At 29.9% G+C, this 72,089-nt stretch overlaps 2 protein-coding genes and 1 pseudogene across 2 annotated transcripts; all 3 read left to right on the top strand.

Annotated features, from left to right (window-relative positions):
• The first annotated feature begins 34,934 nt into the window (after positions 1-34,934).
• LOC132946843 (enoyl-[acyl-carrier-protein] reductase, mitochondrial-like) lies at positions 34,935-38,302 on the top strand (annotated as a pseudogene).
• Positions 38,303-52,687: 14,385 nt separating this feature from the next.
• Positions 52,688-53,897, top strand: LOC132947667 (uncharacterized). Its single transcript, XM_061017937.1, has 2 exons — positions 52,688-53,846; positions 53,893-53,897. The coding sequence occupies exons 1-2, from the start codon at positions 52,688-52,690 to the stop codon at positions 53,895-53,897; spliced, it is 1,164 nt and encodes a 387-aa protein (XP_060873920.1).
• Positions 53,898-54,480: 583 nt separating this feature from the next.
• LOC132947666 (ATP-dependent DNA helicase pif1-like) lies at positions 54,481-55,848 on the top strand. Its single transcript, XM_061017936.1, has one exon. It carries the CDS (start codon positions 54,481-54,483, stop codon positions 55,846-55,848), a length of 1,368 nt encoding a protein of 455 aa, XP_060873919.1.
• Positions 55,849-72,089: the final 16,241 nt, after the last annotated feature.

The following is a 72,089-nucleotide window of genomic DNA, read 5'->3' as shown; positions in this document are numbered from 1 at the left end:
ATCATGGTTCATGGTTATATTAATAATGTATCCACGTTAATTAATTTTATTATATTCACTCAATTTTCACAATTGACTTTAAACCGTTAAAATAAGTAAGAAATAAGAAATTATCTTGAAATTTTCAATAACTACAGGTTAGTGCATACAAAGTACAAACTGGTATCACATGAATTTTTTTTTAAATTAATATCATTAAATTAAATTTTTAGTTTAGATTATTGTTGAAAATATTACATTTAATACTTAACATTTAGAATATAATGTATTATTATATAATATTTTCTAAATGTAATGCATATATTGATATGTAATATAAGTACAATTATTAATTGGTTCAGGGGTGATACAGGGTTATATAATATTTACTGTGTATACCAATTAAATACCTATAACTGACATAACTTATCCACTAAAAAACTATGAATTCACCTTTTGAAGAGCAGTGAAAAATTTTTTAGGGTGGTTGGTGTAAAAATATTAAATGTGAGTCAAGAAAAAAAAGTTCAAGCCGCCACTGCAGGTGCCTATAAAAAATTTCATATTATTATTATTTAATATTATTTATATTTTGTATATGGCCTATACCTCAATTGTTCAGTATTAACAACGATTTTATATGCCTAGATTATTGGTAGGTATAAAATATTTCACAATAATTGTTATGTATTTAATTTTATTTTTGATTATAATATAATAATAAACTTCAATTAAATAGGTTGTCAATTGTTTTTAAGACTTACCTACTGTTGGATAAAGAAGGACTGTAAGAACTGAAAAGTCTAAAATGAAGATTCAAACTTTACTTCTAAATTCTGGACATTTTCAGAAGCGGATTATGATTGAACGATAATATTGCGTATCAGTTGTTACATAATCCCGTATGATAAAGGATATTATGTTAAACTATAACTATATAACTAAATTTACATTTTGTAGTTTATAATAAGCATGCATACATATTATGATGCATAGGTATATACCGTATGCATACAATATCAGGGGCGCCTTTGGGGTATCGCAGGGTATACATTGGCGGTCCTATTATTCAATGTATCATATTGGCCTGCCTTAATTTCATGCTGGCGCCGATGCCCGATGTATCAGTTAAATTGAATTAATTGAAATAATTACCCAATATAAGATAAAAAATATTTTATAAAGAAAGGGAAATACATAGATATACATTATACTTGTGTATTAAAGATATAGAGGGGGGCGGAGTGGCCGAGCGGACTAAGGCGTCGGCTGCGATGCAGTCGACCCGAGTTCGATTTCTCGGCCATGGGCGGCATTTATCTTCGGACAAGTCACGGTGTCCGGAGAACAAGTGCCGCCATCCCCCACCTGGGCATGGCAGATATACCTACGGGAGCCCACTTGAAAATCTGCCAAAAACTACACTCACGTGTTTACCAACCAACAGTATCCTCCCCTACAAATAAACAAACAGCTAATGGCCATAGTTGCCGGGCTTAATGACCAGATAAAAAAAAAAAAATTAAAAAAATAAAGATATAGAAAGAAAATGTATATTAATGAATAATATTATTATACTTTTATCAATTAAAATATGAATTATTTTTCATCCCTAATAGTAAGGTTAGAAACAACTACAACATGGCTACATTTCAATTTTCATTGTTATAACTATGACCTAGTGGTAGAAAAATGTGGCCTGGTAAAAAATTTGGCAGCCCTATTTTATAACTGAAATGGCGCCCCTGTTATTGTGTGCATTTAAAATTTTCTTTAAAATATATAATGAAAGAATATAAAACGTTTTATCAAAATTAAGTTTTTTGTTTATCATAATAAAAATAATATAAATAAAATTATTTTGCTATTCAAGTTATGTTGTTTTATATAGTATTTTACAAACTGGGTGTCACAAACATCGAAGCACACACAAGTATTCAACATTCTACACGTCATTAAAAACGAAAATTTTAAAAACCTTCGAAACCAAACCAATTCTAGGGCTAGTATCCCCCGACATACCAAAAGCATTTAAGCATATTATTATGACACTACCTGGCGCCTTCGGATACTACTGGATACTGTTTCTCTGCACCGAAATATCACAAAATGAAACTTCAGCAGCTTTTGTGCCCAACTTGAAATTGCAAAAAATTGTAATTGTAAACCTAACCTGAAGACAACAATGTAATACACAAATCAAACAGAGTTACCTCTTAAGGAGTGCAGGAGACGAGGGCTGGAGAGGCTCTCCCCAGGAATCGTGATCGATCAGCTAGGTCCCAGGAGAAAAGGTGGTTATACCAAGCCTCTGCTCCTGGTCAAGAAATTGTCTAGTTTCGCGACAGAAGACGACACGCCCGTAATGGGCAGTACTAGGCACTCAAAAATATACATCATAGGCAAAGATAAGTAATAAAGTATGCAAGTATAAACATTTTACTTAATGCTTGAGAGGGAATATCTAATAATAGTATACAGTGATTTTCCGTTTAAGTGCAGCGCACACAGGCCCCGAGGCTTATTGTAGGGGCCCACCCTAGAGTTATATCATAATATATTTGATACAACTTCATAGAAGTTTATATTTTTAGTTATTTCATATGAGCTTTTCATCTTTTTTTGAAATTTTGAAATTTTAGTTAGCATATTATTAGTTATTACGTTAATCATTATTATATTTTAAAACGTATCTTAAGGTAAATATTTTTCTACCTACTATTATTCATGTTTTATTTAACTTTTTCTTAATCTTAATATTTATATTTTCTACTTATTATATCTTAGTTTTTTATATTTTTAACTTTTTTGCAATTTTTTATTTTTAGCTGCTAGTATATATTATTAGTTATTAGCAGATTATATTTTAAAATGTATAAGTAATTATTTTTCTATCTACTATTATTCATGTTTTATTTAACTTTTTCACAATCTAATGTCAATCTTTTTTGTATACTTATAACAATTTTTTTTTTTTGTATACTTTTCGTATCTATTGTCTTATTTTTGTTTATATTTTCAACTTATTTCAAATAATTAGTCTAGAAATTAATCTATTTCTGAACAAATTTCAATAACTTGAAAACACGATATTGTTATGCCTATCTCAAAACCCGAAAAAGAAAAATTAATCACAGAAGGCTGCCAATACCTTTACTAAATACAATGTTCAAAATACTAGAAAAAACCTTGATACTCGGTTGAGGGCTGAGATGGTTTCTCAATAAAATAAATTATTTTTCTCCCTAACAAACTGGGTGTTGCAAACATCGAAGCACACACAAGTATACAACAATCTACACGTCATTCAAAACGAAAATTTTAAAAACCTTCGAAACCAAACCAGTTTTAGGGCTAGTATCCCCCGATACACCAAAAGCATTTAAGCATATTATTATGACACTACCTAGCGCTCTCAGATACTACTGAATACCGTATTCTGCACCAAAATATCACAAAATGAAACTTCAGTAGCTTTAGAGCCCAGCTTCAAATAGCAAAAAGTTTTAATGAAGCACTCAGTGTCTCAGTCCAGATCCGGACAACACAATTTTTTTTTTTAAATTAACTAAATTGTACAGGTCAGTTCTTTACAAAAATACAATTTTCAAAATTCTCGAAAAAAAGCATTGATATACTCAGTTGAGATGGTTTCTCGAAAGCACTGAGTGTCTGAGTCCAGATCCAGACAACACCAAAAGTTTTTTTTAAACTAACTAAATTGTATAAGCCAGTATATTTACAAAAATACAATGTTCAAAATTCTCGAAAAAAGCATTGATACTCGGTTGAGATGATTTCTCGATAAAATAAATTCTTTTTCTCCCTACGTAACTGGTTGTCGCAAACAACGAAGCACATACAAGTATACAACAATCTACACGTCATTCAAAACAAAAATTTTAAGAACAACCGAAACCAAACCAGTTATAGGGCTAGTTTCCCTCGATATACCAAAAGAATTTAACCATATTATGACACTACCTGGTGGCCTTGGATACTGCTATGGATACCGTTTCTCTGCACCAAAATATCACAAATTGAAACTTCAGTATCATTAGAGCCCAGCTTGAAATCGCAGACAATTTTAAAGAATCACAGAGTCCAGATCCAGCGATAACACCAACATTTAAAAAAAATATAAAATGAACTTAAATTGTACAACCGAATGTAACAGGTCAAATTGTATGTAATAATAATAATAAAAAGTATAAACCATAATTGTTGTTGCGGCTTTAAATAAAAAAAAAAATGTATCTTTTTCGGTTTATTTTTTTGTTTAATTTTAACACTTATAACTTACAAATTACAATATTATATAATATAATAGCCGTCCACACAATATAATAAATAATAAAATACAATTTATCGTGGCGATTCGTCCCGGGCAACGACGCCATGTCAGATAATAGCAATATACCGTAGGAACCATAGTCCGCGAAAACTGGATACGCTCTATAATTCACTTACCTACCTAAATTACTCAGTACTAGGTACCCTACACAAATTTTAAAATTTTGGTAGCGGAAGATTGATGATTCAATAGTCTAGTTTCATGTCCCGCAACAGAATTAAAAAATATATGTATAGAGTACCTACAGTCTGTAGTATACACATGGTTTAGTGGTAAGTACAACATATATCTATCAATATTATACTTGAACTAATTAAATGCACATAACTAGAAAATATTCGAAAAAATTCTTATCAAAATATAAAAAAATCAACATTATATTTTTCCTCCAAAAATATGTTTTGTATTAAAATATTATTATGTACAACTGACAAAAAATCTGACAATAAAATGACGACGAATTAATATTGGTCGAATTGTCAATTTTTCATTATTATTATTTTCTAGATAATAATATTATAATAATAGAATAATCAAATGTATTTATGTACCTACATAGATATTATATGTAAGTAATGAGTTACTGTAATTGTTAATGTTTTTTACTCAAACTCAATGTTTGCTCAATATTATTACCTGAATATTTGTTGTGAACAAATTAGTACAAATGTATTTTTAACTGATATTATAACAATATATAAGAAGCATTGTATTAAATTTTTATTCTTTATGACCCAACAAATAACATTTTATTGACATTTACCTACAAAAAAAAAAAAACTAGAAAAGTTGAAAGTGTCTGTAAACAAATCGAAATGAGTCAATACATTTTGAAAATGTTATCAAGCAGGTATAGGAATTGATAAAATAAACATATGATATAAATTTCAAATGTTTATAATTATTTGTTTTTGAATTACAACAAAATATACAAATCGCCACTAATATATTTCATACAATAGTAAGCTCGATAGTAAGTAATAGGTAATAACAGTAATTCGGCGATTAGCGCACAATAATATTATTAAAAAATCTGACGATTGGCGCTTGCCGCTCATACAATAATATAATATAATTAAACGCAGCGTTTCGTGAACGCGAGAATAATATTAAGATGGTAAAAATACAGCGATTGTCGCCCAAAAAATACAATACTTGAAAAATAGTGCGATTTGTGCAAACGAGACGGTTCGGTGGCATCCAGCGCTATACTAACCGATTATTAATGAGCAAATAATATATTATAATTTAACATACACAATTAATATCAGTATAATAATAATTCAGCAAAGACAGATAGCGTACCTATAATTTATATAATATATGATGGTAAATGGCAATTCTATTATTATATTAGTAAGTATCATGTTTTAGTTCAACTATTAGTGCAAAACCAACCATATTTTTGAATGATGGCATATTAAAAATTTGGTATTAGTGCACTAAAGTTATGGATAACTTATTAGAGTTAACCTATCTATCTACTTACTACACTATACGTGATTATAGCATACCTACTAAGTACTAATTAGTAATTACCTACTGCTAATATTGTGTTTCTTGTGAAAACGTATTTTAAATGTAGGTATACAACATTGGTACATCTCCTGAATTTCAATGAGGTAGGTACATCAAAGTCTGGAAATTATGGATCACGGAAAAGTAAATTCGTCGAGTAAATTATGATTTATGAACTAAGTACACGGACTGAATATCTATCTGATATAATATTATCTTAGACAATTCTCAGTCCGTTGTCACTTGTCCGTGTCCGTGTCACGATTTAAAATAATATTATAAAATATATTTACAGGCTGATTCATTAAGCGTAAAACACTCATTATCTTAAAAGTATTAATGTTTTTGAAAATATTTTTTTACACAGTTTCAAGTTGTTAAAAAAACAACGTTTTTGTTAAAAAACCATATTTTTAAATATTTTTTATCCTTATATTTTTTTTAAGGTTTTTACTTATTTAAATGACAACATAGAGTTTTAATTTCATTTTCCAAAGCAGAATATTTTTCTAAGTATTTTGATACATAAAAATCGAATTTTGGACGAGTAGTTTATGTTTTATAAGTATTTAAAGTTTAGATAACCGGAGTAGTGGACAAACATTTTTTGCCCAATGTAATAGTAAAGATTAAAGATGAATAAGGAAATAAATATTTTTAAGTTTGTTTTATTATTATAACAAAATAAATACATAAAAAAAAATGTTTTAAGTGAATAGTATTAAAAAAATTCAAATTCAATAAATATTGCTATTAATTTTTTTTACACATTTTTATGCATGTAAAATATAATGTACTAATGTATAATATCCTATAATATCAATATAAATATAAAAATTAAATGAAATGCCATTTTAAGTGAATTTTATACTATAATTTCAGGCATTTTATATTGCATTTTTTTTACTTTTTTTAAGGTTTGTTAGTGGATTAAATATTCACAGCCTGATGAAAACTATAATACTCGTATGTGTGGTGCGTACATAGAAGGACAATATCAGTTGTAGTTGCGTACGCACACACACAGTGCAGGCGTCACACACGCGATATATATAATAATAATATTATTATTATATTTAAGGGAACAACTAAAAACGTTAAGTTCATATGCGTGCATACACACACACACACCCGCACACCCACACACCCATATATATATATATAATGTGTATTCGTTGCGCTCATTTGACATAAGCGGCGTGTGCTCGGCATATAAAACACACGTCATGTCGGACGGAAAATTTGTAACGTGCCGCAGCGCGCTTGTGACCGGAGCTGTGCGGCAGCTACGTCGTGCTATATACCGAATATTATAAAGCCCGCCACCAACACTCCGCGAGGGAGCTTTTGTACTTTTGGAATATTGTCGCAGCTGCCTACTGCGAGGTGCACCGCGGCACGAAAAGTTTGGGACGCAACACGCTCGACTAAAACGAATTATGCGTATCATATAATATACATAGGTACCTATCATATATTATAATATTATTATTATTATTATTATTATTATTATTATTATTATTATTATTATTATTATTATTATTATTATTATTATTATTATTATTATTATTATTATTATTATTATTATTATTATTATTATTATTATTATTATTATTATTATTATTATTATTATTGTTGTTGTGATTGTTGTTGTAGTTATTGTTATATTGCGAAAAAAAATTTAACGCGCGACCATACCACGGTTCCCCAAAATACTTATCGTATTTTACGCGCATAAAACTAAAATGTTTATACAAGGTGTATAACAGAAAGACCTGAAGTATTGAAAATATACTCATGTCAGCAAATTCCCAAAAAAAAATATTTTTAAAAAGTAATTACGTTCCGAATTCATTTAATCAAAAAAAATATTGATATTTAAAAAAATTCTAAAAAATAAACTACTTGACTTAGATAAATGTTTTTACTTTTTTACTATCAAAATTGTTCTTATAATCAAATTCACTAATTGGCTAATTTTAATATATCCAAAAAAATTTAAATCAAATTCAAAATTAAATAATATTAAAATTAAATAATATGCGGCACAAAAATTTTGGGACGCAACATGCTCGACTAAAATGAATTATGCGTATAGCGTATTACATAGGTACCTATCATATATTATAATATTATTATTATTATTGTTGTTGTTGTTGTTATTGCGAAGAAAAAAATTTAACGTGGAACTATACCGCGGTTCTCCAAAATATCGTATTTTACGCATAAAACAAAAATGTTTATACAAGGTGTAGCAAAAAGACCTGACGAAAACAAAAAAAATTATGCTCCTTAAACGTACGTATGGGCGTTCGGTAATTGGGCCTCAATTTTATCTACCTGCTTCATATAAAATATTTATTTAAACTTTACTAACCGGAGATTGGGTCATAAATATGTATAACATAAAAATATACGAATATATAACGTTTATTAACTAATTATTATTTTTTTCTAATAAATAAAATTACATGGTGAGAGGGGGGGAATTGCATCGTCACAAATATAAGTGTCAAAAATAGCTATTCCAGAAGTATTATATTTATATTTTTTACCAAAGCCTACAGCCTGAATTTTTCGTCACCGTGTTTATACAAAGTGTAACAGAATAACCTGACGAAAAAAAAATGATGCTACTTATACGTATGAAAAATATTGATATATAAAAGATATAATAGTAAATAATATACCCATGTCAGCAAATTCCCCAAAAATATAATTTGAAAAAAAATATTACGTTCCAAATTCATTTAATAAAAAAAATATTGATATTTTAAAAAGGTGGGTAAGTGGATGTCGCTCTGCTGTACAGTAAGTTAATTGGGTCATTGTAATGGATGGTGTTAAATTTGAATTCAATGATATAATGTCATTGTATAAGAAAAACGATTCTGAGCGAAAACGGTCTATGATATTACCAAGTATATTTGATGATATTATTGTGAATAAAGTAATTTATATATAACCTATTTACGTGGAGCCTTGTTTTCAATTTTCAATCCTTAGCTATAAAAGTTGAACATTTTATAATTTTTTAACTACAAAAAAATTATTAAACTTTGAATTTTGTCAAAATTTGAACTTTAAATGCTTAAATACTTTTTACCCCCCAAAGTACCAACTAGATTCATTTTCTTATCAGAAAAGTTACTGTTGAAGAAAATCCAAGCACTTTTACTGTCCTCAAAGGTGATGACAGACACAAAAATAAAAAAAATCATTATAAAATCATTACATTCATCGTTCCACTCAGAATCTAAAAATCTCTAAAAAATAAACTACTTGACCAAGATAAATGTTTTTATATACCAAAATTGTTCTTATAATCAGATTCACAAATTGGTTATTTAGAATATATCCAAAAATATTTAAATGTGTTAAAAAATAAAAATAATTTTTTGTAGAATATAATATGTACGATGGCGCAATAATGACAATTTTATTTTATTTTATTCAATATACGGGATAAACCCTTTGAACATATATAATACACATTATACATATATCCGATATAGTTACACATTAATTGTACAATTTATGATTTAATATTAAAATTAATAGCTAGACTGTAATTTATAGGCATAGAAGAAACGAAGGGTCAACATTGACAATAATTGACATCATACGTCTAATAGATTAATTTTTAAGGTAATTAGTGGAGGCGAAAGAAACATAAAAAGGAGCAACAGATCGGGAATGACGTTGAGGAATGAGGAACTCTAAAACAAATTAAGGAAAGCAAATCGGGAGAGTCAATATTACCTCGAATCAAACTATTCAGGAACTTAATGCCCGAGATCCTATAAATTATATATAAAAAAAAAATTGTTTATATTGATTAGAACAAAAGTTATTCCAAAAATCAGTTCTATCTGTTACACCTTATATACGGTCCCCCAAAATATCGTATTTTACGCATAAAACAAAAATGTTTATACAGGGTAGCATCGCGTCGCGGGTTTAGTCGCCGTGTACGTGTATACCTACGTGAGAAATAGGTACCTATTAAAAATCAAATCGATTAGGCACGTCATATAACTACTAAACAGCAGTAGATTTGGTCGAGCAACTATTTGTAAAAATACATATAAATCACATTTCTCTAATCGTCGGATCCGTGTACTTCCCGCCGCGCTCTGATTTAAATTTATATAATAGCCATGTTAATGTAATCGATAATCTTATGAGTAAATATTATAATGATAGATTTTTGGTGTTAGGTGATTACAATTTAACTAATGTTAATTGGGTCTCTAATAACCGCAAAATTATTCCTAGATTGTCAAATAATAATTTGTATGAATCAAACATTATATCTGCCTTATCTTATGTTAATTTAATGCAAAATAATTTAATACATAATTCTTCTGGATCATTACTAGATCTAGTTTTCTCAAATATTGTCAATGTTAATGTTTCCTTGGAAACTTCTCCTCTTGTCCCTCTAGACTATTAATTTCATCCTGCATTAAAAATTACACTTCCACTTTCATCCACAAAAAACAATTTATATTATAATGGAATTGTTCATGATTTTATTAGTTGTGATTATAATGCCATTAGGTCTTGTATGGCCTCAACTGATTGGAGTTGCACATTTAAAGATTTACATATTAATGAAGCACTTGATATATTCTACTCCAAATTACACGATATAATTGATGTACACTGTCAAAAAAAACGTATGTTCTCCTCAAAGTATCCTTTATGGTTTTCCAAAACTCTAAAACAGTTAATATTCTCAAAAAAAGTTGCCCATAAAGTATATAAACAAACGCCAACTAATGTAAATTATAATATATTCTCTAATCTACGTGCTCAATGTAAAGTTGTTAATAAGACTGATTATGGTAATTTTATACAGAGAACTCAAAGTTCAATAGCCTCTAACCCTAAAAGGTTCTGGAATTATATTAATAGCAAACGATCAAATTCTAATATTCCATCTGTTATCTCATATAATAATCAAACTGTTAATGGTGGTGACAAAATCGCGGAAAGTTTCGCCAATTATTATTCTACTATTTACAAACAATTAAATTTTATGCAAAAATCACCCGATGATATTAAATCGATGAAAGTCGATTTGAACACCTGCGTCATTACTTTAAGCGATATTTATGATGAGTTAAGCAACTTAAAATCCACTACTTGTCCTGGTCCTGATAATATTCCGTATGCTTTCTTCACAAACTGTAAATGTGTTCTGTCTATCCCTTTATTATACTTATTTAATATGTCACTTAAATCTGGTGTTTTTCCGGATAAATGGAAAATTTCTTATATTAAACCGATTCCTAAAGGGGGAGACATTACTTTTGTCACTAATTATCGCCCAATTTCTATAATTTCGATTATCCCTAAATTGTTTGAAAGTATTGTACACAAAAAAATTTTTCCGTTATTTAAAAATATTATCTCTGATGTTCAACATGGCTTCGTGCCGGGTAAATCAACAACCACGAACTTACTAGTACTCCAAAATTACATCCTACAAGCTTTCAGAACTGGACTCCAAGTCGACGTTATTTATACTGATTTCTCCAAGGCGTTTGATAAAGTAGATCATTGTGTTCTTAGCTCAAAGTTATTTAATCTAGGTATACGTAATCCTTTCCACTCTTGGTTAGTTTCATTCATAACTGGAAGGCAGCAATATGTAAAATGCACGAGTTTTAATTCTTCATTATTTAAAATTAACACTGGTGTTCCACAGGGATCACATTTAGCTCCACTTCTATTTAATTTATTTATAAATGACATCGAATTTTTAAACTCTAATACGTTATTATATGCAGATGATATGAAAATTTACCGTATAATTACATCACCAGCTGATAATTTGTTGCTACAGGATGACTTAAATCGTCTCAGCACCTGGTGTACTCAAAATAATTTATCCCTCAACATAAACAAATGTAAAATTATTACCTTCTCTAAAAACCGTACACCTACTTTATATAATTATTATATAAACAACATTAAATTAGATCGAGTCTATCTGTACAAGGATCTGGGAATTTATTTTGACCCATCTCTTTCATTTAATGATCACTATATTTATATTCAAAATAAAGCCTCTTCAATGTTAGGTTTCATAAATCGTAGCTGTAAAGACTTCGTAAATCCTTTAGCGTTAAAGTCACTCTACTGTTCATTCGTTAGATCATTACTTGATTATGGATCTATAGTATGGTCCTCACAATCAATCGGTGCTACAAAAAGCATGGAATCAATTCAAAACCGTTTTCTACGTATCATTCAATTCAGATGTTGTATCGAACGAGCGCCTCACTCATCGTATCAACCATTATTGTCCTATTTAAAGCTAGAAACCCTTGTCAAAAGAAGGAAAAGACTTGATCTATGTTTTATTTTTAAATTAACGAATGGGTATATTAACTGTCCTGAACTACTTTCTTTATTGAATTTTAATATCCCAAATCGTAGAACTAGGCAATTGAATACTTTTTATGTGCAACTCCAACGTTCAAACTATGGTCTAAGTGCTCCTATGAATAGATCAATGCAACTTGTTAATTATTTAAATGTTGATCTATTTTCCTGCGTCTCCTTAAAGGATTTTGATTTTTACCTAAATAATATTTTAGCTGTATAAATATTATAATCTATGTCAATTACTCATAAGTTGATTTCCAATGTTATACTACTTTACTCTGTATTCTTAACCTTTTTGTTTTCAGTGAATTATTTTCATAAGTGTCTCATCACATACATTACTTAAACCTGTATATTTACCAAATGGATACTATCTGTATAATTGTCTTATTATTATTTTAAAATTAGTGTTCATGTGATAACAAATATTATTATTATTATTATTATTATTATTACTATATTATATAATTGTAGACGTAAATGTAACTGGGTTCGCTCGTTTAAATTATACAAATAAATAAATAAATAAATAAATAAATATAAATATACTAGCTGATCCCGTGCACTTCGTTACCCGTTAAATGTACAAACTGTATATGACTCAAACTTAGTTCAGTACGTTATTTAATATTCCGTGTATGATGTTGTAGATTTATCTTAACTTTTCTGTTGCCCGGAATAAAAATTCTGTTTCACAGCAGTATATTATCAGGTAGGCAATCTACCTGCGGTAGATCGCGTACCCCGTGCTGTTTGTACATAAGTGTATGATTTAACTCTAAAGTATCAAAGTTATACCAAGTTTGTCGTTTTTACTTAATTCCACCTACGGTGATTAATATAATCAATTAATACAAAATCCTAACCTAACCTAACCGTACTAAAATCCGATGAATAAAAAAAAAACCAAATTTGATCCTTTTTAAATTAGCCTATCTTCTTCCCAGAGGTCTAATCTACACACAAACATTCATATATATATATATATATATATATATTTTTCCAAAAAATAATAATACAAATCAACAAACATGTCCGATTAACCAATAGCAACCAATATAATATAATACACTATTATTATTTTTATTTTTTTCTGGACAACCCTTATCATTTAGGGGTATGAAAAATAGATAGTAGCCGATTCTCAAACCTACTGAATATGCATAAAAAATTTCATAAAAATCGGTTAAGCCGTTTCGGAGGAGTATGGTAACTAACATTGTGACACGAGAATTTTATATATTAGATAATACATATATATAATACAATATTTATGTATTTTAAAGGATAAAAACGTATAAACTTAAATTTAATACGATAATGACATAGCTGTAGGTACTTTAATGTCTACATCAGTATTTTTTTTCTGTAATTTAAACGTATTTCTATATAAGTAATAAAATAACCTTAGCCCTCAATGGTATATAAAAAAAATATTTATTTATTATTACTTTATGTTTTTAATCAATAGAACGTTTGCCGAAGTTCATTATTTTTTTTAAAACGGTTTTGATAAATATATTTTATATTTTAATGATTCGCTTTAACTTGAACGTCCCAAAGCGTCATTTCCGTTCAGCGAATAAATCGATTAAAATATCAGACATAAGTATTATACCATTATTATTGTATATTACATAAATAAATAAAGAGTACTACCTATAATTATAAGACATATTTCCCTTATTTAATTTTAATTTAAAATATCAACCTACCTACTGATACAGAGTGATACCCGCTTAATATATGCATATACTGAAGTGGTGCATATTATATTAATAATAAATAATAATCATACCATTGAATTTATACAATCTATATCGAATTGATACAATAATCATAATAATATGTGATAAGAATTAAACAAATTGGGATAGCTCACTTTGCGAGAGTGCTAAATTCTAGGTTTCCAAAGTATTTTAATACAACGCAATAAACTATAACTCTAAATACTGCAATATTCAAACAGAATATTTTGATAGTATATTTTCTCGAAAATTCATCTTTAATTTACACAAAAGGATGATTTTGATTAAAAAAAATAAATTCTATCGCCACTCTGTAAATGGTATAAAAATCTAAGTATTTTAAAATATGGTCTTTAAGTACATAGGTACAGTTAAATTTTAAAAATCAGAGTGCCTGATCAGCAAGTTTTCTAACAATAGTTAAAAATGTGATAATGTTCAGAATTGTTCCCGGTATAGTTTCAATACGAAACGAAAAATGAATTTAACTTATTTTAATTGCACGTCATACACTCATGCTGTTTACCAAACGTAATGATCGATAAATCGGGCGACCTGAAGTACACAATAATAATAATACTTTGTACGTCATGTTCGTTCCAAACGAGTCTTTTAGGACGTCGTAATAAAACCTACGATTCTTGTGGACAACCCGCGTGCCCACCCAACGAAGTCCACAACAGATTTACAATATTCTCCGTTATTAAAAAAGGTTTTATAAAATACATGTACATACTTATTGTAGTATGGTTGTCGTATTGCTTTTGACGTTTGTAGCCTTTGACGAAAACGGTAGCCGCAAAACCAATTTTCTATGTGTCATTATTCGTACAAACGTTTTCGATGACACTGTTGTAGCTCTGCTGTGCGCCAATAATACATAATTATTTTTTATAAATAAACAAACGAATAAATATATTTTATAATATACATTTATAAGCTACTCGAGATAAGATTCCTTTTGAGCTGTTAACTACTAAAAATAATATTATTAATATTTGTCTCTATATATCATATTATAATAATAATAATAATAATCTTAAATTCACTTATTACAATATTTTAATATTATACAGTACTCTCGGTAACTCGAACCTTGATAACTCAAAATTTTCGACATCTCGAACAAATAAAGTTTGGTGAAACGTGATTGCGTACGATTTTTATCTGCAACTTTGAAGCACTGTTGTCATTTGCTTTGAACTAATAGAACATATAATTTAAAATGAATTGTGAGGCGATAGGCTGATTTAATTCGTATAAAAGAAGCCATGCAAGAATATAAGTACAAAATTGTTAAAAATATTATAACATATTTGTCAAAAATTTGTTATTTAAGCGGTACCAAGGTATAACATTTTTATTTTTTTTTATTATTTTATTTTGTATACTATATTAAACATATTCGTCAAAAATTGAGTTTTTTAAGAGGCACCAACCAAGGTGTAACATTTTAGATTCTGAGCGGAGCGAGGACAAATACGAAAAACCGCTAAAAATGGGATTTTAATTACCAACGCTTTGTTTATCTGCACCATAGAAACGAATAAAAAATTAGAATATTTTAATATTAATTCAACTTACAGGATATAATAAATAATAACAATATAAAATATCCAGAATAACAAACCGTCTCCACTCAGAATCGTTTTTCTTATACAATGATATTATTATAGTATATAATATAATTTTGTATTAAGCTTAATACAATCCATTATACATTGACCCACTTGTAACCTATTGTACAGCAGAGCGACATCTACTTGTCCGCTTATTTTCCACGTGAGATTCGAGTTACCGAGAGTATACACTGTAGCTATATATTATTTTTGTTGGTTTAAAAGAATAAAAAAACTTCTGAATTGCCATTTAAAATAATTATGTATATACGCTCTATTAAAAAAAAACCCTCCACAGGTTGTATTAATCACCGTATACACATTGCACGAGCAGATTGTCAGAAATAAAGCAATAAGAGTTTAATTAAGCTCAGTTGTACCATTTTTTTTACGACCCATTCAATTATTCGCATGTTTATACAAGCACATACTGTTGGTATATATTGTAAAAATACTAAATTACTATAGATTAGGGCTGGGAGACGGTATTTATATTCGGTCTAAAATTAATATTGTATTTTTTAAAATGTAATTACTTTGAACAGCTTACAAAGAAACTTCCGTAAATCATAGTATTACGAAATAATTATTGTTATTGGTTCAACAAAACGCTCAAACACACCTAAGTAGGTAGGTATAAGTATTATATAAGTCATGTAATGTAATAGGATAGGTAAATTCAAGTTCAACTCAAAATTTGAGATTTCAAAATTAGCAAAAAAAAAAATAATAATATAGAACCTCTGAAAAAACTCACAGTAAAAGTAACTTGATCGATTCGATCAGATACTAGGAAATACATTTAATTATACTTTATTGTTGTTATAAAGCATCAACATCATATATAAACTAGGTACTAAGTAACATCTTCTCAAAAACCAAAGGCCGTGCTTAGGGGAGAGAGCAAAGTAAATAAAAATATTAAATATAGTTAATTATACTACAACATGAAAATTAAGCTAATATACAGTGTGTAGATACAGGAAGATCCGTCAAATACAATAACTGTTGTTCTTAATATTATTTTTAAATTTTTTTTTTTTAATACTGAAAAATTTAAAATAGCCAGTTTGTAAATCTAGTTTTTGGAAAAAGGTTGATTGTAAAAACCTTTATTTAAGTTATGTAATTTATTATTTACTATTGTTTGAAATCTCATTATTTTTGTTGAGCAAAATTGATCCAGTAGTAGAAAACATTTTAAATTCAAAAAGTATGAACTACTATTATTAAAATCTAAGTATTTTTTTAAAAAGTAATTACTTTTCAAATTCATGAGTCTGACCTTACTTCGTATAATTAAAAAAATCATATTAAATAAATCACTTGACTTAGATAAATGTTTTACAATAAAAAGTTTTCTATATAGGTACCAGATTTACAATTTAAATATTTTGAAATTTAAAAAAAAACTAAATTAATTTTTTTTTCATGGTTAAAAAAAAAATAAAAACTGTTTTGTTGTACGTGTACTGCACGAGTCAATAAACTATTTAGATAAAAAAAAATAAAAAAACTCGATCACGATTCGATCAAAAAATATACTTGAAAACACATTATTCTGTTTGATAAAATATTATGTTCTGAATATAATTTCGGGAGGCGTGTTAACTTCATATCTGAGTGCACCGAAATCGTGTGAGATTCAAAATAAATGCGGATTTTGTGCATTGACTGTGGAATTAATAACTGCTGCTGTCCAGCTGCACGCTGATTTGCTCAAAAGGCATGTCAGTTCACATCTGCCAGCGGGAAAATAATACATTACGAAAGCTTAAAAAAAAACTCTTTCTATGACTACCTTCATCCGTCTTGGAAAGTCTCAAGTGAGCCGTTCGCATTACATTTCCATATTACGTTCCCATCTTTCCTTATTATATTTATTATAAATATAATAGTTTTAATGGTTTTCATTTCGTCGTCATAAAACTGAGGATATTTTTGTTTCTACCACCAATATTTTAAATACCCCTAGGCCCTAAATATTAAGTGGATTATTTTTATTCTTATATTATTTATTTAGTATGATATAAAAATGTTAAATTTACACAAAAAAAAAGATAAACGCGATGGCATGTGTCAAGATTTAAAAGCAAGTACATTATTTCGATTAAACTCTAGGATTCAAATAAAATTAATTTTAATATTTTTTTAGCACATTGACGTCGGTTTTAATAAGAAACTTGAACGTGTGTATAAAAGCACTCAGATCTAAAAATCATATTTTAAATAAAAGCCAAGTACAAAGCGTAATACAAAGAATTTTCTTCTTAAAGTTGAGTATACTTCGATATTGCAATTAATAGTAGGTATACGCTTTTATTATAGATGAATAGAATTCAATAAATTTTATCAGAAATTGTAATTTCGATATTAAAATTGTTCGATTTGATTTTCCTTTATAAAATATCAAGAATGTATATTATGTAAAGAAGAAAATATAAATAACTCTAAAGATCTGAAGCTTTATAATTGTATTTTATGTGTAAATAAACTTTTATTTTATGTATTGCATTTACTGTTTTTGACGTTTCAATATTTAACATATTTTACTTAATAATACTGTAAAGGAGTATAAATACATATATATATATATATATATATATATATATATATTGTATAATGTATATTTATAAATGTATTGTATAATATAATACATTAAGAACTACAATTGTCAATTATAATTTAAAAATTCAATCCACAGAAATTCAGAAAACGCAGACACTATAGATGAGCATACTCAAGGCCGTAGCTGGAACAAATTTTCGTGGGGGGGGGGGGAGTTTTAATAATATTTTCATTGTAGGTAGCTAAAAAAGACAACTAACACTTATTTTAAACAAAAAAAAAACTGGCATTATATTAATACCTACATCGTAATTATTTTAGAATATTTCAACAATATAGTTTGTTCTGGTGTACATATTTACTGTGTACGATACAATTATTAATAATGTTATTTCTGTGTGTACTTACAATGTCAATGGAGTTTATAGAGATTAAATGGCAATACGGGCGATCCTTTTTTGTTCGATAATATATTAAGTACCTTGTAGACGTTTCGCGTCCGTCAACAAAACGTCTTTAATAGTGTGTGACTTATCTATGTATAATATAATAATATCATATTATATTATAGAAAACACCATCAACATTTGTATTAGCTCGTTTATAATAAAATGTTTAACAATATAATCAATAATCAAACATAATAATATAGTTATCATATTATTAGGTACCCACATGGCCACATGGTAAATTATTATAATTAAGTTACATTAATTAAATTTATTAACTATACAAAAGAACTGAGCGCGTTAAAAAAATCCGAATCTTAGCATAGGTGGATTAAATTTACATTTTTATTAGTTTATTTATTTTATCGTAAACGGGTCAGTGCTCTTTTATAAGTAGAGAACAGAGAAGTACATAAAATCTCAACTTAACAATTATCAGAAATATTGCTATAATATTAAAATAATGAAAGACAATATTGAGAATAAGAATGCGAACTTACAGTACCTAATTTGTGATATTGATAATAATAAATAAAATACAATAACAACATAATAATAATAAGAATAATTAATAATTAGTAACATATTTTATAAATTTAAATTAAAAATAGTATATATAATTAAATAACAACTATAGATTCAAATGATTCAATGCTGAATATATATTTTGTTTGAACACATTTAATGATGTAAAAAAAATCTATATGTCCACTAATTAACCAGCAATAGGTTAGATAAATATCTTGGAAAAACGGACGTGGAACTATATAGTTGTTTTTATAAAATAAACAAATAATTAAATAATTAAATATTTCGATTTTCTTATACATCGATTGGGTATATCAAAATAAATCGTAGAAAGTAATACGAGGTAATTAATACAACCATTTTAAAAATGGCAACGGAAAAGTTAAGATCAATTTTGAACACCATACACTGAATATTAAGTAACGAATTGAACAAAGTTTGAGTCATATAGAGTTGATACATTTAACGGGCAACGAAGTGCTCGGGATCAGCTAGTAATATATATATATATAGGTATGCAGGGACTAAAATTGTGTGTAGTACGAAATAATAAGTGTGGAATATGAAATTAAAAAGTGTTTAATGACTAGTAACTTTTTTTACAGTTTTTTCTGAGTCGTTTTTACAAGTTTTACTCATAAATACAATATTTAAAATATTATAAAATAAAAATAAAAATATTTCGAATGATCGATATGTTAAATAATACAAATAATTATCAAACAATATTTAATGAACCATCATTTTATGTTGTTTCAAATCGTGATATAAAACAATATAATATTATTGTTAATGTTTGAAAATTATTTACTATTTATTTCAATTTTTTTAATGATAAGTATTTCTAAACCTTGTGTATATTTGTAATTAAATATTAACAATGTGGTAATTACACTAATTAGCTTTTAAAAACATTTGATCAATATATTTTATGTGATCATGATTTGTGAGTAATATTATAGTCTGGGGATCATTTTTCCTAGAATCGGGGATTTTTTTCGGGGATTTTATGTATGTACTGTATGTATATTATAGTTCAGTGCGTTTACTGTAAAATTATGTATAATAATTATTAGGGCTCGGATTTTAAAGCATAATAAATAACAAAAAAAGCACAAAATTGTTTTTAAAAAGCAAAAGTGAGGCATATTTATTTTTTAAAAATGCATGACCAAAAATTAACACGAATTAGTTATAAAACTGAATAATAACACTTTTATTTCACGAAGTTTAGAATATAAAATCGATTCATCTGTTTGAAAAAATTCTTCACCAAATTCTAGGACTAATTTTTTTAAAAAAAATAACTTTTTGCATTTTAGATTCTGAGTGGAACGATGAATGTATTGATTTTACAATAATATGTGTTTTTTGTTTTATTTTTTTTTTATTTTTGTGTCTGTCATCACCTTTGAGGACAGTAAAAGTGCTTGGATTTTCTTCAACAGTAACTTTTCTGATAGGAAAATGAATCTAGTTGGTACTTTGGGGGGTAAAAAGTAAAAATTTCCCAGTAGTTTTCAAAAGTGACGTGAAAAACAAAAGAAAAATTAAGGAAAAACTGGAATTTTTACGCAAAATCTGTTTTCGAGAAAATCGATTTTGGTTTCTAAAACAAATGACCGTAGGGACATGAAATGTTGACTGAATGTTTATAATTGCATTTCCTATACACCATAAAATTTTCCAAATATTTTGAGCTGTTTATGGACATTGTCAATTTCTATTTTTTTTTTCTATAAATATCAATAAAATATAAAATTTTATTTGTTGGGTAAAAAAGCGTGAAAATTTAATATAAGGCTCCTGATATATCGTTATAATAGCAGTTGAAAAATATTAAAAATACATAGGCACAATTTTTTTTTATAAGCATTTAAAGTTCAAATGTTGACATAATTCAAAGTTTAATAATTTTTTTGTAGTTAAAAAATTATAAAATGTTCAACTTTTATAGCTAAGGATTGAAAATTGAAAACAAGGCTCCACGTAAATAGGTTATATATAAATTACTTTATTCACAATAATATCATCAAATATACTTGGTAATATCATAGGCCGTTTTCGCTCAGAATCGTTTTTCTTATACAATGATATTATATCATTGAATTCAAATTTAACACCATCCATTATAGTGACCCACTTGTAACCTACTGTACAGCAGAACGACATCCACTTACCCACCTTTTTAAAATATCAATATTTTTTTTATTTAATGAATTTGGAACGTAATATTTTTTTTCAAATTATATTTTTGGGGAATTTGCTGACATGGGTGTATTATTTACTATTATATCATTTATATATCAATATTTTTCATACGTATAAGTAGCATCATTTTTTTTTCGTCAGGTTATTCTGTTACACTTTGTATAAACACGGTGACGAAAAATTCAGGCTGTAGGCTTTGGTAAATAATATAAATATAATACTTCTGGAATAGCTTATGGGTAGGAAATATATTTGGAATTCCAAATTTTAAATCCAGAAGAAGTATATAACTGCGTTGTAAGGGACTTTGTAAGTGATAGATGCCACGGAACTATAAATTAACAACATTTTCCGATTCTATTTTTGACACTTATATTTGTGACGATGCAATTCCCCCCCCCTCCCACCATGTAATTTTATGTATTAGAAAAAAATAATAATTAGTTAATAAACGTTATATATTCGTATATTTTTATGTTATACATATTTATGACCCAATCTCCGGTTAGTAAAATTTAAATAAATATTTTATATGAAGCAGGTAGATAAAATTGAGGCCCAATTACCGAACGCCCATACGTACGTTTAAGGAGCATATTTTTTTTTTGTTTTCGTCAGGTCTTTTTGCTACACCTTGTATAAACATTTTTGTTTTATGCGTAAAATACGATTTTTGGAGAACCACGGTATAGTTCCGCGTTAAATTTTTTTCTTCGCAATAACAACAACAACAATAATAATAATAATATTATAATATATGATAGGTACCTATGTAATACGCTATACGCATAATTCATTTTAGTCGAGCATGTTGCGTCCCAAAATGTTTGTGCCGCATATTATTTAATACTGAAAATAAAAATTTTGAATTTGATTTAAATTTTTTGGGATTTATTAAAATTAGCCAATTAGTGAATTTGATTATAAGAACAATTTTGATAGTAAAAACATTTATCTAAGTCAAGTAGTTTATTTTTTAGAATTTTTTTAAATATCAATATTTTTTTTGATTAAATGAATTCGGAACGTAATTACTTTTTAAAAATATTTTTTTTTGGGAATTTGCTGACATGAGTATCTTTTCAATACTTCAGGTCTTTCTGTTATACACCTTGTATAAACATTTTTGTTTTATGCGCGTAAAATACGATAAGTATTATACTTGTAACCTAATGTACAGCAGAGCGACATCCACTTACCCACCTTTTTATAAATAACAACACTATAAAACTTAAATTTTGAACTGGCCGATATCGATGTTATACGAGTACTGAGCGTAGGTTCTACAGGCTATATTATGCAATAGCCGATAAGCTATCGACCTGTAGACTATCTGTAGATCGATAATCTACAATAAAATCTATATTTATATTATACATAGATATACAATTAAGCCGATAACAAAAATTATAATAATCCAATACAACCATTTAGTCCATATTCCGGGTTTTCACATTTCTTATTAATTAAATAACATTTTCTTTAAGTGAAAACTCTCATTTCAAATTTCACAGCTAGAATAACTGAAAAAACAATAAAAAAGTATTTACACAAAAAAAGCCAAAATAAAATCGCTTATTTAGAATCAGAATTACGTCAGACGAATTTATGTATAAAAAATAGATTTTTATCTTATGACATATATATAAAAAGAAGCATTTGATTTAAAATCCGATAATTAATTAATCGTATCGATATACCGGCATTAATTGTTTTATTGTGATGTCGTCTGTATACTCTGTAGATAAAGATAGAAATATAAATTGACTACTCTATGTTTATGTGTATGGATTAATACACTTGGAGGGGGGCAACGCCCCCCACGGTAACTCCAAATTTAATATAAAGTGTGTAGAACGAAAAAATTATATTCAAGCCTCTGCAGGTAGGTACACGATAATGGAAAATGAGCTTAGCCATCTGTTCACTACCTACCCGGCAAACTGCATGCAGGTAAACCAATGCAAATAGGCGTACCATCGTAATGTCTCTCTAGAATTTATCACGCTGAAATATGTTTATAATATGACCACAATTTATTATAAGTTATCTACTTCTGTCACGTTTTATAAATGCACCAGCATAGTATAAGTATAATTTACGTGATTCTTTGAACCAAAACTTAGTTTTGTCCTTTTTGTATTACACGTGGAAAAATCGATGGACACAGGAGCACAGCAACAATATGCGGTGTAGTTGTGTACACTACATTAGTACCTAGATATTATGTACCTATACAATATATGACATTATTGATTCAATATTCGTAGAACATATTTGTAAAATAAATTTTAAATTATTTGATCGTATTAAATGCATATAATATTATGAAGTATATATTGTATATTGTGTATAACCATTAAACTATGAAATTAAAAAATTGACGATCAAGTTTGCACGAGAACACCACTCACGAAAAATAAAATAATAAAACTGTGTTGGGTCCTGATATTCCTAATGCAATTTAAATAAACAAATTTAAATCTGACAATGTCCGTAAATAGCTCAAAAAGAGTCAAATTATTTTCAAAATGTTATCGTGTATAGAAAATGCTAATATACACATTCAGTGAAATTTTCAAGTATCTACAGTCATTCGTTTTTTTCATTCGTTTTTCCTTAATTTTTCTTTTGTTTTTCACGTCACTTTAGAAAACTACTGGGAAATATTTACTTTTGACCTCCCAAACTACCATCTACAATCACTTTCCTATCAGAAAAGTTACTGTTGAAGAAAATCCAAGCATTTTTTACTGTCCTAAATGGTTATGACAGACACAAAAATAAAAAAAAACACACATCATTATAAAATCAATACATTCATCGCTTCGCTCAGAATCTAAAATTGAACTCTTAAAATTAATGTTTACCCACAACTAGGTACAAAGGTACTAGGTTATCATATAGTTAAAATTAAAAAAAAAATTAAGAAATCGAACAGATTTTCTATGAAGACGTATGCTAAGTACTAACACTTACTAACCCAATGCCTCCGGAATGATTCAAAGGATAGACTTATGATCCCCACTATTCCCCTACAGGCTACAATCTATGTGAAATATTGGCACCCGACCCAGAGATGAAATCATTTCTTCTTCAACTCCTCAAAGAGACGATCCAGAAAATATGACATATTAACATTGATTATATCACATATGTAATTATAATAATTTAAATCAATCATGTATCATATTTAAAATATTTTGTATAAAACTATAATTGTAATGTATATTTTATAAACTTTAATGACCTAGCAGTTGAGGCGTATAGGCGTATAAATAAATAAATAATAAAAAAAAACGTATGCATATTATTGTATTCTTTTAGGAAATAAAACGAATTGGACTTATTCGAAGAATGTAGAATTTACATACAACAAAGAAAGGAGCTCAATATAAGCTACCAAATTGGAGCAAGTCTAGGCCCAAATCCTGACAATGAGATCAACACCATCGAATTCTTCAAGACAACCAAATTAATCAAGCTACTCTAGTCAACCCCTTTTCAATGTACAAATTACCAAACGAACTAATCTAAAACTGTTTCTATTGTATCTTTTTTTTTTAATTCTTTGATCTATTACCCACTATAAATATTATGTATCTATTATTTATAGTAGCATGCTAATGACCAAGTTGTCGAAGCAGAAATTGTATAGATTTCAAGACCAATAAAAAAAAAAAAAAAAATCAATTGGCTATACAAACCTAATATGCGTTGTTTTCGTTGTCCAGGAGAAATTCTATAGGTACCTATGTAATATGTTTATACGTTCTTCCGATTGCGAATTTTCGTCTTCAGTATTGTTTTATTTTCGTACGAATCATTTTCTAGTACAAAAAAATTATTTTAATGGCACTTTACAACAGTATTATAAATAACAACACAATTTGTTTATACATTTTTTTTTATAATTTAAACAAAAATGATTTGAACGACAAACCACGGTACTATTGAATATTGATGTACAACGACGACCAACTACAACTATGGATATCATGAATGCGTCATCATCTGCGGTAATTTCTCGCAATTTATTCACATATTATCATCGTTAAAACCAATAAATTAGACTTTCATATAGGAACGATGAATGTATTGGTTTTACAATGACTTGTGGTTTTTTTAAATCTATTTTATACTTTTTTATATCAAAAAAATGAAACCTTGTAGACATGTATTTTTCGAAAAAAAACTATTTACAATTTTAAAATTACTGTGGATCTTATTTGACCTAGGTATATTTATAAATATTTGAAATTGTTTACTTATTTTAGTAACATTTTATTTGTGATTAAATAGCTTGAAAATTCAATATAAGATCCTAATAATTTTACAAGGTCTTTAATCTGTTCATATAACAGATAAACAATATCGAAAATACATACTGGTACCTAACTATTTTTTTTCAAGCTTTTAACTTCAAATGTTTACGTACATAGTTAAATTAGATATTGAAAGAAAAAATAACTATTTTAGAAAGTCAGTCAAATATTATTCTTTGGGACATTTTGTCATTGTTTACGTATATACTTAATATTATCTGTTATACAAAAAGTCTAACAGTGTAATATTGTTAACGAATTCTACTCGTAGTGTGTAGTCGTAAGCTAGGTTGCATATTTTTTATTGTAATATCAAGGTAGTATATTTTTTTTCATACACCTCCCCACCACTATTGTAAATTAATCTTTGTTGTACCACTTTGAATTCTTCAAGTTAAATCAAAACATTTAATTTATAATGTAATATATTATAAGCATATCAGAACATTTTAAAACTAAAAGTAAATAAACACCAAAAAGTATTTTAGCATATTTTAGCTGTATTGACATACATGAATATAGCCAATGTCAGATATAAAAAATATTTATGATCATCTCCTTGATAATGTAAAAATAAAATTAAAATTCGAAAAATACAAATGTTAATAAAATATATAATAAATAAAAATACATAATATAAGTATTTGAAAAAATTAATAATTAATTAAATGATTACAAACATTAAGTTTTTAATAATATTATTAGATATATATACCTAGGTGACATTATAATAGAATCGTTTTCGTGGAGGGTATTAAGACAATAAATTATAATATTATACAGGAACAGTTTAAATAAATAAACTTCGGTACCAATGTTTGTAATCAGTACCTGTAGCCACAAAATCAATAAAAAAAATAAACAATATTATATTTTATGATCTATGGGTACAGCAGGTAGATAATTATATAAATTATTCTATGGTATTACTGTATTAGCTCTCAATGTTGTATTGTTGTGTGCATTTAAAATTTTCTTTGAAATATATAATGAAAGAATATAAAACGTTTTATCAAGATTAAGTTTTTTGTTCATCATAATAAAAATAATAAAAATATTATTATTTTGCTATTCAAGTTATGTTGTTTTATATTTATACAATCAGAAGCAGTTCGTACCAAGGGCGTCCCAGGAGGATTGATTTGAACTAACCTACATAATTTTTTTTTCAAAGATATTTAGCGCTTGGCATTGAAAAAAATAATCCAAAAATAATTAAAATTCACGTTTACCAAAAAATACGTATTAAGAACGGTCAGTGGTATTGTTCAAATTAAAAAGTGTAAACATTTTAGAAATTGAGCAAAACTATTGAAATCTAATACAATAAAACCTCTCTATGACGGAATCGCTTGGGACCAACAACTGTTTCCGTTATAAAGAGTTTTCCGTTATAGGGAGACTAAAATATACAGTACATAGATTATTCCAGAACGTTGTCATTTTCCATTCTAGGGAGATATCTGTCTTACAGAGTTTCCGTTATAAAGAGGTTTAACTGTATTATTATGTATATTTGAAAATAACATAGACCGGCTACAACACTCATACGCGTTTTCTTCGTTGTCTAGGAGACTTCATGTAATGTTTATTCTATGTTTATATTATGTTTGTTTGACTGCGAATTTTCGTCGATCGTATTTCTTAGCAATCATTTTTTTCGTACAAAATTAAACTTATTTTTTTCGTGCCACTTTATTACAATAAAAGTTGAATAATAATTATTAATTTGTATGTATATTTTTTTTCTAATACGTGTTTTAAAAATAGTTAGAATTAATTTTTAGTTTGGAAATAACTACTATAAGTACCTACGATAAATATCAGTATTAAATGTGGAATGACGTATACGAAGAATATCATAAATATACTTTCTGCAGAAGACTTATGGTAATCTCTCATTTCATATATACCTACCTAGTACCTACCTACCCACATTATTGAAAAAATTAAAAGCAATAAATTAAATTCTAGCCGGAGCGACGAATGTACGTATTAGTTTTACTTAACAATGATTGTTTTTTAAGTATATTTTTACTTTTTATATCAAGAAAAAATAAAAATAAATAACTGTAGACTTTATTTTTACCAAAAATGTATGTAAAGTGAAAAAATATAATTTTTAACATAACTCTTGAGCTATATATAAAATATAAATATGTATTTAGAAATCTTGACTTATTTTAGTTTTTTTCTATTAAGGTAGGTATATAATATAATAATATTTTATTTGTGACTAAAAAAGTTTGATGATTCAATACAAGGTTCTTACTTCTTATGAGTTGTTTATAACACAAAAATAGGCATAATAATTTTTTAGGTAGGTACCTACGACCTACCTAAGTATAAGCTTTTTAAGTTCAAATAACCTATGTATTGACGAAATTGGATATTACAATTTCAAACAAAAAATCAATCTATGGTAGGTAGGTCAGTATTAAAAAATATATTATACGTTTGGACTTGTAACTTTGTATCAATGCGTATATTATTTTATACATGTTTTAAGTTTTATACATTATTTTAGCCACGGTCGCACGATGATAGTAAAACACGATAGTTACTATCAAATGTGTTTACACGAGCAGTATATGAAGGTGATAGTGAATTATGATAGTAGGTGGAAAATTGATATATAAATAAAAAAAAAAGATGTACAAACACTAAAATAGTATGATAGTACGGTAGTCGAGTGTCCGCACGATGAAAATTACTATTGTGAAATCTACTATCACACTATCATGCACGATAGTACCAAAGTCGCTTTCGTGATAGTTTGATAGTCACTATCGTCTGTTCGCACGATGACACTCTCTTGTTTTACTATCATCGTGCGACCGCATTTAAACAAAAAAGAATTGGTAATAACTATTAAGCAATACAAAAATATTCAGTAATAATTTTGATATGGTTTCAAACAAGGGCTAGGTTAATAATAATAATAATAATAATAATAATAATAATAATAATAAAAATGTGATAATTATTAATGTGACGGTTTGACGCGGTGTGATGTTTGAAACTGAAATACGCAAGTTTGCTTCTAAAGACTGTTGTGAAATGCATGATCAATGTTTGTTTTTATTATTTCAAGTTGTTAAAATGCAGTTTTACAAAGATTTGTCGACGCAAAAGGTATTAATTTATATTAAAGCCGCTTTCAAAATTACAGGATACTCTTGCTGTCATCTTAACCAAAACTTTTCCAATGCAATAAATAATGATTAATCATATGGTTAGTTATAATAACTAAATAATCGAAAATATTTTAAATGAAATAAATATTTCAATGCCCCCCCAGGTTGAGAAGCACTGGTATAGATTAGAGCAACACATTGTAGGAGTCAAGCCCTTTCTGAGCTAACCCGTCACAAAGATTTATATTTCGCTTTTATAGTGTAGATATTTATTTATTTGTGTGTATAAACCCAATGACATATCTTTGGCATATGGTATAAAATATTACTAAGTCAAAAATTGGCATTTTTGGCTTATAGTGTTATTGGAATCAAAAATGTTAATATTTTGTTGGTACAGGTCTTGTAAGTCAAAACTATAATTCACTTTAAGTGAAATTTGTTATGGTCTAAACATTTTAAGTCACATTATATTGGGTAAAAAACACGTACCTATGTTTAGTTAAGAATTGAGAATCTGACAGAAATAATTTTAAAATGGTCTTAATATTTTAAGTCAAGTTTAGCAATAATTTTAAATGAATGCCTTGATAACGTAAGTCATTATATATAAAATAAAAATCCAACTATCTTAAGTCACATAAAAATAATAAAGAATTTATTTTAAAGTTCTACTTATTAATTAACATAAATGTTGGTTCATTAAATATTAATTTAAATTAATTATCAGTCCAGACATTATTGTCAACGATTTTGAATGATTTTGCAATATTTTTTTTAATCTTTCTGAAAACTAGTCGTTTTTGACTTAAGACGCCCGGTGCCGATGCCATTTTGTCCTCAAAAATACTCTCAGCAGGAATAACGATACCGCTTTGTAGAATCAACCAAATTTTATAATTTTTTTTTTAAATTGCTATAGGGAAATATTATAATATTCTAGTCCGCACCGATCTCTGTTTTTCAATATTTTATTATCAAACTTTATAATATGTCTAAAAAAATACAAGATAAAAAGCATTTTGTTACAAATTTGTTAATACAATTATTTGAAATAAAATACAAAATCAGAAATCGATGCGGGCTGTAGGAAGTCTTCTTCTTTCAGATAAAAATATAGTCATCAAAATCCAACAATTCTACAAAGCTTGAGAGTTATTCACGTAAAGTCATTTTTTTCGATATAATACACCTTATCAACCCCCCTAAATCGGATAGTAGATTAGTGGAAAAGTCTGGCAACTAAAATATAAAATTTAATTTTCAAATTGTATATAAATGTGGACAATTTGAAAAACTGGCACTGGGGGTTCCTTAAACCATTAATACCATACGGTACAAACATATATTCAATATATTTAGATTAGTTTTTTTAAGACAATTGTTCAAACAATTCTACGGTACGTCGGCACTGTCTTGAGTTAGTTAAGTAGATATAACAGCTAGGTATTTAAATTGTGTGAAATAATTCGTGATTATAATTATTTTTTATGGTATTTGTGATTTTCTAGCATTGGGAAATCTCTCCACACCCAATTTAAAAAATGCAACGACAAAAACAAAATTCGCTTAATATAAACGGATGCTAACCCGTGAGCTGGAGCAAGTCATCGGGCGCGTCCCCAGATTGCGGATAGGGGAACGTCCTGTAGATATACAGGGTAGCCGCGAAATAAGCCATACCTTCGGGACGGACGAATAAGCGGTCGCGGACAAGCTCACCACCGGGGAAATGATCGACCCCCGGTGTCCCGGTAGATCACACCGGAAGACAGACATTCGACGCAAGGCTGGCGTCGTCGGTAGAGACCAAGGCTACCTGAAGACAACAATGAAATACACAAATCAAACAGAGTTACCTCTTAAGGAGTGCAGGAGACGAGGGCTGGAGAGGCTCTCCCCAGGAATCGTGATCGATCAGCTAGGTCCCAGGAGAAAAGGTGGTTATGCCAAGCCTCTGCTCCTGGTCAAGAAATTGTCTAGTTTCGCGACAGAAGACGACACGCCCGTAATGGGCAGTACTAGGCACTCAAAAATATACATCATAGGCAAAGATAAGTAATAAAGTATGCAAGTATAAACATTTTACTTAATGCTTGAGAGGGAATATCTAATAATAGTATACAGTGATTTTCCTTAAACACGTGCAGCGCACACAGGCCCCGAGGCATATTGTAGGGGCCCACCCTAGAGTTATATCATAATATATTTGATACAACTTCATAGAAGTTTATATTTTTAGTTATTTCATATGAGCTTTTCATCTTTTTTTGAAATTTTGAAATTTTAGTTAGCATATTATTAGTTATTACGTTAATCATTATTATATTTTAAAACGTATCTTAAGGTAAATATTTTTCTACCTACTATTATTCATGTTTTATTTAACTTTTTCTTAATCTTAATATTTATATTTTCTACTTATTATATCTTAGTTTTTTATATTTTCAACTTTTTTGCAATTTTTTATTTTTAGCTGCTAGTATATATTATTAGTTATTAGCAGATTATATTTTAAAATGTATAAGTAATTATTTTTCTATCTACTATTATTCATGTTTTATTTAACTTTTTCACAATCTAATGTCAATCTTTTTTGTATACTTATAACAATTTTTTTTTTTTATACTTTTCGTATCTATTGTCTTATTTTTGTTTATATTTTCAACTTATTTCAAATAATTAGTCTAGAAATTAATCTATTTCTGAACAAATTTCAATAACTTGAAAACACGATATTGTTATGCCTATCTCAAAACCCGAAAAAGAAAAATTAATCACAGAAGGCTGCCAATACCTTTACTAAATACAATGTTCAAAATACTCGAAAAAACCTTGATACTCGGTTGAGGGCTGACATGGTTTCTCAATAAAATAAATTATTTTTCTCCCTAACAAACTGGGTGTTGCAAACATCGAAGCACACACAAGTATACAACAATCTACACGTCATTCAAAACGAAAATTTTAAAAACCTTCGAAACCAAACCAGTTCTAGCGCTAGTATCCTCCGATATATCAAAAGCATTTAAGCATATTATTATGACACTACCTAGCGCTCTCAGATACTACTGAATACCGTATTCTGCACCAAAATATCACAAAATGAAACTTAAGTAACTTTAGAGCCCAGCTTCAAATAGCAAAAAGTTTTAATGAAGCACTCAGTGTCTCAGTCCAGATCCGGACAACACAATTTTTTTTTTTAAATTAACTAAATTGTACAGGTCAGTTCTTTACAAAAATACAATTTTCAAAATTCTCGAAAAAAAGCATTGATATACTCAGTTGAGATGGTTTCTCGAAAGCACTGAGTGTCTGAGTCCAGATCCAGACAACACCAAAAGTTTTTTTTAAACTAACTAAATTGTATAAGCCAGTATATTTACAAAAATACAATGTTCAAAATTCTCGAAAAAAGCATTGATACTCGGTTGAGATGATTTCTCGATAAAATAAATTCTTTTTCTCCCTACGTAACTGGTTGTCGCAAACAACGAAGCACATACAAGTATACAACAATCTACACGTCATTCAAAACAAAAATTTTAAGAACAACCGAAACCAAACCAGTTATAGGGCTAGTTTCCCTCGATATACCAAAAGAATTTAACCATATTATGACACTACCTGGTGGCCTTGGATACTGCTATGGATACCGTTTCTCTGCACCAAAATATCACAAATTGAAACTTCAGTATCATTAGAGCCCAGCTTGAAATCGCAGACAATTTTAATGAATCACCGAGTCCCAGATCCAGCGATAACACCAACATTTTTTTTATTATATAAAATGAACTTAAATTATACAATCTAATGTAACAAGTCAAATTGTATGTTCATAATCGTACTATAAAGTATAAACCATAATATTGTTGTTGCGGCTTTAAATAAAAAAAAAATGTATCTATTTCGGTTTTTTTTTTTGGTTTGATTGTAACACTTATAACTTACAAATTACAATATTACATAATATAATAGCCGTCCACATAATATAATAAATAATAAAATATACCTATAATTTATCGTGGCGATTCGTCCCGGCAACCATGTCATATAATAGCAATATACCAGATGTCCGCAAAAACTGGATACACTCTATAATTCACTTACCTACCTATACGGTATCTAAATTACTCAGTACTAAGTACACTATACACATATTTTAAAATTTTACTAGTGGAAGATAGTTTCATGTCCCGCAACAGAATTAAAAAATATATGTATAGAGTACCTTCAGTCTGTAGTATACACATGGTTTAGTGGTAAGTACAACATATATCTATCAATATTATACTTGAACTAATTAAATGCACAAAACTAGAAAAATATTCGAAAGAATTCTTATAAAAATATAAAAAATATCAACATTATATTTTTTCCTCCAAAAATATGTTTTGTATTATAATATTATGTGCAACTGACAAAAAATCTGACAATAAAATGACGACAAATTAATATTGGTCGAATTGTCAATTTTTCATTATTATTATTTTCTAGATAATAATATTATAATAATAGAATAAATCAAATGTATTTATGTACCTACAATCTACATAGATATTATATGTAAGTAATGAGTTTCCTGTAATTGTTAATGTTTTTTACTCAAACCTCAATGTTTGCTCAATATTATTACCTGAACATTTGTTGTGAACAAATTAGTTCAAATGTATTTTTAACTGCTATTATAACAAAATATAAGAAGAATTGTATTAAATTTTCATTCTTTAGGACCCAAAAAATAACATTTTATTGACATTTACCTAGAAAAACTAAAACAATTGGAAGTTGAAAATGTCCGTATACAAATCGAAACGAGTCAATACATTTTGAAAATGTCATCAAGTAGGTATAGGAATTGATAAAATAAACATATGATATAAATTTAAAATGTCTATAATTATTTGTTTTTGAATTACAACAAAATATGAAAATCGCTACTAATATATTTCATACAATAGTAAGGTCGATAGTAAGTAATCCGGTGATTAGCGCACAATGAAATAATTATTATAAATCTGACGATTGGCACTCGCCGCTCATGCAATAATATAATATAATTAAACTCGGCGTTTCGTGAACGCGAGAATAATATTAAGATGGTAAAAATACAGCGTTTATCGTCCAAAAACTACAATACCTGAAAAATAGTGCGATTTGTGCAAACGAGACGTTTCGGTGGCATTCAGAGCTATATACTAACCAATTATTATTAATGAGCAAATGATATAATGTAATATAATGTAATTTAACACACACAATTAATGCCAGTACAGTAATAATTTAGCAAAGACAGATAGCGCACCTAATATATGTATATAATATATGATGCTAAATGCCAATCCTATTACTATATAATATATTAGTAAGTAGGTACACTAAAATATCATGTTTCAGTTCAACTCTGTTTTGCAAAACCAACCGTATTTTTGAATGATGGCATATTAAAAATTTGGTAATAGTGCACCAAAGTTATAGATAACTTATTAGAGTAGGAGGTACCTACCTATCTACCTACCACACTATATGTGATTATAGCATGCCTACTAATTAGTAATTACTGCTAATATTGTTTTTCTCGTGAAAACGTACTTAAAATGTAGGTATACAACATTGAAACATCTCCTGCATTTCAATGAGGTGGGTACATCAAAGTCTGGAAATTATGGATCACGGCAAAGTAAATCCGTCGAGTAAATTATGATTTATGAACTAAGTACACGGACTGAATATCTATCCGATATAATATTATCTCAGACAGTTCTCAGTTCGTTGTCCGTGTCCGTGTCACGATTTAAGAAAATATAAAAAAAATATACATATATATATATGTGATAATATGATTGTGCTAAACTGATATCGGTTATCACACATTCGTGATAACCAGATAACAGATTATTCTTGCGCTAAGTCGCCGACTGCCGGCTTCACTGGAATTTTCCATTTATTCGCGCATTAACGGCTTCATTGTACAAGTAGAAGGCGAAAAGTAAGTACTCGAAAAATTTGATATTCGATCCCGGCCGTCGACGATCCACGTCGTAGTTTCAGGTAACCTACCTATTATAATATTTATAGTCTCGTCAGGCATTTGCCATGTTCCACAGAATATTTCGGTTGAGCAGTTCGGTCGGCCAAACTACAGTTTGATCAGACGATCTCTCGTCGTCAAACACCATCTTCGTGACATGCACTGTCGCAAAATCGTGTACGAAGAGTATGGCGATCCCATGAAAGTCGTAAGTCTCGTAGAGCAAACGCTACCCGACAAACTCGACGACGATCAGGTACCTATGGGCTGTGATGCTACTGACCGTCTTTACACAAACAATTTAATAATATATTTACTTGTTTATTCCTAAGGTCTTGGTGAAAATGAATCCTGCCCATCAATCCTGCCGAGATTAACACTGTTCAAGGTGTGTATCCCGTGAAACCGCCGTTGCCTGCTACTGGAGGCTATGAAGGAATTGGGAACGTATTGGCAGTAGGATCGTGCGTTAAAAATATCTGCCCTGGAGATTGAGTTAAAGCTGACGGTGCTATGGGTACTTGGTGTACAACTGGTGTGTTCGATTCTAAACTTCTAAGAAAAGTTAGTAGTATAATATTATAACATAACATATTAACATATTATAAAATATGTTTATTTTGATTGACTTGTAATGTTGCAAAAATAAACACAACGAAAATCATCATATCATTTAAGGTGGTTCATAAAACATGCTCATCCACATTTTTCCTTTAAAAATGAATTTATTTAAATTATTATTTTTGGAATTTTTAAATATACTTAGGTATTTTATAATTATTGGGATTTTTAGTACTACTTAAGGAGTGTCCTATACTGACCCAAACTTTTGTTTTTCAAATGAGTTGTTGTAATTAGTAAGCAAAATTGTTTAGCGGATAATTTTTCTGAAAATGTTGACGTATAAAATCAAACTTTGAACAAGTATGTAGTTTGAGTTATTCAACTTTATATACTATAGATAATGGGATTGAAAGATATGGCGGTTATAGAAATTTAAAAATGTTAGTAATTTTATCAATATTTATAATTTATAAAAGTGGTCCAGTTACCTATCTATAAATTTTAATAAATACTAGATATTACATAATATATTTTATATTCGTGTAAAACCATTTTTAAGGACTATTATCTGTATCGGTCTGGCACACCAAAGGCCCATGGATCAGTTTTTTGAAGGAGTCCTAACCTATAATGAAATACAAAATTTACTTTACATTTTGGTGAAAAAATGCTCAACGCCTTTTTTCCTTTAAAAATACATTTATTCAAATTCTGATTTTTAGAATTTTTAAGTATACCTAAAGACCTAAATTACTTATATTTTTTGTACTACTATTAAAGAGAGTCATGTGGCGATACAAACTTCTATTTTTTCAAATGAGAATCTCCTTTTTACTGCAAATTATTTAGCAGATGATGTTCTTGTTAATGTAGATGTATCTAAATCATAATTCTAATAAGTAGTTGCTGAATTATTAAAATGTTTATACTAAGAATAATAATCCTTAAATATGGTTTTACAATAAAAAGTTATACCTAATATTAGATGTAGTAGTGTAGTACCTATTCACTATTCACTAAACCTACTAAATATTTTTTACAAATTATTTATCATGATAGATCAATGGTAATTAGTACTTATTACTAACATTTTCAAATCATCTAAGCTCCCAAATCTACTTAGCCAATTTCCTTATATGTATAAACCTTAGTATACAAAGTTATATAACTCAAAAACTACTAGTTCAAATTTTTATCTAGGTGCATCAAAATTCTCAATAAAAAATATATGCTGAATAATTAAAAGTAAAAGAAGAGGATTCCTATTTGAAAAACAGAAATTTGTATTGTAACAACATCGTTCTTAAATGGTATAAATAATCTTAAGTATTCAAAAATCTTAAAGTGTATTTAAAAATTCTAAAAATGTTAATATAATATGTATAGTTTAAGTAAAAAAATACAGTGAGCATGCTTAAAATATCACTCTGTATAATATTAACGCAAAGCCTGATGAGGGGAATCATTCATTTAAAATAAACAATGAAATTATTGAAATATTAGAAATGGCAAAATAATAAATAATAATTATTAATTACACAGAAACAAAATTACGAAAACCAAAAGTATATTTATAATAACTAAATAATTTACAGTAAAAATGATGGTCCTCATTTGTAAAACAGAAGTTTGTATTGCCGCAAGACACTCCTTAAGCGTACTACATAAAATCTCAAAAATTTAAAAATATTGTCTTTAAAATATATTTAAAAATTTTAAAAAATGAGATTTTAATAAATTCATTATTAAATAATAAAAATAGGGGTGAGCATGCTTGTTAAATCACCCTATATTCGAGTATTTATGAAATACAACAATATTCTAAATACATTTTCGGGTGCATTATGATTCTTAATTATATTATTTTGTTTCAGGTAAGTACAGAAACCAATGTGTATGCATTAAGTGGTATTTCTTCTAATCCGTGTGCCATGTATAGAATGTTACATGATTTTGTTTCACTAAACAAAAATTATGTTATTATACAAAATGGAGCAAACAGTGCATGTGGTCAGAACATTATTCAATTGGCTAACATTTTTGGCTATACAACTGTAATTATACGCAATCGACCTGAACCAGACTTGGAAAATTTGAAAAATCATTTTAAGTGTCTAGGTGCGTCATACATACTTATTGTAGAAGAATTAAGGTAAAATAGTAATTATTATATTTCAGTTTGTATTTTTGCCTTTATGTTGTCTATCCAATATATTAACATATACATTTGTATTATTTAGGACTACGGATTTGTTTAGAAGTGGAGTTTTACCCAAACCACGTTTAGGAATAAACAATATTGGTGGTAAAAGTTCCACAGAAGTTTTATGTACATTGAACAACGGTGGTGTGATGGTGACTTATGGTGGTATGTCGAGAGAACCAGTCATTGTTCCAACCGCTTCTTTTATATTTAAAGACATTCAACTCAGAGGTTTTTGGATGACTAGATGGCGTAAAGAAAATGTTAACACTGAGCAATACAACCAAATGTATGATGAACTTTTGCAATTTATGAAAGATGGCAAGTTAGTTGCTCCAGCTTACAAAACGTTACCATTAAACTCATTCAAAGAAGCGTTAAAAAATACTATATTATCCAAGGGCTTCATTGGTCATAAATACTTTTTAAATTTACAAACATAATTTCTGCTACTGATACATATAAGATTACATTAATATATACTTGTATGTTTCAATAATATACTCTTAAAGTTTTAACTAAATTTTATATTATACTAGTGTATATATTATTTATATATTATATTTCTAAAATTAATCTCTGTTATAATTTAATGTTAATTAATTTTTAAATAAATTTGTTTTGAATTGAATTAAATAAATTAAGGTCTTGGTTCACTTTTAAAAATATCTCGCTGTTATGTTAAAATAATCAATAGTAGTACCAAATCTTTTAAATTAATTAATTATTATTTTTATCCTAAAACAATTTCAGATAAAATACTTAATAGATATTATGTAGTATTATAATTTATAAGTTGTAGTGTTTTCCTCGGTATGCAAATTAACTAAAATGGAGTATTACATTACACACCTTGTGTAGCCTGTTTACTAGAAATATATTTTTAATTAAATCTTATTAGATACTAAATATCAATATGTAGACCCTTAACAGACAACCAGCAATTTCTTATGGATCGTATATCTATATTATATAGTATAGGCGCAACTAAAGATACATTATAGGGGTGCTAAAATTATTTATACTTTACAACCTATTATAAATTTCAAAATCATTAATAACAAAGTTTAGTTATAATTTCAACTTTAAAAAAACTACGTTCACATGATACAGCAAACAAAACTTATTGAAATTGTAACTAAAATTTGTAATAAATAAATTATGTTAGGAAACACTCTTTTTGAATTCTTTTTTTTTAATAAAAACATCAAATAAAATAAAATATCATATAAATTAAGGAAATTGTTCATTTGTCACATGATGTTTGGTGTTATATTACAGTGGCTAGAAGGTGCTGAATTAGAGATTACCCCACAACACCCCCTTTGTTGCGCCTATGTTATATAGTCAATATATTGGTTTTTATACAATACAATTCCTGTGTAGTGGGGGCATGGGTGTTAAGTAAATGTTCTCTCTATTTATATTAAAAAGTTTTATTTTTATTATTTAGTAAGTTACATTTATATAAATAATAAATAGGTATTATATTATATATTTAAAGATATTTCAAAGTGAAAACAGACGTGTAGTTAGTTTAACTGCTGTAATTTATAAGTACCTAAACCTTTAGGAATCAGACCAATCTCAGGTGTTTCAAAAAATAAATAGGTATTTATAAGTTCACCATTTAAACATTGATGTACGTCAAGTAGAATTTATTCTATACCACATTACCACTCTCTGTATTTCTTAATACAATTTCTCAATGTTTATCCAGAATGGCCTAATTTTATTGCTATCGAAAACTGTAAGTAACTAGGTACTTACAGCCTACAGGTCATATTAAGTATGTGGTACACTGGTACCTATATATATATGCAATGGTTTATGTTATCCGTTTTATCCTGTAGTATCTACCAAAATGATTACTATCTATAGAATATATATATATTATATTTAGATAATGACTATAGTCCTGAGTGATTCATCATCGTCTAGCTGGAACCGCTGAAGCTATGAGTATGGAATTTGGTCAGTAGTTTTGTTTTGTGATGTAAACACCCACTATTTTTCAAAATACGCATTTTTAAGAGGTTCTCAAACAGCAATTTTGAGATTGACGGTGGAATTTAAAATTTTATTTGATTATAAATGGTTGCTATATTAGTTGCAGATTATAATAGCAAAGAGTGTTTTATTTGTTAAGGGTTGCTAAGGAATTTGAGATTGACGGTAGAAATTGAAACTATTGTATTAGTTTATAAATGATTGCCATTAGTTGCAGATTATAATAGTAATCTGTAATAGTAGAAATTAGTGTTTTATTTGTATATAAATGGTTGCCACTTTCCATAACAAGTACTAATTAATTACCTACAGATAAAGTACATTGCTTTGGCTGCACGTACCGTTACCGTAACAACGCATTTTCACGCGTACCTACACTATTATTGGTTAACTTTTTGTGTGCATGAGTGGTTCCCAGGATGATCTAGATTCACAATTGGACCCGGTAGGTCCAACCCGGGGAGGTGCTCGTACAGAGATTTTGAGATTTACGATGAAAATATTGTTTATAAATGGTTGCTATTGGTTATTTGGTTTCAATTTATTGGCGCGATAAGCCTGTTGGCGCATAGGAACTTCTATGCATTTTAGTATACAAAATTATTATACACTTATATAGGTACCACGCGGAGTCCGCGATCTACCACAGATAGATTGCCTACCTAATAATATACTGCTCGCATAATCACAAACGAATCTAATATAATAAACATTACACCTAAAAATACAGTGCTTCCACAGTGAGTTATACCCAAAAAGAGTTGAACAATCACAATTTTTCAGTGCAACGCCGGCTTAAGGTCAGCTATAGTAATACTATAAAATGCCTGCCGTCGGTGTACGGGTAAGTACAGTCATCGAATTTAGATGCGTAGTACTTAAAAATTATAATACGCCATCGATCACAAAAATTAAATAGTTTTATGCATTTATAATACCTATAAATAATTAAATATTAAACAATTAACATTGTAAGTCCCTACTACTATTACAATCAATGCGTGTAATATCATAGAATATGGCTGCGTACAATACAATAATGATAATTATATTAATAACATGCCTATATAGCTACCACCTAAGTTTGTGTTACGTTAACCAGAATGTCGGCCTGTGGTGCGATAAACGGAAGGAGGCCATCCACCTCGAATATAAATTCGCACAGAGAGGATGTTCCCACCGTATAGGCGTAGATACGCGTAAAACAAAATAATAATTATAATGTAAGTATTATACCTATTATAATATTATTATTATAGTATACGTATACACCGCGATGACGGAGATCGCGCACACAATATTATATTATATTATATACTCTGCACGTGTCTCTTATATTATAATATACGTTCTACCTTTAAGACAATATAATAACAATATAATACTTACAGGGTGTTTATCATATAGTCCACCGTTTTGATGACGGTTATTTTTTCCAATCGAGTTTAAAAACCATCACTGCAGCGATGAAGACTGCAGTTATAGCTTCATATGCTTTTGATCGTGTATTTTATTGAACGTTTGAAATGTAGGCATTTACCTGTTGGAATTATTGGTAAAATATATTAGTGGTGCATCGCACTGCGAAATATATAACATGAGCTCAAAAGTATAAATATTGTGATTTTTTTTTCTGTGTAATAGAAATACGAATCTGATAAAAACTGATTTATGTAAAGCCACTAAAAGACGCGTATAGCTGGTTCCTATACTTGAGAGGGTGTAGTGCAACACCCACTTGGCGATTTGCCACAATATATTGTGTGGTCAGGATTTTCGGTACAAACATAATATACCTACCTAAAACCGATTCCTAGCTATATAATACTCCTTCGATAGAAACCAATTCCATGTTGTTACCTTTATAAATATTAGAATGAATAACTCTTAATAATTAGGACAATAACTACGATAGTTTTTATCCTATAAGTGAGTTATGTACGATTATGTTAAAATATTTTAAACATAGCCCAAATAACTTGTTAAAAAAAATGTAACCACCGTAAAAACGCAACGTATAAACAAACACAGATACCCATTACTCACCTAATGTTTTTACCCAACAACACAATATATAATCTGCTGAATTAAAAAATGTTCCATTTCGGTACGGTACCTATACAGAGACATATTATACAGTGTATTCATGCTTGGCGTAAATATTGTTTGAAATTTGGGGGGGGGGAGGGCTCAGGTCTATACTTGATATTTGTATGATGCTTTTAAATTATAGTAGTGAAATCATTAGTTTATGGGTGGGGGGGCTATAGAAATTCTAGTGGGACTAAGACCCCCTATCTGCGCCTATGTGCCTATGCAGACATGTACGACTGCGTATTGAACGGAGACAACAGGCTGTGTCATCCTCTACTGCTCCTCTTAAATAGCGATTAACAGATAATTTATCAAAGTAAATATTATTTCAACAATCAAATCGTCGATTTTCGAGTGAGTATAACTTTCAATATAAATTAACTACAGCTGTTATAGGCGATCGATTTATATACGATTAAAACGCAAACACTCGGTCATACGTGCACCCTGTATACACGGTACTACAACGGTAGTACGCGACTATTGTATGTACTTATAAAGGTTGCAGAGGATATAATACATGCATAATACTTACGTAATATTTATAATTATATTATGTTTACGAAAAATTATACGATATGCATAACGTACACACGGCGAGTACCATAGGTGTTTGTTAATATGCGTTTGCCCCCGTCGTCGTCGCAGTTCCTGTCCGCTCGCACACGCGGAAATAACGGACGCAAGTCATCTTTTCGTTTTCACCTCTCGACCGCGCGAAAAACAATTACACAAAGACGGCCGCGTCACGTATAACACGGTTCAGGTATAAGTTTTGCGGTACCTATAATATACGCCACGTACAGTCGAGCCGTCGCCGCCGCCGCCGTTAGGTTTGCATATCGATGATCGACCACGCAGCCTGCACGTCGACGGATCGCCGCAAAAATTTAGAATCGAAAATAAAAGGTATGTTCTTACTTACAATTGGCGGAGTTATATGATTATTATAGAGGGTGCATAGCGCGTAGACCTTACACTGTATAAGGTGTATGATAATGGTCAATAATAATATATGGCCGCAAATGCATAGGTAATAGGAATAAATCAGTTAATAGCGCGCTGACTGAATGCCAAACGAAACCGTTCGTTCAGAGCATACACGTGCCACACGCTGACACCCTCGCTCGCATATTTTATCAGATGGATTAAGATACACTCGTGTAATATCGCATTGATTATAAATTTTGTATTATTATTATTTAATATTGGCAGCTAATAACCGATGGTAAAACGTCGGAAACTCGGACGTCCTGTTATTCGTATACACTATTATAATAATTATGACTTTATATACCTACGCCAATAATGTCTAGGAGTATATTATAATAATAATATGGGAGAGTGCGTGCTGTGTGCGTCATAATAGCATATACACGTAGACAAGTATTTTAAGACTTTTAACCTGTGACAGGTTTAATACACATGATAATAATATTATATTAAACGTAACTGTAGCTGAATGTCTAGCTGGCTTCACCGGTGTGCAATTTTTTTTTTTTTGTGGCAAATCCTATGTACTATATATTAATACAATATATAGGAAATATAAGAAATAGGAATAAATTAATTTATAGCACGCTGACTGAATGTCCAATACGAATTTGCTCGAGTAGAGTACGAGTGCCATACAGACAACCCCACGTCAGGGGCATCATTTGGGTGGGGGGGGGGGGGGGGCAGAGTGTGCGACGGCACCACTAACATAATGGAGTAAATAATTGGCCCTCCATTAATGCTCCTATGCGCCGATATGATTACCAGTAAAAATTAATAAAATATTAATGCATGTAAATATGTAATATATATTTATTTTTTTATCAGCTTTATCATAAAATGTACCCTATTTGATTCACCCCTTATCAATTATCATACACTATTATAATGATGATGACTTTATACAGGTAACTATACGCCAATAATGTCGAGGAGTACCTATATTATAATAATAATATGGGAGAGTGCGTGTTCTGTGCGTCATAATAGCATATTATACACTTAAACAATTGTTTTATAACTTTTAACCTGTGACAGATTTAATACACATGATAATAATATAATATTATACGTAACTACCTGTAGCTAAATGGCTTTACACGCGTAAAATTAGCTCGACGACTAAAATTAGTATCAATAATAATACGACGGACGTATTTACCTACTTCAATATTTATTTAGTAATGATCACTATACTAACGTCAATATTGTCTTAAGGCGCGTCCAGACGGAGCAGCTTTTGCCGCGCGGCCTCCGTCGGCCACGTGCCGCGCGGCAAATACGCGTCCACACGGTGCGGCATTTATTTCCCGATTATCTTCCAGTAGACAATAATTTGGACTAAATCAGTTAGTGCCAAAATGTCATCGGAGGAGGATGTCGTTTGTGCGCTTGCGTTGTTGTACATCTTGAAAATATTGATACAGGAGAAATAACACCAGGAACATGGAGACGCGATCAAGTAGGATTAAATAGTTTTATGGGGTTAGATAGGGTAGGACGCAGACAAACTATTGAAGCGCATAAGATCAGAGAAGAATTTAAAGAGTATTTTAATTCAAATGAAGGACGAGTTCCGTGGCAAGATTTATGGGCATAAAATATGTGTACTTATGTATGTAAATTATTTATTTAATTGATAAAAGGTTATTTAATATTTAATTGTTATTATTATAATATACTCATGGATTAAATATTTTGTGCGTATGATTATACTTATACACTAGTACACAATTGTTTCTTATTATTATTATTTTAAAAATGTTTGGTTAATAGTGTATATTATATTATGTATTTTATTACTTATAATAATTAATAACTAATACAATTTATTATATGATACGTGTTAATTTTACCCAAAGTTAGGTAAATAAATCATAACTATTTAAAAATAAATAAATTTATTAATTTTGTTTTTTTGATATTTCATTATTGCCAAATGCCAATAAGTAGTAATGCTTATATTATACTATGTATATACAATATAGTTATGCCTTGAGAAAAATATTTACTATTATTATTAGGTATATGAAAGTCCAGTGGCGTATATAGGGGGTGGGCCTAGTGGGCTGCAGCCCCCCTTGAAATTACAGTCTTTTTAAATAGAATAACAATATATTTTATTAGGTACTATTATAAGTTGTAAAATTTCATAGCCTGGTGAAAAATAACGAATACGAATATATTTATAGAAACTGTTAAATATATAGTAGACAGCAGCGAGCAGCCTCTATAGATCACCTGCTAGTTTCTATCTACTATAGCCCACCCCAAAAATAATTTCTATATACGCCACTGTCGAAGTCTGTTGTATATATATTTAATTATATTTTGTTTTGTATTAAAAAGGTTAATGTAAATTATAAATAAACAAATATCTATTTAAGCAATTGTTCGCTTATTTACGTTTTTAATAAAAAAAAAATACAATGTATTTATGTTGCATACCTGTATGGTGCCAGTTTCGATAGTTGGTCGACAGTCATTTCTGTCCTTCAAGAACTCGAAGCTTTTGAAAGCGAATCATTTGGAGCAGTAAACAGCATCAGCACCATCCCCAGAACGCTGTTGCTTAACTTTTTTCACTTCACGCCAAAAGTGACAAATTAAATTTTTTAATTTTCGGTCAACTTCTTCTTTTGACGTATCCATATGTTTGCTAATTTCTAGCAAACTATCTTGCCTTATGTATCGATTTCTGTAGTCCTTGTGTTTGGTGTTCCAAAGATTTGTCGATTCTTTGTATAAATCGATCAACAGTAGGCACTTTTCATTTGACCATTCAACACTACTTGTCGGTTGATCAGTCATTTTTAATGTAAATCATCACAACACTTTGAATTTCAATAGCAATATTAATAACTATAGTGTACTCAGTACTATTGGTACACATCAACACTTGTAGAATATAGTGGAGTGACTGAGGTATTTTGTCTATAATTTGTGTGTAGGTAACTACTCTACTATTATTGCTTAATATTAAAAATAAATATCCATGTTCATGGGTTTATAATATATGGGGTTCTTAATTTAGACAGTGGCTTATTAAAACTGAACAAGAATTTTTGGGTTTTACATTTTAATTAAATATTAATATTTGTCCATGTACCTAAAAGTATTTTTAATTAAATTAATTACTTTTAATATAACGTTATTCTTAAAATAATTTTAGTAACATAAAAATAACGAAAATACCTACGATTTAGTCGCTTGTAGCCTATAGGCACAAAATATGTGAGTTTGACACGAAAACAGTAATAATATTATTTTAGTCCGTCGGTAAAGTTGATCATAGTGGTTATGTTATTCACAAATTCATATATTATTATATTATGAAAATGAATGTTTGTCTGTCTGTCTGTGTGTGTGTCCTTTATGCGTTCCTAAACGACTGGACCGATGTTGATGAAATTTGGTACAGAAATAGATTAGATGGGCAGAAGATAGGCTAATTTATAGAAGGAGAGGACCAGCCCCGGGAGGTGCTCAAACAGAGATTTTTAAATTTCTTATGGAAATTGTTGTTTATAAATGGTCGCTATGGATTTTAAAGTTGCTATTTTAATAATAATATATTATTCATAATTACTATAGAGTTGTGTCATTTTTAATGGGCAACGAAGTGCACAAAATCAGCTAGTAATCTATATTTTTGTAACTCAAAAAACATGAAATTAAAGATTTTTGAAAAATCATTATTGATCTTTGTATTTTTGAAAACAGAAAATCTTCAGTATCGACATTTTGATAAAATAAAAATTGTATCCACTGGAGATTACAATAAAAATCACTTTTACCTCAGTGAAAAAAGTTTATTCTGCTAATAATTACTTAAAAAATAATTTAAATACTTAAAAAATAAGTACTGATGCCGCGCGGCTTTGCCGAAAATACGTCCACACACACGCGGCATAGGCGAGCGGCACAAGCCGCGCGGCTTTCCTTTGATGTAGACCGCCTACTAGGCCGATCGGAAATTATGCCGCGCGGCATCAAAAAAGGCCGCAGAAAATGTATTTATGTATTCACACTCATGCCGCGCGGCAAAAGCTGCTCCGTCTGGACGCGCCTTTAGAAGTATAGGAGAGTGCGTGCTGTGAGTTACAATATCATACACGTAGACAAGTGTTTTAATAGACTCGGTGATCGAATTGGGAGGGGGGTGGGTGCGCAAGGGGGTGGAATTTTTTTATACATTTAAACTGTACATTATAATATAGTGTAATTATACAGGGTTATTCAAAACGGAGTTTGTCGTTGGCGAATCATTAATCCTCCGGCTAAAAAAAATTGGTTGGTAATTTGCGCATCGCACGTATCATAATAGTAGTCTTAACAATTTAACAGTAATGACTATAATGAGGATTAGTTTTATTAAGTACTGTCGCATGAACGCCAATACCTAACATAATACCAGTATAATATCTCAAGTTTAAAAATATTTATGTTTCAAATAAAAAAGATCATTCATAAGCACCTAATAAATGGGCGATTGTAAATTTTGGTTAAATACCGGTTAAATAAAATAGGTAAATAAAAGATCTAATGTAAACTTCACCAGTTTTATTTTCTTACTTGTAATGGTTATGGAAACTCCGTAGTTTAATCCCCGGGTTAGATATGTATGACATTCGTTACGATGACATATGTCGAAATTGCTAATATTGATATTAGTTAAATAAGTCGAATCGATTAATTTATTAATATTATTTAGAATGATTGCATACCTAGGTACTAGGTGTCTATGTGTCATTTGTTAGGAAAATTATTATTATTTTTTTTTTGTGTAGTATTATATTATATTATATTTAACTAACTTTTTAGTTTAAAGTTTTATTGAATTTTTTTTTAGCATACATGCGTAGATAACTATATTATTATTAATATGGACGATTATTATTATAAACATAATGATTTTTTTTTTAAATTATAATTTAAAATATATATATATATAAGTTTTATACTGTTACCTGATTTTGTTGACTGGCCGAGTTAACACAAATCCGTTTTTTATGACGGAGTTAACACTAAAATAAGGTATTTGTGGCGGAGATAACGTGCGTCCCATAAATAAATAAAATAAAATTCACCGTGGTCTCGTGGTCGCAGGTACCAATTTAATATATTTAATTATTATAATTTATAATACTACATAAAGTCACAGTGGTGCAACAATATATAGGTAATGAATAGGGTTCGGTTTTGAAGTCAAATGCCTTCTTCTTTTTTTTGATAAAAATAGAAAAATATTATTTTAAACAAACTAGTTAAATTAGCTTAAATCTATTAAATGGTTTAGTACATTTTGTAATCACCTTTAATACAAATGAAATGCTTTATTTATATGCTTTTTTTATTTATAAATTTCTTTCAAATCCGAGCCATAGTAATTAATAATATTATTATCATTATTATTTCGCACCACATTGGAGGGGACCACAAGCGAATATTATTGCAGTCATGCCTATTGGACTTCAAACTATTCGGACGTTGGATTTCAAAATTTGTTGCTCATAATAATAATATAGTATGACAAGGTTGTGTAAATTTCCTCACCACCTGTTGACTTGTTAAACGACAAGATAAAAGAAATAATATCATATTGTCCATGTTGTTTAAAAGCATGAGGTATTACACGTGGCGCGTTTTTTTTATTGTGGTATCCCCGGTAGGCCTAATCCACGTTGTAAGCTAAAACGCACGAACGCCGATCGACTATAATAATAATTGTTTTAATAATTGGTTTTGCGAAAACTGTACTTCACGCGAATAGATACATTGATTTAAAATATGATAACATTAAGTAAATACCCAATGTTTCATTGAATATATGTTTTAATTTATAATTTTTAATTTTCACGGTATTCGCCCAATTTCAACTTGTGTTGAATTTAAGTGCGTTACAGTCTCTGGAAAGAGTCAAGCGGGTTCTGCAGGTGTTGGGGGGGGGGGGGGGAGAATTTGTATTTGTCACATGGTATTATATAAATCCAAGTAGTCAAAACGAGTTAAAATGTTTCGGGTTTCGTATATTAGAAACCGGGTAAAAAATATTGTGCACGGGGGTTTTACGGTCAATATCGGGTAAAATTGTTTGCAGGTTTCGCGTCCAAAACCGGGTACAATTATTTGCGGGTAGGGCGGATATGAAGTACAAAAGTGGGTCAAATTGCGTGCGGGTTATGGGTTTTGCGATCAAAACCGGGTAAAATTGTTTGCGGCTTTCACGTCCGAAACCGGGTACAACTTGTTTTTAGCGCACTAAGGTATGGAGTGCACAGGCGGGGTATGTTGGGTGCCGGTTATGGGTTATGGGTTTTGCGTTCAAAACCAGATGAAATTGTTCGCGGGTTTTGCGTCCAAAACCGGGTACAATTATTTGTGGGTAGGGCGGATATGAGGTACAAAAGTGGGTCAAATTGCGCGCGGGTTATGGGTTTTGCGTTCAAAACCGGGTTAAATTGTTTGTGGATTTCGCGTTCGAAACCGGGTACAATTGTTAGCGGGTACGAGTAAAGGGGTATAAAAGCGGGTCGAATTTGGTTTGGGATTTGAGAATGGGTACAAATTTATGGCGGGTTACCCGTTTTTACTCCCTGAATTTTTAACGACCATGTGAAGGGACTGGGAATAGTAAGTTAATCAAATGTATTGATATTATAATAACAGTATAATTTTTAATTATTTAAAGGATGATAGCTGGATACTTATTTAAATTCAACACTGTCCTATAACTCCTAATACTATATATATAACTATTACTGGACGGTGCCCGGGCAAAAGGGAATAAGTCCATTTTTACAATTTGTTTTTTATTGAATATTATTATAGATTATTTTATTATTATATTATAATTATATTATTATATTAATAATATTAAATCCACATCGATTGGCATTAAAAATTAAAGAAATTTTAGGTTCATTTTTTTATAAAACCTATGAGAAAAAAAGAATAAATTATCAGTCATTGTACAAATAGGAACAGTTTTTTTAAATGTTATCAAAACAGTGTTTTTGTACTTATTCCCTTTTGCCCGGGCACCGTCCAACTTTAACTATAACTATAACTGTAACTATATTATTACTATTATTATTAGGGTTCTTCAATGAAATTTGAAAAATATTTTCTCTTCTTTTAAACGTATTTGGTTATAGATGATTAGAAATAATATATTGATTACACATTTAGAAATAAAGAGAAGCATATTATTTTTGTTGATTTATTATTTCATATTTGTATATTGTATATGTAGTGCTGAAAAATATTCCTAGCATTATTTTGAGAGTAAATACATTTTTTTTATGAGTTTTAAAATATTGTTGTATGTGGAACGTCAGCGATCCAAAAGATAATGGTCTGAAATAAAGTTGAAGTCAATTTCAATCAGTAAATGAAATAATAGTGTATACTTTCAGTAATTATCAAGTTTAATAAAGTCGTATATTATGTGTATGTGTGTGTGACTGAGTGATGTGATTATGTGAAGGTGCTCTGAACTCTTTTAAAAAATTGTATTTTTATTTTTCATGGAAATGAAATATTTCAAGAAAATAAATTTCATGAAATTTTAAAACCCTCATTATTATTATTATGTCTTTAATTTTATTTAACATCCACGTGATTACTAACACCAACTTCTAACTGGATTTTCTATTCATCGACTTCCATTTAAACCTGCGTCCAAAACTCCTCACAATATATATGTATAATAGTAGTTCAAAGATGGTGGACAGGGTAGGTTAGCAAAATCAGCGAGTGCAGTGCATGGAGGATATAAGTGGGTAAATGGGTTCATGTGTTTATGTGTATTGTGTTTAGTGTTATAAATAAAAATATACGGGACTCGGCCCATAGATGAACACTGCAATTAGATAAGTATATAGGTAGTCTTTTTTGGCTTAATATATACTAATATTATAAAGAGGAAAGATTTGATTGTTTGTATTGAATAGGCTCCGAAACTTCTGGACTGATTTTAAAAATGTTTTTACCATTAGAAGCCGACATTATAATTGATGAATATAGGCTAATTTAAAAAGGGAATTGATCACCCAGAGGAGGTGCTCAAACTGGAATTTTTAGATTTACGATAGAAATTTGTGTTTAAAAATAGTTGCCATGGGTTTTAAAGCTATTATAATAATAAATAATAATCGGCGTGTGTATAAACAATACATTACATTACTGTTTAGTTTTTTTTCTCATTTTAAAATGCCCAAAAGAACAAGATCTTAACATTCTAGAAATAGTTCACAGGCTAGGGCGATAAAAATACGTCGTCATGGAGAATCTCAATCAGAAACTGAAAATCATCTTGCAAGTCAGAGAGAAAACGCGTCGCAATCGCATGAAAGAGAGTCAAGTATCGAGCGTTCACAGCGGCTTGAAGAACAAAATATTAGAAATATACAAGCTCACGCTAGGGAATCGAGCTATGAACGTTCCAAGCACCTTCAAAATCAGAGAGAAAGACAACAGACGTCAACGGCTAGAGTTCGCAATCGAGTTTTAGCTCATAGTAACAGATCGGCTTTCACATACGATCCACAGATTGATTATGCTCAACAGTCTTCCGTCCAAATCAGAGCCATTGAAAAGATCTGCTCTAAATGTTCTGCCAAAAAATGGGCTGATGAACCTAATGGTTTGTGCTGTGCTTCTGGAAAAGTCAGTCTCCCCAATATTCAGGACCCGCCAGAGCCAATAAAGTCTTTTGATAAATAATAATTTACATAGTAGACATTTTCTAACCAACATACGTAGGTACAATAGCCTATTTCAAATGACTTCGTTTGGAGCAAAAGAAATTAGAGAACAACATTTTATGCTCACTTTTAAAATAGAGGGCCAAGTTTATCACCTTATAGGTAGTCTTTTACCACAATCAGGCCAAAATCCGCAATTCTTGAAGATTTATTTTATTTCAGACGCAGACGCAGATCAGCTATCGTTTCGGTCAAACATAGCTCCAACGCCAAACATTGATTTAATTAAAGAACTACAGACCGCACTGAACAGCCACAATATATATACGAAGTTTTAAACAAAACTTAGAACAAAACTCTTCGGATAATTTAAAGTTAATTATTCACTCCGACCGCCCAATACAGACAGCACACCCGGGCAGATATAATGCTCCGGCTGTAAACGAGGTAGCCGTTCTTTTGGTAGATGAAGAAAAAGTTCCCAGAGATATCGTGCTGCAGGGTAGAGACGGCCAACTTAAAAGGGTCTCTGAATAACACAGATCTTACGATCCTCTCCAATATCCATTGATGTTTGTAATGGGAGAAGACGGATATTATTTGACCATTCCTCAAGAAGGTACTGCCCGTAATAAAACTGTAACCTGTATGCAATTTTATGCATTTAGATTGATGGTTAGAGATGGTTTTAATCCGCTACATTACTACAGGACTTAATTAGCCAATATATTGTCGATATGATGGCAAAAATTATTTCGGAACGATTAAATAATTACATATGCCGTAATCAACAGAGACTGAGGGCTGAAGAATATATTCACCTCAGAGACACTTTAAACCAAGACGCAAATGTTGACCCATCAAACATCGGTCAGCGCGTAATCTTGCCGTCTTCATTCACAGGTTCTACGCGTTATCTCCACAAAAAACGCAAGATGCGATGACTTATGTCCGCAACTACGGGAGACCAGACTTATTTGTTACTTTTACGTGTAACCCCGAATGGCCTGAAATTAAAGCGGAACTATTAACTGGACAGCGGTCTTTCGATCTTCATGACATAATTTCAAGGGTATTTCATTTAAAGATGAACAAATTCATAAAATTATTCACAAAAGATGAAATATTCGGCAAAGTGAAATGTTACATGGCAAGTGTGGAGTGTCAGAAGCGGGGTTTACCTCACTATCATTTGCTGTTTTGACTAGAAAGAAAAATACAGCCAGACGAAATTGATAGTGTCATGGTTGCAGAACTGCCCAACAAACAAAACGACCCGATATTGTACGATACCGTGACTAAAAATATGGTGCACGGTCCATGCGGAGAGCATAACTTAACAGCACCATGTATGAAAAACGGTATCTGCACAAAAAAGTACCCTCGACGTTTCGTAAACGATACCCAAACCGGAGAGGACGGATATCCAGTTTATCGTCGTCGTTACGCCGAAAATGGAGGCCAGAGCAATACGTTAAATATCAGAGGAAATACTTTCAACATTGATAATAGGTGGATTGTCCCTTATTCTCCATTATTGTGTAGGACGTTAAATGCGCACATAAATGCCGAGTACTGCCACTCAGTTCAGGCCATCAAATACATTTGTAAATATATAAATAAAGGATCTGACCAAGCTACTTATAGCGTCAAAAACCCAAACGATGAGGCGGAAAACTATGTAAATGGCCGGTACATAAGTACATCCGAAGCTGTTTGGCGATTTTTAGAATTTTCCATTCACGAGCGACATCCTACAGTCTTGCAGTTAGCCGTCCACTTAGAAAACAGCCAAAGGGTGTATTTTACCACAGAAACGGCTGAACAAGTGGCCCGAAACCCACGTAAAACTACTTTGCTGGCTTTCTTTGAGCTAAGTAAAGAAGATGAATTCGCAAAGACACTTCTATACTACGAAGTCCCGCAATACTACACATGGGCCAACAATAAATTCTCAAGAAGGAAGCGTGGTGAGGACGTTGTTGGCCATCCAGGCATAAAAAAAGATGCCGCTTTAAGTAGAGTCTACGGTGTACATCCATCTCAGTCAGAGTGTTTTTATCTTAGGATGTTGCTACATCACGTACGCGGTCCAACCTCATTCGAGTACATAAAAACCGTTAACGGAGTTATCAAAGAGACCTATCAAGCAGCTTGCCATGCCAGAGGTTTGTTAGAAAACGATGACCATTGGGAAAATACTTTGAGAGAAGCATCGCTTTCGCAATGTCCAATTAAAATGAGAGAGCTGTTTGTTGTCATACTTTTATTTTGTCAGCCATCGGAACCATTAAAATTATGGGACAATTTCAAAGACGATCTTTGTGAAGATATCAGACACAGAATCAGACAACAAAATCAAGACTTGGCCTTACCATATAGTGAGGACATTTATAACGAAGGTTTGATACAAATCGAAAATAAACTATTGCAATTAAATGATAAAAGCCTAAGTCATTTTGGATTACCTTCCTCAGTTCGTACAGAAAACAATGCAACATATAATGTCACGTCCCAACCGACGTCGATATATACATCAACGCAGAAATAAAATACGTGATGTACTAGGTATGATGAATGTTTATTAACGTAGTACAAAATTACAATGTTATAATATATGGTGTAAAAGAGTGGTGTTACGACTCTTTAAGATAGAATTTAAACTGTGAGTGGTGTAACGACCTGACTCTGAATGTCCCTAACCGTCTGAAGAGCTCTTGTCCTGGGCTTCTATATATATGATTGTGTCCTTTGGAGTGGGTGGTTGTAGTAGTGTCTAAGCTCGGTCATGAGACAGAGTTCGGGTCTCGCATTTTGTATGCTGGTCGACTCGTATCCTGCGTATGGGCGTTGGCTTTCCAGGAAAGATACGTGTGACGACACCTTCTATAGTTTAATTGTTTTCTCTACAACAACCTCCGCATGTTATACTATACTAATTGCCTTATTAGTTATATTAGTTATAGTGTCAAGCGTGCGGCGCGCTGTACATAGTTGATATATGACTACTTAATACGAGGGTACGTAACATATACAATGGCAAATCACTATAATACAAATGATTTGACCTCTTTTGTCAATGAAAACCTGACAAAATTAGTCCCAGATCAAAAACATGCTTTTGAGACTATAGTCGATAGCGTGAATAATAACAAAGGAAAAATTTTCTTTTTGGATGCCCCAGGTGGCACTGGAAAGACGTTCCTTGCAAATTTGATAATTGCGAAGATAAGACAATCAGGGAAGATAGCAATAGCAGTTGCTTCGTCAGGAATTGCTGCAACACTCCTAAATGATGGAAAAACTGCTCATTCTACTTTTAAACTTCTGTTATCAGTAAATCTTGAACAACAATCTACCTGTTCTATCCGCAAAAATGGACCTCTTGGTAAATTACTACAAGACGCCTCATTGATTATGTGGGATGAATACACCATGAGCCATAGAGCACATATAGAGGCCGTGGACAGAACCTTAAAAGATCTTAGAAACTCCTGTGCTCTCATGGGCGGGATTACTTTTGTATTTGCTGGAGATTTCCGAAAGACACTTCCCGTCATTAACAGAAGTACGCGAGCAGATATCATCAAGGCATGCTTGAAATCGTCCCCTTTATGGACGACTTCGATTGAAAATTTAAAATTACGAACAAATATGAGAGCACATCTTCATGGAATCACAGATAGTGATTTTCCACAACAATTGCTAAAAATTGGGGAAGGAATTTTTCCCACACCAAATTTAAGAGAAAATTATGATGACTTCTGGCTTACTGGCCAGATAGTCCATAATTTAGATAATTTAATAGATGCAGGTTACCCTGACATGAAGAATTTGCACGAAAAGGACTATCATTGGTTGTGTTCGAGGGCAATAGTGTCACCTAGGAATGATACTGTCAACGATATAAACAATATGATTTTACAAAAAGTTTCTAGCCAAATAAAAATCTACAGATCGATCGACACCGTCACGAACATCGAAAACGCAGTGCATTATCCACAGGAATTTTTTAATTCACTGAATCCTTCTGGACTGCCACCACACGAATTGACGTTAAAAATCGGAATTCCAATCATTCTTTTGAGAAATTTAAGCCCTCCGAGTATGTGTAATGGAATAAGACTGCTTACTAAGGAATTAAAGGACAATTTAATTGTAGCGACCATTATTACCGGCCCGGCAGCTGGTCAGCTAGCTCATATTCCGAGGATACCGATGATCCCAACTGATCTGTCAATCCCGTTTAAACGGGTTCAATTTCCGGTGAAAATATCTTTCGCGTTGACTATTAACAAGTCCCAAGGTCAAACCTTCGAATTAGTAGGGATCGATCGACCTACGAAAGGAATGTTTTACTCATGGCCAACTGTATGTGGGCCTATCACGAGTTGGATCTGCTGATAATCAATTTATTTTGCTGCCACAAAATAAAACAACATCAAATATCGTTTACAGAGAAGCTCTAACCCAATAAATTTAATTGATATATGATTGAATATAATTTTATTGTATTTTATTTTCAATATATGATTAATAAAATTTTTTCTATAGTATAATTTATTTTCATTCGATACATGTTATTATGTTTTACAACAATAATAAAAATGTAAATTGTATTTGACTTGCAATTCTTCATACGCATATATATATGGCATTAAAAGTTACGTTTTACGACAAATGTATTATTTAATGTATCATCTCACAATGTTCTGTTATGTTACATGTTACATCCAAAAAGATTTAAACAATCACAAATTTTTAAGGGCAACGAAGTGCACTGGATCAGCTAGTAATTAATAAAATACGTAAAAACAATTAAAAGATAAATGCAATATCGTTTTGGCTCTATAATATTATGACGTTATATTAAAGTAATAATACATAATCGGCAATGATATAATAATATTATTATATTGTGAATAATTTGATTAGATTAGACAGCTATTTCAGCTGCTGCAGCGTAATTATTAAGTTGAAGTTATAGGTAATGAGAGCGTTTTTAAGTCTATGATAATATTGAGGAGTACACATTATAAAAATACAATGAACACAGTTGCGTTTTGCACACATGATACGTAATATGGATATAGTGGATTTGTATTTTAATAAATTAGCGGCAATTAGGGTGTAACATAAAATAATAATATTAATACATAACGTACACAGATATTAGCGTCTATACAATACTAATAATACAATAAATAATTTTAGCTCACTCAAAGGAGAAATTAAAAATACAATTCGCGCTGTTCAACTAATTTTAACACCAATACATAATATTATTATAAAAAAAATATAAACACAACATCATATTTTAAATAACAAAAAAAATTGCCGTAAAAAGTCAGATAATAATGTTTGTGTGTGAGGCCAGCCGGCGATAGTCTGTGATGTGTTTGACAGAGAAATTAAGACGTTAGGCACGAGAATATTAAATTAAATACAATAATATTATTTTACTCATTACGAATAATACGGGAACGATGTGCCCTGAACAATTTTCGTTCTCATCTAAAACCAAATCGCTGAAAACCTCTGGTCGCTGAATCATCCATCACTCTCACAAGTCACCCTCTAAGCCAGGGGTCGGCAATTAGTTTCTGGGGGGTCCGGAGGATTTGAAAAAAAAAAAACTTTGTAGGTCCAGAAAACCTTTTGTTTATCATGCTAATGGTCTAAATACAGAGAAAAATAATGAAAAATAAATCAGCATTTAAGTAAAATAATTTTGGCGTTCATTTATTTCTCTTCTGTGGTCCCCCGCCAGTTACCGACCCTAGCTCTAAGCGTAAGCTAATTTATCTAATAAGTGTAAATCTATACCTACTTATATATTAGTCTATGCTACTACAAAAAAATACTATACAAATATAATATTATATAATATATACATGTATTTACAAAATATAAAAATTGTCTTACTTACTTGGTTCATAGGTTCTGCTTACTATCACGTGGACACATTTACTTTTCCATATTGTTCAATAGCTATGAAACATCGAGGTACGTACAGTACTATTTCGGATGCGTGTTCTAATAAATAGTAGTTTTTGTTCATTTAAAATTGCATTCATTGTTGATGTGTGCACCTATATGTATCTAAAACGGTGTAATGGTTTAAATAGTGAAAATAAAAAAAACAATTGATTTTCGACAAACTTAAAGAAGGTAAATTAGTTAAAAAGAATTTTGGAAAACTTAAAAAAATTACAAATTAAAACAGCAATCGGAAAAATTTAATATTATTCGCAAACTGTGACGCATATAATTTAAATGTTTTTTTGAACGAAACTGAAATATAGACATTAATAAGAAATAAACAAATTTAATAGGTTGGTTTCGTGTATCGATTATAATAAAATAAATAACAGTCATATTATATGGCCAGCATAATAGTTTTTTTTATAATATAAAATATAAATAAATAATAATTGTTTATAAATAGGGCTCGGGACTTCTAGGAGTTTGCATGTTTTTAAATAATCATCAAAAACATAGCTAAATAATATAGAAATTTGTTTCATAGCAATACAAGTTTATATTTAAAATTTATAATTGCATATTTTGCATATTTATAAATTATAAACGTTTTATATTATTATGTTTGTAGCCAATTCACGATAATAACAATTAATACTAAGTACCTAGGTATAGTCTTACATTATACCCAGGGCTAGTGAGTAATGATGTAAATTTTCATGAAAATTTTATAATTTCTCATATTAATTTCTTATCAAATATATCCTTTGATATTATGTATATAGTTATTAGTTATAAATTATAGTATATTTAATCTTAATAGTTGTATTTATTAAACTGTATTACCATTTCCACATTTTAATATTATACCATTAAACATAATATAAGAAATTCAAAATACAAATAAATTTATATCGGCAATAAATCTGCATTTATATTATTATTAAAAAAAAATGTAGTTTTTTTTCATTCATAAATGTCAAGAGTAAAAACGTTCTCCTTTATTAATTGATTTTTCCATTTTTCATAATTTATTGTTCGAGTTATTTCCACAATAAATTGTACACTAACTAATTTTTATGGTTAGTTATTAGCTATTACTTATTACAAATTACAATACACCTAGTATTTAATTTAATTTATATTATAAGTACTTATATATATTTTAATTTTAGTTCATATTCACAGTCGTTTAATTCCTAATTAATAATAAACATTTAACTAACATAACAACCGGACAACCTCAAAAATTAATTCTGTTAAAAAAAATTCATTAAAAATCAAGTTTTAAAAAACTTTCAAGCTTAATTCTCTAGCTAAGGCCATCCTATTAGGACTGTCAATATAGTATCATGGTAAAGACAAACGTGATAAAAATTATGACCATGCATTTTTAATATTTTTCTACTTCTAATTTTCGATCCATTTTTAATCCAACGAATACAATTTTATTGACATTTATAGAAAAAAAAAATTAAAAATTTGTAAACTGAAAATGTTCGTAAACAGATCAATACAAGTCAAAATATTTTGAAAATTGTATGGTGTATAGAAAATGCTAATATAAACATTCAGTGAAAATTCCATGTATCTTTTGTTTTAGAGTTACACCAAAAACCATTATCGATTTTGTCGAAAACCAATTTTGCGTAAAAATAACCATTTTTCCTAATTTATTTTTTCCAGGGGCTTTTGTAAAAACTGGAAATTTTTTCTTTTGATTCCCCAACTAGATTCACTTTCCTATCAGAAAAGATATTATTGAATAAAATCTAAGTATTTCTACTGTCCTAAAACGTGACGAAAAACACAAAACTAAATTTAAAAATTTAAAACAAAACATATCATCATAAAATTAATATATTCATCGTTCCGCTCAGAATCTTAAAGTGACTATTAACTTAACGCTGTTAACATTTCCATAAAAGTTTGTTTATATTTTTAAATACCTAACTTAAACTTAACTCAATTAACTATTTTCTCAGGACAACTAAACTCAACTAGTTTGGAAAACATGCCCTGCTTTGAGTATAATTTAATGAAATATCAGTTCTTAATAATTTGTATTAATAAGTAGGTCGTAGGTACATAGTGATTTGAGTTAAGTGATTAGAGTTTTATTCAATTATCTTACAACCATACATTATATTTTTAATAATCAAATAGTGCATGTTAAAAAATCAGCCATGTCAGCCCCCATACATAACAAAATCATTTGACCACCACTGGTCACGGATTAGTAGTGGTTAATATGAGAACAAGTAAAGGAGAGTTAGCCAGAGAGAAAACTGATAGCCATATCAGATTTGGAAATCGAGATATAGATGATCAATAATAATTAAAGTTAGATAATAAAATTGTTTATCAATTTTAAAATTAAAAATTACAATTTATAAACATATTTATTTATTTATTTATTTATTTATTTATTCATTAATACGGACAAAAGTCCAATTCACAATATATTTGTATAGGTAACAATAATATAATATAATTTAAAATAATAAAATATAACATAATAATAGATGAAATGATTAATATATAGAATAATAGGAATAATAATAATAATAATAATAAAATACATTCAATGTTTATTAAAATAATTTACTATTTTCCGAAGACATTAAAATATTTATGGGGTCGTATGACGTATACTTTTTAGATGAATGAGGAATATAAAATAAATAATTGTTGCGAGTGTAGTGGTTTTTGACTTTGAAATTTAATTGACTTAATAAAAATGAATCATCAATCTTGTTATTTAGCATTTTGGTGAGAAAGGTGTTGTATGATAAGTGTCTACGTACATTTAATGGTTCTAAGTTAAATAATTTTAAAATATTTTCGTAACCAGAGTGAGGAGTTCTTTGAATATTACATTTATTACCTATAAATCTGAGAGCTTTATTTTGAACTTTTTCATTATGTCCTACATTGTTGTGGTCCCAAATTAATGGAGCGTATTCTAATAAAGAGCTGACTAGTTAGGTATATATACATTTTAAAGTAACTGGATCACGAAAATCGGAACAGTTTCTTTTTATGAAAGAATTTTACATTTTATATTAGATTTTCCCCTTGTAACGAGACAGAATTTATAGGAATAATTATTCCTAAACGAAACAGCCCGCGCCATCTAACGGACATAACAAGTACCAAATGAATAGGTACCGAGCCGACCAAGTTATGACTTTCCGACATTTTACTCATCAATACTTCAAATACTGATCGCGTCAAGTGTTGTGATACTTAATATCTTCATATACGATACTGTTAAATATCTTTTCCTACTAGTAGAACAACATTTGTATGGAACAAACAAAAAAAGGGCGTCGAATCATGAAACGCACGGACGCCGTACAGAGCGCGCGGCGACGCACGCGCTCCGAGACCAGACAACTTTATATGACTTTCCGACACGGAGAAAGCACAAGTTGATGTCATCAACACTAAATTAATCAAAAGCATTATAAACTACATCGATATAACCTAGCCGCCCACTTAAGAGGCAACACGCATCACGCGGAAACGTAATGAAATGTGGTCACTATAACCCGGCACACCAACCAGCGGCAACCGGTATCAGACCACATATAAACAGGCCAGATTTCGGTCTACGACCATCGTTCCCTCATAGTATCTCTATTCATTACTATTATTTTCTATTAAAGAGTATATTAACTTTAAATAACCTCCCTCCACACCCCTCTTCCAACCTTGACAGTGAGTAGGGGTACGCCCTGGCAGCGTACTGATCAAGCTACTCACACGACACACCTAATGAACCGAAGAGGGCTCCCCCCACAACACCCTCTGTGCGGAGTCGGTAGTGGTACGTCTTAGTAGCGTACTGTTCAAGCTACCGATTCCAAACAGCAGCGGTCGTTGTCCGCAACCGCCGACCGTCACCGTCACCCGCACGCGCCACCGTCGAACCTGTCATCCGACTTCGCCGGTCCGTAGCTGCCGTTGCCGCTGTCATAGCACCCACCACTCCGCGCCGCAACTAGTACGTTCACGCTGTCAAGGGAAAACAGATCACCATAGGAGGAACCAATGTTGTGCATCGAGGACGAGTCAACGCCTGATAGCCACATCCTGTTCGTATACGCCCGCCAAACACCACCATCGAGTCGGCTGTTTTGGTCTGGGGTATTCTACTGCCCGATCCATCAACCCTACGGCACCCACGCGAGTCATACCACTCGTCAATAATCAACGTATCAAATATTTGTAGCTCAACGGGCAAATTATATCAAAAGAAAATATTGTATAACCCATTTAAAATTCCATACCGAAATATCTGTAGCTCGAAGAGCACTTGTCAAACTAAAAGAAAAAACTGTATAACATAAATAAACTGTTTTTATTATATTACGTAAGAATAAAGAACCATCATTCAATTACACAAAACAACCTGCGTTTTGCATTCTTACACTCTGAACTGTTTTAAGTTCGTGACGTCACCAGAAATATAGGGGAGATAAAACTCCCTAATGTTGGTAAGTCTAATTTTTAGTCAGCACTTTAAACCGATTCTCAAGACGTATAGGAATTAGGTAGATACCTTAAATTGTAATATATTTTTAAAATATTTTCACAGATTAGTACGTAGTACCTACCTTTACGAAAAAATTTTAGAAAATCGTATTAGATGATAAATGTCAAAAGATATTATATTAGATACCTATGCTTTTAATACTTATGCATAATAATGTAATAAATTAATACAATACATTATAAGACTATCAACCAATAATAATCAGTATACGGATTTTATTCCCCAACAAACATGCAGCATTAATGAAATAAAAAACGCAAAAATACCCTAAAAATAAAAAAAAATTTTTTTTTATGTTTATGATCTAAATACTTCAAAACGCTCATAACACTATTTAAAGTTAGGTAATAAAATTGTTTATCAATTTTAAAATTAAAAATTACAATTTATGAACATACCTACGTGATTTTGATTTAAATTTTAAAACTGATTTTAATCTGGAATACAATTAAAATTGTCGTTTTAAGTATTTTTTGTAATTAAATTATTGGATTGGTATTATTTTATTACAATTAATTTTTTATAAAAATGGGTAATATAAAACCATAATTGAGTACGATCGATCAACTGCACTTAGTGGCAGTAAATATAAGACTGCCGAGACTACATTGCTGTACGCATAGATAATGACTTGTCCTGAGTGATTCATAGTGAGAACATAACTCGAATGCGTAATGCATGGCGTTCCGTTGAGCAATTATCGCCGGTATACCAGCAGGGCCGATATAGAATATGCCATAGCGGAACGGTGTAAGGGGCAACCCGCGCGTCACGATCCACGGCTATAGATAGTATGGTTGCCCATCGACCCATGATCCCCATACTTGAAAAGTGTCTACCGAAATGAATCTCTATAATCAGTATTAAAGTTAAATTAAACAGCCAGCTGGAGACTTAAGCACTAGCGCTTTCACAACGGACCGGCGTCCGAAAAAATAACGCTCGAGTTTTCGCTATTACGTCTTATTCTATATTTTACATAAATATATTTTGTACACTTTGGGGACAGCGAGGATCACGGGTGTGACGGTCGGTCCATGAAGACGGACCGTCGCGGTGAGAGCTCGGCGCGGCCAGCAGTTGCTAGGCCCTTGTTACAAATGTGAAGGGATGTTAGGTGGAAACGAACGGTTACAGCCGCCGTATGGACGTGCGGCTCGTCGTTGTCGTTAATGGTACATGCTTTGGAACAGCATTATACCTTTACTCCCGTGGTGGCCAATAACAGCTGCAGCCCGACGTCATCTGCCGCCCTTATAGTCGAAGGCATCGTTGAGACAATATAACGCGACGTATACAACAGATAATCGATAGATAACGTACGGTGTTGGGTGGTAACTGCAGGTAAGCGGTTATTCAACCACTCGCTTCGTCCACGGCCCACCGACGGCATGCAGGAGCGATACCTATAATAGAGAGAGTATCTGTATTTGCGTGGTAACTATTCCGTTTTTTTATTTTTTTGGTCACCATCGATTTCACAGCATTTCACTTCTTCGATCCCGTGTTGTTATTTTTTTTGTCGTCATCATCGTCGTCATCTTCACGGCTACACTGCTGTCGTTATACATTAAACTTGCACTATCCGCTCGCCGAATATCGTGTCATTATCCTGTAGCTGCGTCGTCACTGCAACAGCTCTTTATTGCTACATTTGTTTGTGTGAAACGGTCAGTGATAATATTTTGTAGTGGTGAGATATGACCAGTGGACCACAACTGCAGACCATAATATTAATAAATCTGCACCAACTATGCCGTCACGTAACCACTGTTGTATATTATTGACACGTGTCTTACTGTCTTGTAGTCCTATGTTTATTTTTTTTTTGTTTGTATATTAGTTATATTAGTTAGTTATTACAATTAATATACACATTTACCGACTCCGCCACTTTCAACCAAGTTAAAATTGATAAAAATGTTTTCGATCCGCTTCTTTGAGCCACGCGTTTGTTACAATAATAAAATTACTGTTTGAGTAACTATATTGGCTGCACACGTCGTATTCTTTTTATAATAAATTAATAACAATGTGCTCGCGTTTTCTACTGCTTAGTACTAGGTTATGAATGGGTGGCACTAAATACAAACAAATAATTTAGCTAGGATTCCTGGTGTGTAGGTAATATTGACGATCAAAAAAGGTAAAATATTTTATAAAAACAATCAATACAATTATATAATATATATCAGAGGCTAAATTGCCGGCCAGTAGATAATAATAATAACAATAATGAAATAAACAGATATAAGAACACCAAATATGTGATAGCATTGCAATAATATGAAAATAAATAATAACAACAGAAACAAAATACTATTGCAGTAACAATTTTATTTCAGACATTGTTTAAGTACTTACATAATTCGTTTCATGTAACGATTGCGAGTGCTTCAAAGCTAAACATTTTATTTTGCATTTTTTTGCATATTTAGACGTTTTTTTATTTTTAGAGTATTTTAGCATTATTGGGTTTTAACTTTTTAACTCTGATAAATAACAAATAACTAGTGAGTTCGTGTTACATCACGGTCGTATTTCGTATGTTTTTATTTCATGTTCGTAATTTTAATAGGGATAAATATTGTGTTAAGTAAAAGTAATTCCCTCCAAAAAAAATCATAAAAAAATTAATATGGTATTTTTAAGGTAATTTCTAAGGTAATTTTTGCAGTAAATTGCATTTTTTTTAGAGCATAGATTAAATTTTTCACATTTTTAAAGCATTTTTTTACTTCATTAATTACAGTTTTTAGGTCATATTTGCATTTTTGAACCGGTATTGATAATAAATATAACTAATAATTGTTATGCTTATTATGCATAGTCAACCAGTCACCAAAATCGCTAAGCAGAAGCTCAAAGAGGGGGGGGGGGGGGGCACGGATAGCATGTTGGAGTACATATGGCATAACAAAAATGTCGGCGGCGCACTCGCAATTAGCGCCAACTTGCACTACGGTAAAGAACGGAAGGCGACTCGGTCCACGCGAACGCGCGGGAGTTATGCGTAACAGCAGTTTACCAGTCACCAAGGTCGCCCAAAAATTGGCGCATGAAAATAGGATACGAGTTTACACTTAACACTACGCTATTAGCGGGAGAACAACAGCGACCTAACCTAACCTAACCGCAAACGGAGCGGCACAAGCAACAACATCCGGACAGCTGCGTATTAGGGCAGATAACTGGTAACGGCCCTTGGCGACATCGTGGATACGCAAAGACAACGGGAAGGGAGGACACTAAAATGAGCGTCGTGCGCTTGGACGAATTACCTTTATACACGTCTGATAAAAATAATGTGTTTGGGTGAGTTCTATTTACCAAGAGCTGAAGAGCGGATAGGCCAGTCGGGAAATCGGGATTTTTCCAGTGGGCCCTCAGTCTCAACACCGTATTTTATTTTTTAAATGTTATTAATTAATAATAATACAATAATGAACTATATACACAAATACACAATTCGGAAAAAGTTTATTTAATTGATTTAGAAATGATGAAATAAATACTTTTGCTTTACGTTTACAATATTACATCTACATGACATTGTACGTATACCAGTTAATGTGTGCAGCTGATGTAACAACTTTCTCGTATAATATCTATTTTAAGGATTGGGTTGTGATAACATCTAATAGTGCGCTTATATACTTCAATAAATAATCAAATTTATTAGTTAAAAGTTCAAAATTAAAATTAAAATTAAAAATATCTCATGGCTATAAATACCTATAGATAGCCATAATAATAATAACTTTCCGGTGGCCTTTTTTTCATGATAGAGGTAGAAAAACATGTTTTATTAAAATGTTAGATATTAAACGATACCTAAACTTTTGTGAATTTCTAACTGAAAAATAATCTGCAATACATTTGAAAAATTGTTTATGTATATAAATAGCTCAAAAAGGGTAAAAATAGTATAAACATTTTACCATATACAGAAAATGCTATAATTATAAACATTTGGAGAGCATTTTAAGAATTTGCGGTTATTCGTTTTGAAAATAGGTACAACAAAATACCAAAATCGATAAACAAAAATTCGTTAATTTACCGGTAAAAACCCAATATCATAAACATTTTAAATTCAATCGCTCATAAAAATTATGGTTACTTTCCGGTAAAGATTGTGTATTAAAATGTCTAATTTAAACTATGGAAATAAAACTTTTATGAATAACCAACTGAAAAATAGTTTCGATATTTTTATGAATCTTGTCAAAATTTGAACTTTAAATGCATAATATAACAAATAATCGTGTATCTATGTATCTTTAATATTTAAGAACCTCTATTAATGAAGATAATTATAAGGAACCTTGCATTACATTTTCGATCCTTTTTAATAAGTGAAAAAGTATTTATTAAGAATAATGTAAAAAAAAATTTCTCAAGGTGCTCAAACAGAATTAAAATGTTATAATAAATGGAAAATGCAATTTTTTTTCATAAATTAGTTTTGCGTAAAAATTACTACTTTTTTTGTTATTGTTTTTCTTGGTGCTTTCTAAAACTACTGGAAATTTTAAATTTTAACATGTCCACGGTACCTACTAACTAGATTCACTGTTCGATGTATTATCGAAATTATGTTCATAGTAAACTTATACGAGTACAACCGTAAGTCCCACCAAATGTTTATTCTATGTAAACGTCCTAGTATATACCATTTCTGCTGTAACCCGACCTAAGACCTAACTGGGCTCCTAACCTAACCTGACCGAATCGGGACTGTACCGGCACGTACCTTTATGGTAGATGTAGCGGCGTCGACGAACCATCTATCGGGTGGTCGTTATACTTCAGGTATACGCCTATACGTCAACCGTTTTGCGTTCACTGTCGGCAGCCAAGTCGGAATATGTACCCGTTATAAAGCATAATTTCTAAAAGTTCGACGACGACAGTTGTAGGCGTGGTGTTTTTAAGTCATTGGTTTTAAATGTGAATATTCTAATTTCCGTAGACCTAAGACGAAGCGGACTATAATTAGTATAATAGCCACGGACTAGGCGACTTTGACGGACGCATGTAAAATCCCGGAAAATAATTGAACGGACCGTACAATTCCGGAATGTAAATATTCGGACCGTTATATCACGAACCGTAAAAATCCGGAAAGTTGTAAACCATATATTCCCGGACTGTAAAAATCTAAAAATCCGGAAAATATAAATGTATGGACCGTTATATCCCGGACCGTAAAAATCCGGAAAGTAAAAATGTACGGGGCGTTATATCCCGGACCATAAGAATCCGGAAAATAAAAATGTGCGGACTATAATATCTCGGACCGTAAAAATCCGGAAAATTAAAAAAACGATACTAGCGCTCTCAAGTAGAGTGCCTTAAGGGGCCTGCTCGTGTGTTTTAATAAGGCGCAATATTTAGGCAATATGCAATTTCATTGCCGCCACCTATGGCATTTGTGTTAGTTGTCAATCATGATTAGTGTGAGTGATCAAGTGAATATCAAATGTTGTAAAAATATGAATTTCAAACGCTCATAAAAATTTAATTTGACTTTCTTGTAGACATTTTTATTTTGATAAAGGTAGGCATAGTTATGGATATTCTTGTATTACATTTTCAAATCTTAGATTTAAAAAGAAAAATTTTTATGAATTCTCAACTCAAAATAATTTGCTAATTTTCGTGATTTTTCCGTATTTTGTCAAGATTTGAACTTTAAATGCTTATAAATAAAAACTGTGACTAAGGATTTTTAATATTTTTCAAATGTCATTGTAACAATATAGTAGGAGCCTTATATTAAATTTTCAAGCTTCTTTAACTAATAAATAAAGTTTTATTGACTAACATAGAAAAAAAAAGACTAATAAAATTGGAAACCAGAAAATGTTTCTAAACAGTTCAAAACAAATAAAAATATTTTGAAAATTTTATCGTATATAGAAAATGCAAATATAAACAACCAGTGAAAAATTCATGTATATAGGTACGTTCATTTGTTTTAAAGTTACACGAAAAACTAAAATTCGATTTTGTCAAAAACCGATTTTGCGTAAAAAATTCCCGTTTTTCCTTAATTTGTTTTTTGTTTTTCACTGCGCTTTTGAAAACTACTATGAAATTTTTACTTTTTACCCCTCAAAGTACCAACTAGATTCACTTTACCATCGAACAAAATACTGAAGTTGAAAATCGAAGCATTATTTCGACTACTAATCGTATACACAGACACAAAAATAAAAAAACACACATCATTGTAAAATTAATACATCCATCGCTCCGCTCAGAATCTAAAACAAGTCAAACATTACATTATACATTTTAATCTACGTCACTATGTGCTAATAAGTGGTTTTTGATTACAAACTTTTACGACGAATGATCTTTTTAAGGATTGCATTTAAGAATCCTTATAAAACAAAATAATATACCGATATAGAAATTATAACAGAAGAACACTAAGTCTAAAACCACATTATGCTAAAGACAGTTTGTGAAATTTATATCACCTCAATTGTAGTGAATTTTTTTTAATCATAATTATCATTTATCATAGGTACCCGTCAAAATACGATTATTAGTGTTTTTAGATTAAGTAAAATAAGAATTTGGGAAAAGTGATCCTCTTAATATTAGTATTGGTATATGTTTAGATACTAGAGATAGGTAATAAGGTAGGTAATACATTTGGCATTAACATCAATATTTTTAATAATTTTAACAGTTACAATAAATATATTAGTATAAAAATGAAATAATGCCTATATTGTGATATTATCTTACAACCAGCAGTTATTATTAGACATTTTTAAAATTAAATAAATTTGTATTATTTATTAATATTATATAATATATGTAATTATTGTGTATTGAATTTATTATCAATTTGATATTTTGGATTCTGAGCAAATCGATGTATGTATTGACAATGATGTATGTGTTTTTATTTTCTGGGTCTGTCACCTGTGTGTGTACACTAAGGTATTTTTTAAAAACCTGAAGATAGATTTTTTTTAAAAAATAGGTATATTTTATTTTCAAATTTGGACATAATTATAATATATTTAATCGAAGAATGATTTTTTATTTTTTTCGTTAAATATTATTCGTGGGTACTGGGTGCTTATTTGAAACATCTAAAGTACCTTTATCGGCTATATCAAATTTAATGTATTCGCCAAAAATGAATTCAACCTATAGTATATACTGTTTTACTAATAGTAAAATAAATTAATATAGTAAAATATATACTTTAATAGGTGCCTACTTAGTAATATAGGCTGACAAGCTTTCGCTCAAAATTTGTTTTTCGTATATATAAAAATATGAAATGATTTATCATCGAATTAAAAATTAACATGTGTAATTTTTTTTCTGGTTAGGGTACAGGTTATATAGATATATCATTTTTTCAATGTGTAGGAGTAGGAACTAACATACGCAATAATTTTTTTACCGTCTAAAAACTTGCATGTTGGGTATAGCATTTTTTCCACAATCTAAGAACTATCATTTTTTTTTACCTGCTGTTATAGAAAAATATTATATTATAATATTATATAGAACTTAATAATCAATTACATCGCTTGTAAATTACTTTATTTATGAATATTTAGTAGGTAGGCTACACAATGAAAAAAATAAGTTAATAATTTATATAAATAAATAACTTACACCTACTTAATAATTACTACTAAACTTAAATAAAGAATATTTAATTTAGATATTATATTAGTTATATTATTGTACATTATTTGTACCTTTATGGATTTCAATAATACTTGGTGATATTGTTTTTTTTAATTATAATATGTAGGTACGTAATTTACGATTTACCATTGTAAATATGCTTATGCGTGCATTCAAATCTAGCTAGTTTATACATTTAAATTAGTTACCTTTGAATATTATAATTCACCTATTGTAATAAAACTGTACAAAATTCCCTCACGGAATACCTGGAACACTAATTTCAGTTATTACAACTACTATAAAGTTTAAAATGGTGTATTCCCAAAATTGCTAAATGGACTTGGACGACACACACGACACACGGCATGCCGCGGGTAATCACTCGATAAGATACTCGTTCATAAAACCCACATAATACACCTAAACGATTTTTGAGAAGAGTATAATATAATAAGAAATATCAGAAAAACATAATATATCATTTATATAGCACCAGCCTAAACATTGTTTACTGTTAAATTTTCATGTTCATTGTTTTATAAAAAAAGTTCAACGATTTATATTGATTAATATTATTTAATAATGATTTATATTTTTTGAAATTATAATGTTTCTAACATAAACTAGATCGTATATTACTTAACAAGAATATTGATATTTAAAAAAATGGTAAAAAATCAGCCACTTGACTTAAATAAATGTTTTTACGATATAAATTTTTCTGAAAATCAGATTTACAAATTGGCTATTTTGGATATTTTGGAAATTTTTTTTATCAGTTTTTAAGTTTTTTATTTTCAGTATTAAAAAAAATAAAATAAAAAATGTATACTAAAAATGCAGCGCAATAGTCTATGAATTATATTTAAAAGAAATTTTTTAAAAATATTAATTAGAACAAAAGTTATTTCATCTGTCAGATCTCAGTGGGACACCCTGTATTTATTTTAGATTCTGAGCGAAGTGATGAATGTATTGATTCTACAATGATGTGTGTTTTTTTTTTTTTTTTTTTTTATTTTTTATTTATTTTTTATTTTTGTATCTGTCATCACCTTTTAGGACAGTAAAAGTGCTTGGATTTTCTTCAATAGTAACTTTTCTGATAGGAAAGTGAATCTAGTTGGTACTTTGGGTGGGTCAAAAGTAAAAATTTCCCAGTAGTTTTTACAAGCGACGTGAAAAACAAAAGAAAAATTAAGGAAAAACGGGAATTTTTACGCAAAATCTGTTTTTGAGAAAATCGATTTTGGTTTTTGGTGTAACTCTAAAACAAATGACCGTAGGGACATGAAATTTTGACTGAATGTTTATATTAGCATTTTCTATACACAATAAAATTTACAAAATATTTTGACTCTTTTTGAGCTGTTTACGGCCATTGTCAGTTTTCAATTTTTTTAGTTTTTTTTTCTATAAATATCAATAACATTTTATCTGTTGATTAAAAAAGCTTGAAAATTTAATAGAAGGCTCCTAGGTTATTGTTTCAAAGGCAGATGAAAAAATTAAAAATCCTTAGTCACAGTTTTTAATTATAAGCATTTAAAGTTCAAATTTTGACAAAATACGGAAAAATCACGAAAAATAGCAAATTATTTTGAGTTGAGAATTCATAAAAATTTTTCTTTTTAAATCTAAGATTTGAAAATGTAATATAAGATTACTCATAAGTTTGTCTACCTTTATCAAAAAAAAAATGTGTAGAAGAAACTTAAATTAAATTTTTATGAGCGTCTGAAATTTATATTTTTACAACATTTGATATTTACTCGATTTCTCATGTAACAATTTTCTTATTTTATTGCAATTAAAAAACGAATGACTGTAGATACTTGAAAATGTCACTGAATGTTCATATTAGCATTTTCTATACACCATAAAATGTTGAAAATATTTTGACTCTTTTTGAGCTGTTTACGGACATTGTCAGTTTTCAATTTTTTTAGTTTTTTTTTCTATAAATATCAATACATTTTTATTTGTTGGGTAAAAAAGCGTGAAAATTTAATATAAGGCTCCTAATATATCGTCCTAATAGCAGTTGAAAAATATTAAAAATACATAGGCACAATTTTTTTTTATAAGCATTTAAAGTTCAAATTTTGACAACATTTATCAAATTTATAATTTATTAATTATTTTGTGGTTAGAAATGTATAAAATGTTTAACTTTTATGGCTAAAGATTGAAAATTTAAAACAAGGCTCCACGTAAATAGGTTATATATAAATTACTTTATTCACAATAATATCATCAAATATACTTGGTAAAATCATAGGCTGACTGACCGTTTTCGCTCAGAATCGTTTTTTTTATACAATGATAGTATATTATTGAATTCAAATTTAACACCATCCATTACAGTGACCCACTTGTAACCTACTGTACAGCAGAGCGACATCCACTTATCCACCTTTTTTATATA

Source organism: Metopolophium dirhodum, chromosome 6 (assembly GCF_019925205.1).
Source record: "Metopolophium dirhodum isolate CAU chromosome 6, ASM1992520v1, whole genome shotgun sequence".
NCBI classification, from domain to species: Eukaryota; Metazoa; Arthropoda; class Insecta; order Hemiptera; family Aphididae; genus Metopolophium; species Metopolophium dirhodum.
Note: the sequence above shows the minus strand (reverse complement) of the source record. Positions and strands in the feature narration are given on the sequence as shown.

Excerpts from the sequence above, each read along its gene's own strand:
- LOC132947667 (XM_061017937.1), top strand. The coding sequence starts at position 52,688 with ATGGTTGCAGAACTGCCCAACAAACAAAACGACCCGATATTGTACGAT.
- LOC132947666 (XM_061017936.1), top strand. The coding sequence starts at position 54,481 with ATGGCAAATCACTATAATACAAATGATTTGACCTCTTTTGTCAATGAA.